Source organism: Microtus pennsylvanicus, chromosome 7 (genome assembly GCF_037038515.1).
Source record: "Microtus pennsylvanicus isolate mMicPen1 chromosome 7, mMicPen1.hap1, whole genome shotgun sequence".
Lineage (NCBI taxonomy): Eukaryota > Metazoa > Chordata > Mammalia > Rodentia > Cricetidae > Microtus > Microtus pennsylvanicus.
Window position 1 is genome coordinate 112,128,629 of NC_134585.1, and position 71,918 is coordinate 112,200,546.

Sequence of the window (71,918 nt, forward strand, 5' to 3'; positions counted from 1 at the left end):
TAGAGCTATAAGGAGCTTGGTAACACCATTCAACCATGCTAGTGGTAAGGCCAGGCTTGGGCTCTGACAATCTGGTCACAATCCTCATAGCATCTCCCTCTGAAAGCCGCTCAGATGTCTCCCACGCTGTGTACCCAGGAAATCTCACCCTGGCTATTTTTCCAGTTATTGCTGACATAGGGGATACAGGGGGAGAGGGGACGCAGCAGGAATGGTCTGTGAATAAAAAGGCAAAAACTAAGCTATGCCCCAGCTGCCCTGCGACACTGCTTAAGCAGACACTTGCCTGCTGCCTGCAAGACTGGATCCTGGCGTGGAAGAGGCGCAGCTGGATCACACGACTAACACCAGGTAGCAGGTCTGGGTTAGAGGAAGCTCCTCAGGTCACTGCTATGGTTAAGTCTGCCTAATTTTGGCCTCTGGGCCCCCTGAGCCTCCTCCGCAAGCCCAGAAGGACTCTGGGGAGGTCAGAGCTTTTTGTTCACCAATCCAAGTGAGATGCTGCAAAACACGCTCCACATGCTTGACACGTGGAGACTCTCAGAGCCAGCGGCTGATAAACGTGCCAACCTTGAGGAGTAAACATCCCAGAGAAGACAAAGCTGCATGCAAGCCTTCCTGGCTTCATCAGGAGGTTATATTAGCTTCAGAGCCTGGAGGCTAGCTCATAACTAATCCAGACAAGGAGTCCTGTGCCTGGTGCACAGCGAGCAAGCTCTCAGGAGGTGCCAGGAGGCACGATTGGTACCACTCGCTATCACTAGTCGGAAGGAAATGATCATATAACAACACTGGCGGCTGGTGAACTCACCTGCCTCATGGAAAACCATTCCACCACATTCTAAGGGCCTTCTAGTGTTCAGATGACTCTAGCTTTCAAAACTAGAATTTATTACACATTTCTTAAATGCTAGGTGCATGCAAACATACATACATACAAACATACATACATAATCTTAGTTATTTCTAGACTTTCTGAGATGGTTGTCTCATAGACAGTTGTTAAGAACTGTGTTTAGAGGCTGGCAAGATGGCTCAGCTGTGCAAGCCTGGCAACCTGAGTTTGAGTCCCATGAGAACCCCTCCATGAAGTTTCTTCTGCCCGCCATACATGTTCCATAGCATGTATGCTAAAATACACCACACCATATACATACAGAGAGTACATTTAAATAAAGAACCTTGCTTAAGGTAGCCCAGTACAAATTTTCCATGTGACATCAAAGCCTGGTTCCTCACCACTACTCTGGAACTTCTAGAACCTACAAGATCTCCATGAACCCCGATTCAGGCAGAACCTGCTCTGCTGAGGGAACGCCCATTCTGCTCCTCCCCTTCCGAGCCCAGCTGTGCACATCTGTATTCCATGATGCCTACTGAGAAGAGGGCTACCTTATCCCATCTGTACACCCTCCAGTAAACAAACATCCACTGAACCCTAGCATGGCTGTTCCTCTCCTAAGTCAGCACAGTGTTGCTCACAGCTATGGTTTCTGACCCCTGCCTAGGACTTAACTGGTTTCATGGCTTCGCTTAACGCTCCCAGCCCGGCGATTGTTTTCATTTCTCAGCTGCCCGACTCAAGAGGATCTGTGCCTTGCCAGCATTTACAGACAGGACTGAGCGAGCCAGCCTCCAGACTCCGCTCTGCTGCCTTCACCCCAGAACTTTCAGGAGGCTGCTTCCTCTCCACCATGGGCAGCTGAGGACTTACTTTGACTCTGTGTGGTCCAGTGCCTCCCGCTGTTCTGTTCCTACCTTTGGTAGGAAGACTATCAAGTCATGCTGGGGTAGGCCTCCGCATTCCAGATAACCTGTGCTTCCCCTTGGTTCTGCTTTTCTTGTCTATTTCTTTCTCCCCAGAATACAGGCCAGGCATTCCAGATATAGGAGAAGCTGCCCTCTCTCCTCTACTCCAGGTCTGAGGCAGGCCTACCCCACAGTACACACTCCTGTGGCCCACAGGAACAAGCCTAGCCATTTGGTGGTGGTGAAACCTGGGCTATCTCAGCCTTCCATTAGGAGTGCAGCTACCTTGGGGGAGAGGCTCGGGGTCTGACTAGAGTTGGGGAAGTCCAAAGGACAAATGGGGACTCTAACCAGAATCAGACCCACCCCCCCAGTGCTGTCTGTCTGCCCCTGGAACCTGGAGAGGCTGGGGGAAATGATCCTGGAGAGAGGCTGGGCCAGCAGAGAGGACAGTGGGCTTGTGCCAGTTTTCTGTGGCTGGTCGGAAGATGCCTTCAGGTGGAAGAAGCTGCCAAAGAGAAGAGAGAAACCAAGGTAGAAAAGCCATAGGAAGATGCAGGGGGAAAAGCATGGGGTGGCCACTGTTTCTCTATAAACACAACGGAGGAGTTGGAGCTTTTTCGTCATGCTCAAGTGGTTGGGACCCTGGCCATGCAGTGACCTCTCGGGTAAAGCCAAGATAGACCGCTAACTGAGCCTCCCCCTCAACACACACACAGAGGGGAAGAGTTCAAGCTGTGGAAAGGCCTGGGCCTGGTGGGTTTGGACTGCTTACACGCTGTTCAGCCAAATTGATAGTCCCTTGTGCTGTGTGAAAACACTGGCTTCCACATTGTGACTCCAGCGTTTACCTAAAGCACAGTTTGCCTTTGGGGGCATAGTAGCACCGTGGGGGCAGGAGGTCTATTCTTTCCAATGACTGTAGGACTTCTTTCGTGGAAATGGGGTGCCCTCCACCGGTTTTCATTAGAGATCTGGATGCCAAGTTAGCCTGTAAGCAGGCCAGGGGCGCCAATGGAATTTTTCAGATATTCTGAAGAGTCTGGCAGCACTGGGCACGGCTCTCCAGGGATGGCTTTGCTGGTGTAGCCACCCAGAGGCTCAACTGCTCTGCCTAGAAGCTTCCAGAATGTCCCTCTCTCTCTTCTCACATTGCATCTCCTCACCCACTTAGCAGGTCTACCCGACCCTAAGAGAAAGGCCTTTATAATCTATCTGTTCCTGAGAGGGGCCTGGGACTTCTGAGGCCATGGAACTGGAACCCGGCAAAACCCACAGACAACAGGCCAGTGGGAGGACTCCCTTTATCTGACAGAGCATCTCAGCACGGAATGTTCTGGTTAGTGTTTCTTGAACATAAATCTTTATTCCAATTGCAGTAGCTGTGATAGGAAAAGCCAGCATATTTTACCATGCTTTCACCTGAATCAAAACTCCAAAACTCCGAGTTTCCAGTTTGCCCTAGCTGAATGAGGGTGGGGTGGGGCAGCGGTGATGGCTGCAGAGGAAATGAATGCAACCAGCTCCTGTTTTAGCCAGTGAACAATTTGGGGCTGGTTTGTTTTCTCTCTTAAAAACCAGAGTGGGCATTGTCATCTTTGGAGAAGAGGTATGGCAAAAAAAAAAAAAGTATTGGTGTGATGTTTCCTATTCTAGGGACAAAATTGTGGCCTGAGAGAAACAACAACAACAAACAATCAAAAAAAAAAAAACAAAACAACAACAAGAAGAAAAACAAGATGAAAGGGATGGGGACTACTTAGAGCTGGGTCATATCCTGCTCCATGGAGGATTCCGCAGTCTCTCTGTTACCCTGACTGCTCTTGAGACAGTGGTTAAGTGCACATTAAAAAGAAAGTTACCTTCCCCAAAACTACCCAGGGCACTTGGCTGTGGCAGTATTTTGTTTGTACTGTAACAAATAAAAGCTTGCCTGCTGATCAGAGTGTGGAGCTAGCCACTAGTTAGCCATAGAGAACAGGCGGTGGTGGTGCACACCTTTAATTCCAGCACTCGGGAGGCAGAGGCAGACGGATCTCTGTGAGTTCAAGGTCTCCCCGGGCTACACAAGGTTGATCTAGTTTAAAAGAGAAACAGAGCCAGGTGGTGGTGGCTCGCACCTTTAATCCCAGCACTAGGGAGGTGGAGACAGGAAGGGATAAGGCTGGGTGGAGAGAGGAACATAAGGAGGGAGGAGGCAAGAGCTCAAGGCTTTCAGTCTGAGGACTTACAGAGACATGGATACCCCATTCGGTCTGAGGATTTCAGAGAGGTAAGAACTAGTGGCTGGCTGCTTTGCTTCTCTGATCTTTCAGCTTTCACCCCCTTAATATCTGATTCCGGGTTTTTATTATTAAGACCAATTAGAATTCGTGCTACACTTGACTGTCTTGAAGGCAAGGGCTTTGGTAAAGAATAGACACACACACACACACACACATACACACACACACACATATACACACACATACACACACACACATACACACACACACACTCATATACACACACATACACACACACACACATACACACATACACACACACACATACACACACACATACTCCAAATCCATTGCATCTTTTTCTGTCTTTCTGTTTCCTTTCCTGTTGGGAGGAGCAGAAAGCAGCTGCACCCACTTAATTTGGCCTTTCTCCCCTCCATCTTCCTGGGCTTCTTTGTGTTAGTCTTCTATGTTTGTCTTTATCTGTTCTACCCCAACTCTCATCTCTACAAGTCTGTGGTCCCAACTAGCTCTGGTCACCCATGGAAAACATCTCAGTAAGAATAAAAGGTTTTTAAAAGTTTGTTTCTCACTGGTCACTGGCTTTCTACTTGGAAGCAGATGCTGGGGTGCTAGGGCCACCAACAGTTGCTGCTAGAGCTGTTTGTGGGTGGTGAGAAGTTTGGAAGTCCTACTGTTTTCTTGGGGTAGGGATGCCTTTCTGGAGAAAGCCACAGGGGAATTGCGGAGAAGCAGCCATCATGCCAAGGTAATCTTAACATGAAATCAGATCTGCCATGACAGGCCTCAGGAGATGGTTTCATTACAGCTCCTTCAGACTGGCCCCCTGACAGTAAGCAGCCAGAAGGCCTTCCGCGCCGCCTCCACTTTTCCACACAGAGCGTTCCCAGTATCCTCCAAAGACCAGCCCGGGTCTCTCAGAGGTGGGAGGCCGCCTCTGCACACAGCAACCTGCTTTCTTACTAGTCTCAGCTACCCTCCCTCCTCCAGTGAGGCAATCAAGGCTCATGGATCCATGCCGTGCAGCAGATAATCCAAGGATTTGATAGATTTGGCTCTGGAATGTAGACCAGAGCCTGCAAGCTGACTTCCCTTGCTAATCATGCTATGCACAGGGTAGCAGGGTAGCGTCTGAAACCAGCTAGCCTGCCCCAGGGCTGTGCTGGCTGGGAATGAGGGTTACAAATGGACTTTGGAGCCAGGAGAGGCTGGGGGGACAGTTGATCCTGCTCTCTTCCCCAACTGGTAGGTGTTCTTACCGAGAGAAAGGACTCTAGTGCGGGTACACAGGATGCTTTGAAAATTTAATAAATAATGGCTTTTTAAAATTGTATAAACGATAAATTACCATGCAGTCCTTATAATTTAAAATAATTTACAGGCTGAGGTAGGGAGGGGCCGAGGAGGGTGTGGAGGGGGCAGGTGGGGAAGGGTCCTGCAGGCAGGTCAGCCTCTTCTTGCAGCCTTCCTGCTGAGCACACACACACAGGCTGTGTCTATCCGGATGAACCTCCAGGCAGCCTGTTTGTCGTCTGTGGTCAACGCCTTGACAAAGGTGTGGGTTGTGGTGCAGTAAGAGTTCCAGTGCTTGGAGTCAATGCCCCGGCATCCACTCTCCACGGGATTGGGGGCTCGGCACTTGGTCTCGAAAAAGTACTGTTTGAATACACTGTTGTTGATGTTCACCTCGCCCAGCACTGTCACCTCCTTGCCTTTGATGTCCGTGGCTGTGGTCTTATCCCCAACCCACACACTGACACTGTCACACACTGAGAACTCCCCCATGTGGAAGACGGGGTGGGTGGACGAGCGCTTGCTCCTGTGAGTCCTGTTGAAGGAGATTGTACCATGGGCCTGGAAGTCCAGATCCAGAGAGTCCGAAGAGGTGGGTGGGGGCTGGGTGCTAAACAGCACGCGGGGTGAACGGAGTCTCCGTTTCTTAAACAGTCTGGGGTCCACAGTGATGTTGCGGGTCTGTCCTGTCACGCGGGCAGCTATTGGGGTAGCAGGGGCGCTGCGGGCTCTGCGGAGGGCTGTGTCAAGGGAATGCTGAAGTTTAGTCCAGTGGGCTTGGGGGACGGAGTCTCCTTCTGGGACATCGCTATCTGTGTAGGGTTCTGCCTGTACGCCGATCAAAAACGCTGTGATCAGAGTGTAGAACAACATGGACATTACGCTATGCACCTGGAAGGACAAAGACGGACAGGTTACTCAGGGGAATGGCATTGAGCATCGTCAAGACAGTGTTGTGCTCCCTCTCAGGGGCCTCTCAGGAGGACGCCAGGAGGTTCTGATGGTGGGCTACGGATGAGGAGATGCTGAACTCACAACGCAAAGTATGGTACTTGGGAGAGTGAGAAGGATTGCTGGCAGCAATCACCCTGGCACGGCTGGCATTAACCAGAGCAGCCTGTGTGGTGGTTCTATTCGGGGAAGCAACCCGGCCCTTTAAATCCTGCCTAGGAACTTTGGCTCTCTGACTGCAGGCTGGGAGGGTGGTGGGAAAGTTCTGGAAGCACAGAAGCTCTGAGCCTAGAGACTAGTGCTTACATGACCCACCGCCTTGAAGACTCGAGGGGGATTCTGGTTAGGGCCTGCCATCTTTCTTTCACATATCAGGAAGCCTTCCACAAGGAATCGACTAACATGTTTACAAAGTTACGCCAGAAGATAGACCAGATGGAGAATCCAAAAGATCCCTTACCAATCTGCATTTCTTCCACCCTCCCTCCTTCAGGTCTTCCATTTTTTTGAACAAGTCCATTCTTCTTATTGCTTGCTTGTAGGTGAGTAGAGACCAAACGCCAGGCTCTAACCCGGATCACCCTGAGTAACACTAGAGTCAACTTTGCTCTGGGGACCATTGTCCTTTCCCACAGTGAGCACCAATTCACATCTGTATAGGTGGATCAAAGGTCACCTCCTATGTGAAGTGTCTCCAGCTGGTGGTCAGCTCAGAGGATCTCCTCTAGAGCATTTTCCAAGCCCTGGATTCTGTCCTTTCTCTCATCTTCCTGCTCTGATGGATCATTTTGCCTCCTCCCCTGTGTTTTCAGCCCCGTTTGTTTCTTTCCTACTCCTGGAAGCTTTCTCTGATAACTCTAGCATAAATGTTCCCTCTGTCTGTCTTTCTGTCTGTTTGTCTCTCTGGGGGGGTGTGAGTATATGCTTGTATCTGCATGCATATATGTGTGTGTGCGTGTGTGTTCTTCCTGATAAATCTACATAATGAAGAAAGAGCCTTAGCACTAGATCTGAGAAAACGTTGGATATCCAGCCCAAATACTTGTCAGTAGAAGAAAATGCCATTTAATCTACTGCACCTTGGCTTTCTTTATGGACAGGGAACACTATTTTCCAGGGTGACTGTTTGGATTAAGTGTGTGTTGATTCTGAATGATTGGGTCTCTCTTAAGACAAGGACTTCGTCTTCTTTAGTTCTGCCTCTGGCTGGTCACTCTCTGAGCCCCTTCCATGAGGGGATTTTCATAGCTTATTGTTCTTCCTCTCTCAGACGTCTTTAAAGCATGCTTTTGGGCTTGTTCACTTCCTGGCTGTGTGGCAGGCTCCTCCATCACTTTGTGAGCATCTTTCTTGTCTTTGACAGCGGACTGTGTTACCTTTACCTGGGCACACGGTACTCATTTCCATGTCTGTCTGTCTCCCTGGTTGGGTTTTAGAAGTCATATGACTTCCATTTTGATCGTTGCACTGCCATGTACAATGTCTGAAATGCTGCAGTTTCTCAGCAAATACAAGGACAATAAGGAAACTATTGAATGGAGGTGTCAGAGAAGCCCACTCTTTGTTCACTTTCCGTATAGACGCGGGTCCTTTCAACCATGCCCAAGCTACTCGTTGCCTTCCAATCAGCATTCAGCCAGTGAAATTCCAAACAATACTGTGCTTCAGGATGGGATCCAAGAAGGAAACAGTCGCATTCTTTTCTCTTGGGTTCCTTTGAAGGACTTTTTTGTCACTTCACTTCTCTCGCCATCCGTGCAGAGGATGAGGCGCTACACCTGAGGTTTTGATTCCTCTCCCAGATCCGATGGCTAAAGGTCTGCCTGATAATTGTCTTGCCAGCCCTCAGAGGAGCAAGCATTCTTTTGGCAGCTAATCCAGCTCCTTTTCTTGTTTCGGTTCTTTCTTCTCGGTACACATTATCTTTCATCAGGTGAATTAAGGCAGAAGACACGGAACTGAAATCCATACTTTTATGCCCAAATTGGTAACACCTGTTAGAACTGGATCGGAAACTGAAGAAAAGTTGACCGGGGTTTAGGGTTTCAATAGAAATAAAGCCTGCCTTGCTCTGTGGTCCCCATGGTCTCCTTCCACAGGGACTTCTGGGGGTGCTCATCCTCTCCCGAGGGACTGCTGATGCCCGTAGCTACATTCCTAGCCCAGTTGCTTCCTGGAGCACTCTCTGGACCCCCAACTTCCCAGCAGCACCTCTCCATGGATATTGACAGTCTCAGTGCAAGACATCACCGAATGGACTCTTCCTGCTCAATCCCACCGTCATCCCGTCTTTGTCTTCTGTATCAGTGATAGCTGTCAATCTTGGACCACTCGGTGCCTTCCAAATTAGTCCCACAGTCACCATCTCTCTTGCTCTGGTGTTCTCGGTCTTTTAAATTGCATCTTCACTTTTAGCTTTCTTATTACGAGGACCATTGTACCTTCATCTCTCTTATTCCAGTGTCATCCCGCCCTGGCTTCCACATTAAGCTTCTTAAGGCATTGCTCTGACCTTGTAACCTTGATCAAGGAGCCAGTGGTGAGTTTATGAATGATTGCTCAACCTGGCGACAGCCCCTCCTCCATCAATGACCTCATATTTCTTTATTCCAGGCACAAGAGCTCCTGGCTTAGCTCCTGCCCCGTGCTTAGCCACCCTTGCTCTTGCTTTGGGCTCTTCCCTCCAGGTCTGCTCCTCCTGAACTCCTGGTCGCTTTATGCTCTCTCTATCTCCTGTTAGATTCCATCCTGTTGGCTCCCAATATCCAATTTCAAGGGCATCGCTCCAACAGCACCTGTTGGCAGCAAAACCCTCTCTGGTATACCCATCTTATGGCAGGTATGTTATTATTAGCCTCTCTGACAGAGGAAGAACTCTCATAGACAGAAAACTATCTGCTTATTGCTGTTGTCTGTGGCACCCCCACCTCCAGAAACCATTGTGTGTGGAGGTGCCTCTTTCCTTCTGAGTTCCTTGACTTCTCCACCTGAGTGTTGACGTTTAAGGTGTCTATACACTCTGACATTTATAATTTAAGGAACTATCAAGTTTCCTACTGTGCATAGCATGTGCTCATTCTACACAACAACTCCGTCATGTTTTAAAAGTCTAATGATATCTGTGCATTTGCCATTGGGTCACCACATGGTACCCACCGTCCTTCAATGGCAATAGAGATTTGCATCATGGGTAGACAGTTCATTAAGAGTTAAAAATGTCTCAAACAGATCTTTTCAGTTTTTGATTAAGATGTAATTTGGGGAAAACCTTATTGATCTACTCATAATGGTGTGTTCCTATAATCTTTAAAAATTATTAGACAGGTCTTAGAGTCATCAGAGAATACAGAACAAGAGAGAAATAATCCATGCTGTTTCCCGTTCTAGCGACACAATGCATGGTGTAGGAAGCACAGTGAGCTAGGGAGGAGTTGGTTTATTCATATTCAGCCTTCAAAACCTGTGCCTTGAGCAGTGATAAACTTCCATGTAGCTTCATGGTACATGTCTGAGTGGGACATTTAGCTGGGGCTGGGGAGAGCAACTAGGGTTTACATGAGAGAACACAGTCCATTTCTGCTGTAAATGTTCTTCATTTTGCTATGCTCCCATCGACAATGAAGGGCAAGTGGCTGGGAAAGAGGAGCCTGTCCTTGGGGTGGTTTTGACGCAGCCTCCAACAGGACCCTCTCCCTGGCTAGCAGGATGTTCGGTGACTACCAGCATCCACACCTGTAGTAGGAGATGTTTCCATACCAGATGAGTAATCTTTACACAGGCCTGGCCCTACCTGACTAGGTGATGAAGCTACCAGACAGAGTTAGAAAGTTGATCCTAACCAGTCCTTGCCTCCAGTTGCCGGGAGACCTGCCAGCCAGGCCTGCCAGAGATGTGTGATGGGGGGAGGAAGGTAAATCTCTGTCTTAGAGAGAGGTGTCGAGAGCTACTCACAGCTCCTGGGCTAGAGACCAGATGTGTGAACCTGGGTCACCAGTTGATGGCCAGAGAGGAAATTCTTGTGACCAAGGAAATCCAAACTCTTTCATCTCACTGGCTACAATCTGACAGGGGGTCAAGGGATCGCTCCTTGTTTTATCCTTGGCCTCCACTCTAAATGTAAGTTGGCTGCTGCCTTCCATTTTAAGACTTAGGAACTCTCGGCTGTTGGAGCCTGCATGGAGCATAAAAGGAATCCTGTGGCCCCTTAACTCCCTAGGGAGGGTTCCCCAAGGTGTCCTGGGATGAACACAGATGAGCGGGGACAGGACAGAGTCCAGGACCTCTGCTGGCATGTCCCACATAGCACTCCTGAGGAGGAGGCACAGCACGGAAGTGACATCAGAGACTGAGTCCAGGCTCTCAAACTTCCAGGCACCAGCTTGGAGGCGTCAGTACCCGGAGGTCCGTTAATCTAGGCGGCTTCATCTACTCGTAGAATTGTTGATTCTCTAGGCTCAAGGGTGGGAGAGACATCAGACAAGTGACAGACGACACTGATGTTGCTGATCTAGAGGATGCATTCTGAGTTGCTAGGCTAACCTTGGGGAGGCTGAATGATCTGGGGTAATGTGGCTAGTGTGTGCCCTGTTGCTCAGCCTCTGCATCTTTTTGAGGATGGAGACTTGAGGGAGCCTAAACTCAGTGATTGATAGTGCATCCTGAGGTGTACATATTCTCTCCAACATCCAAATGAAATTCTCAGATTCTGAGTTCTGACTCCAAGGTACCACAAATCTGGACACCAAAGAAGACACTGATGTCGGATTGCTTTTATGCCTGGCGGCTCAGGTTTCTGAGTGTCACACAGACATCTATGATCCTGATCCAAGTCTGTCTTTATCAAAAAGTGCATAAGATGGCCATGATGGTTACATGTGGCCAGAGAGTTCCAGAAGGTCCTAGACCTTTGGTTAGCTGGCATTCTTCAGGACAGGCATGTGAGCCATGGGTATGGAAAGAGAATGTGCTGGTCTGAGTTCCAGGGTCATCTTATGTCTCACCAGTCATCACAACCATCTGGATGTTGGGTTGTGTTCATCCCATTATGGCTGAGGGAACAGAAGACATGGGGATACATCATTTGGTCCTGGACTCCCGGTAAAGTAGAACTTAGAGCTAGGCCACCAGTGTCCAGATAACGGAACTCTTCTCTTAGAAGCCACAGAGCAAAAAGACTTCTTTAAATAAGCCCCATTTGCAGCAGCATCACTAAGAGCCTTGGCTCTTACTGACCCATCATCAGGTCTGTCTCTCCTTCCACAACCTGCAGAGTCTTTCCAGCCATGTTTCCCTGGGAACTGCAGAGCTAGAAGCCCCAGGAAAGCATCTCTCCCACAGGCACTTACCTCTGAGTGGCCAGGATAGAAAGCTGCGTCCTTGGCAAAGCCTTTATTGGGCCCAGACACTGAGGTGAGCTTGGGTCCAGCATGCCATCCAGCCCCCTGGACTGCACGACCACAGGCCAGAACTCTGCGGGGGAGAGCTGACATTAGACAAGGGTTACCATATTCCCTAGCACATTGGTAGACACCAGAGCCCATGACAGAGGGGAAGGGAGTGCCAATAGGCCTTGAACCCTATTTCCACAATTCCACCACTTTAGCAACATTGGAGCTCAGGGAGGAGCAAGAGTTCAGTTGCCAAGGTTTCCAGGGCCCTGGGCTTACATAGCTCTGGTCTTGCATGGCCCTGCAATGACCCTTGCCTATACTAGTCTCAACCTGGACACAGTCCACAGTGGCACTGCACCTAGTGTAGTGGCTTCCAGGTCTATACTGGAGTTCTGCTCCAGGGACGCCTAAACTAAAATGAAAATTATTTTGCACACTGCCCAAGCCCGGATGTAGTAAATCCAGCTCCGTCCAATATTGGTGATGCAATATTAGAAACGCAGAAGTCCTGACAATTCAAACCAGCCAATTCAGGGATGAAAACACAAGATAAGCAATGGGAATGGGAAAAACTGGCTGCTTGACACACCACTTGGATCTCCCACTGAGACACATCAACGGTCTTGGGGCACTGTGCTAAAAGTCAAATTTCAAAAATCGAAGCTATGGCAATAACACAGTAAGAGAAAATATTATGTTTTAACTTGTAGCTTCTAGAGCCACTGTTTTCCTCTCACTTCTGTCTACCTAATATATGGTGTATCATTCATTCATTCATTCATTATTGCCTGAGCATCTACTATATGCCAAACACTATTCTTGTTGCTGGAGACACAGCAGTAAATAAAACAAGCAAGTTCTTGACCTCTCTTGTGGACGTTACAATTTAGTATAAATAGATAGCGTCAGACTCTGTTCATCCTGTGCAGAAAACAAGCATGGTGTGACGGGGGAGAGAGGAGTGCGAGAAGCCATGCAGGCAGCGTGCTCGTGAAGAGTTCCTTGAGGAAGCCGCCCTCAAGCTTATGACAAGGAATGGAGGGCAGAACATTCCAGGTGGAAGTGACAGCAGATGCCAAAGCCTTGGGGATTAGTCAAAAACTGAGCCTGAAGGAACAGACCTGGGAGGCGAGCTGGAGAGCTCCAACAACCTGAGCCATTAGAGATGAAGCCAGGAGCTACAGTTGCATCCCTGGGGCCGATAGGAAGGGAATGGGGCTTTAAGCAGGACGGTGCCATGGCGATTTTGAAGGCTGAACAGATGATAAATGACTAAGTCTACAAAGACAGTTTGTAAAGAAAGCTCAGGAATTGCATGCTTGCCCTATTGTCTGTGCTTTTTCAAGTCCCACAGACCTTTCTTTTGCCATGCCTTGCTCCACCGTGATTCCCACCACACCTCTCCCTTTTTACAGTGGCGACAGATGTCATGGAAGCCTCCCCAAAGCCATACACCTGATAGGGAAGAGGGGGCTGGAGAGCAGCTGAGGTGGGAGGGGCCCTGGAGTGGCTTCTGTGTTGCTGGAAAGCATCTTTCTGGGATGTTTCCATTCCTCTTGCTTCCCCACTCTGCTCAACACACCCCTTTTGCGTTTCAGAAACTAACAGAGAAACCTTCTGATACACAATTGAGAATTCAGGCATGGAGAAAACCTGACTGTAACGCTCTTCAAACGTGAGATTCTAGGACAAGTGACATCTCCATGCACTCCAGGGTTGAGCTTAGTCTGGGGGTAGGGAGATTGACATGTGCTCTGGGGTTAGGAGGTGCATCTTAGGGGCCTCCTCACCCAAGCGGGGGAGCTCATCTATTCCACAAGCCCTTTTGCTGGGGGTTTGGCTCAACTGTACAGGTTGCAAGGTTGGAAGCCACAGACCCGTGTCCTGACCCAATTCCAGCCAATTCTTGGGCAGGACATCACTCTGACTGTCTTTGTTTTTCACCAAAATGAAAAGTTCCTATAACAGATGATAACTCAGATCTTTCCGACTTCAGTCCTCTGGAATTCTAAGACGATATGAGTAAACAATGCTTTTTTTCTCCCCTTACACTGAAGTTCTTTAATTTCATCAATTCAACACTGACATTTCAGACCCTCTGGCAGACGCTGTGCTAGGTGTTAGGTTATGGAGAGAAAGAAGACACAATATTTCCTATAGCAAATCAGCTAGAGGGGAGGGTTAGCACAAGCTAAGTAAGTATTTAAATCAGTGTGACGTTCAGGGAGTGTATTACCCGCGATGGGGAAGCACAGTCACCTAGGAACCTACTTTGTCCATTCAGGCTAGCCTGGGTCACACACTCATACAGGAGTAGGACTCTTAAAAAGAATAGAGCATCTGAGCAGGATACAGAAGAATGGAGAGAAAAGCCACACACAGCCTTTGAGCTCAAGAGCTAGCTGGAGGTCTAGCAAGGGTTATAGTGTTGGGGAGAGTGACAAGAGTGTGCCATGCCTGGATGTCATCCCATTGCTGTGCCTGCCCACTTCCTTCCCACAACACACAACAAACTTTTACTTTGAAGCCATGGAACAACCAGGGAAGGAAGAGTAACTCCCTGTAATTATTCTAGATATTTGTCTATGGGACGTCTTCTAATCTAAGTGCTTGGAAGGAAATTTAAATGACTGCCCATCTAAATTACATATTCCACAGCTTCTCACCCTTGCCATCTTGCAGAATGGAGGGCACACAACCACAGTTAAGTTTCCCAGCCGTATATCCACAGTCGCTTGCCCAGGTAACCTTGGTGCACACCAGTCTCCTGCCCATTCCACACTGGTCCTAACAGCTGGATCCTTCCAGCATCTTCCATGCCCTTGGTTTTTTCTCATACAGTGCTGGTACAGCATAGCAGTTTGCTGCTGGAAAGAGAACTTCCTGTCAAGAACACAGATTGGTTTTTTCATAGGTGTTATTGCTATAGTCTCATTCTAGGGAAGGCTGGAGCTCTAAAATTAAATCCAACTTAAATATTGCCAATTTCTAATGTGAATACACCAGGGGCAAACAAAGTAAATGGATGTCTATTTTTACATCGCTAACTGTTCTAATAATTACTTAAGAAGACATCAGCTCGCTCTCACACTCTTGAGAAATGTGTGGAGATAGAAGACAGCTCATTTCCATACCACCTTATGCTCCTTCCGATAGAACACAATGAAAACCACTGAAATCAGGGATGCCTCTGCTAGACCCTGGCCTGGTCTAATGCATTAAAGCTTGGTACCTCAGTCTCTTAAAACTTGTTAAAAATGCAAAGTACTGGGCAGATGTCCTGAGTGCCAGCTTGTGGATTAATAGCCCTGTGTATTATATTATTGTTTATCACTGACGTTTAAGAATAATTAGGTTCCACACCGGTCTTTCTCCATCTCTACTTGACTGGATGAAATCACCTGGGCGATTGGGATGTTCCTCTGGGCGCATCTACGAGAAGTTTTCTAGAGAGGATTGAATGAAGTAGAAGATATGTTCTTAATGTGGGGGCCCTTATCAAGCATGGGTCCAGATATAGAGAGGTCCAAGGAAGCAGCAGATGGGAGGACCTGCCTTCCTTCCCTCTTTCCGGCTAAGCGTGTCTAACACAGCCATGCGACCCTCCGCTAACTTCAGACATTCCTCTAACATGGAATCTCTAACAGTGGCTCTTCATGAAACTTCCATACTTTCTGGTTTGGGACTGGTTTGAAGCCCAAGCTTCATGGACTGAACAGCTCCTGGGTTCTTTATCTCTGCAGCAAGCAGACAGACATTGTTGGGCCACTCAACATCTATTGAGTGAGCCAATCTAACTGTTTATAGTAGCAATTTACTATTCATATCCTGTACCACTAGAGAACCCTGCCTAATATACTTCCCGTGGAGTGAGAGATCCAAGCCAAGGAAGACAGACTCAGACATTGTCTGCTGCTGCGGACTGCCTACCCGACTGTACCTTTCCATGGGACCCCTCACCTTAGAGCCCATCAACAACCAGCCCAGAGTGTTCTAGAGCGGGGGTGGCAAGACTTTTCTGAAGATCCCTGGAAACAAGGTTGTTCATCTGGCTTTCGGACCATTGTTTCCCCATCCCTCCCACCCCCACCCCTTTCATTCTCTTCAAGTCTCAAAAGTATTTCTGTCAATTCCCACTAAGAAGTTTAGATCAATGGAAAACTGTTAAAATCAATCAAAATGTAATCAAGGATAACTTTGCTTCTGTTGATAATTCATGGGGAGTGGTAGACATCCCCCTAAGTTGTTCATATTTAAATTTTATGCCAGACTCTATCTAGCTCCCTGGTTTCTACTTTCCACCGCCTTCTCTGCAGGGATGATTCTCAACCCTGGCCCTGTAGCTGTCTCACCAGGCCAGCTTCATAACACCCACCATGCTGCCGCGTCCTGTCTGCAGGGAGCCTCTTTTCACTGGCTTGTAGTGCTGTCTGCTCCCTAGGAGATCCAGATGTAAGACCAGAACCAAAGCCACTGACACACAGGAGTACAAAGAAACTTGGCAGTGACTTTGATGAGCAACTATGAGCAATTCAATATCAAGAAGCTGGTGTATCTTAGAAAATGCACAGTACAGGTGCAATCACTATACACAACAAGGAGACATGCGAATATACCATGCCGATAGGAGAAGGTTGTCTTTGCAAGCCTTCGTTGTCTAGGTACAAGCAACAGCTGTGAATTGGGGGTTTTCTTTTTGACTTCTTGCGAGCTTCTTAAGAAAGACATTCTTCGGTGTTGGAGCTCTGGTGGCTTAGTACTAAAAAGTTCAAGGACTCTTTGCTGATATTTTTTATTTCCAAAGATTTGGGGATGGTTAACCCAAAGGACTGTACATCTCCCATGCTCCAACAAAGTAATGGCCAGTCCCTGGAGCAGCTTACACCGATCAAAGGTACCAGGGAGCAGCTTCCACCTGGCTGAATTCTGAGTAAGGAAATCTTCTGCAAGGTCTAGTGTTAAGAACATGTTATCAGGGTGTAGTTCATTTTGGTGTCGCTGTTATGATTTTTTTCATTGCTATAACCATTCTGCTTAATTTTATCTTCTGTCCATCGTCTTCTGTTGGGTCCACATACAAAGGGAGGAGAGTGGGAGGCGTTTTATACTGTTACTCTGTTTTATTAATTCTTAGCCTTATTAGACATTTCCTAGGGAGGAATATGACTATAAGATTTGCTGACTGGGAATTCATTTCTTCTTCTTCTTCTTCTTCTTCTTCTTCTTCTTCTTCTTCTTCTTCTTCTTCTTCTTCTTCTTCTTCTTCTTCTCCTTCTTCTTCTTCTCTTCCTCCTCCTCCTTCCTCCTCCTCCTCCTCCTCTTCTTCTTCTTCTTTTCAGTTTGGGCCACTTTGAGACGACTTGATATCTTTTAACTGTTTAGTGGTTTTGGCAGATCCAGTAGGAAAATAGTGCATTTGGCATCGAGAACTAAGGAAGACATAAAGGTTCAGCAAAACTGCTACTCTTCTCCACCAAATGACCTGATGCTAACAATTCTCAAGTGCCTTGTCGCATTTCTTAAGGAGATCTGGCCCTGTGGCTCATTGGGAGATGCTGAGGTAAATTACAAAAGCCATCTCGGCATTTCCCCAAAGCCAAGCAGATCAAAGAAGAAGCCACTGTGGTTGGCTGCCCTTCGGCTTTGGCATGAAAGAGCATTTGCTGCGACTGTGAGTGGTCTGTGGTGGGCAGCGGCCCAGCGCCTGCATCGTGTTTACCTGACTACAGTAATTCATGACCTCTGTAGTGCACAATGCCACAGAGAGGCTTTCAAAGTACGGCTAGTTACAAGGACATTAGTGCAGTAGATAAGCTAGCTAAACACAAAGCAGCCTTCCAGGACCAAGAGCTGAGAGCCGGAGAGAATGTACTGCTAAATACAGTCCATATAGCCTAGGCCATTGTCTTGGTAATATTAATAATATATCTATAATCTATGTTTGAATGCCAAAAACAATCCAATAGTTTTGCAAACTTCTCTGCAACCTTAAGAAAACATCTCTTTGGTTCCAACTGGCTGATCCTTAAACCACAAGAAAAAGATCTATTTCAACTATGCTTTTGGTCTTTTCCTGGCCTGTTCCATGCTTCTAACAATGCACAGACAGCAGTACTTGGATAAAGGGGACTCTGGTTGCTTGGGCTTGAAGTTCATATTCAATAATAACAGTCTCTAGGTCACGGCAGATCACAGATGACAACTTGGGACAGAAGATATGAATGAAAACAAACAGGATTTTTGTTCAGAGAATTGAAACTCAGACTGGGGCCATTTATTCGATTTGCTTTTTAGGAGCCCACGTCCTCAGTTCTCCTGGAGCTAGCCTTTCCTCTCAGTGTGTGGCATGTTTTCCAAGCAGTAGGACGAGAAATGTTACAACACATGACTCTCTAATGCAAGGCAGATGTAACTCCAGGAATTAAGCTAAATATCCATAGCTCTGGAAAGATCCGGGCTTAAGAGATACATGGGGAGGATTCTGAGGCTTTTAAAAGGCCAGACAGCCCTCCCCTTCGATCAGGGAAGGATAGCAGAGAGCCAGGAGACTTAGACGTAAGGACTCTAGCAAGATGCCACCTTAATGGGTAAAGCATCTGTTCTGAGGGCATTTTTGTTTAAGAAGCTGAACTGCGGGTTCCCTGTAAGAATTATTATAACGTGTCACCCTGTGTTCAAGAAAACAGGGATCATAAATGTCACATGTGGACACCTCCTCGCAACTCCGGAGCGTCAGCTGTCACCGTCTTGAACCCCCTTACTCTTCTGCACTGACATTTCCTGGCTTGTCTGCTGACTTCACACCCAGAAAAATCCCACTTGAGGCAACAAATAGATAACCGCTCGCTTTGCCCGGGCATGCCACACATGAAGATCCTCAGTTACCGGAGGCTAAGACAGGCACTCGAAATGAAGAATTGATTCCCGGGTGTGTTTGTTGGTGTTGGGGATGGGGGGTGGGGGACGGGGTGCTGTTTCAGCCACTTCCTGTGTCTGGTTTCAACACTCCAGTCCCATGCTGTGAATGGTTTACACTAGAGAAAGGCATCCTTGGGCTATGTTAAGGAGATTCATCTAACTCAGGTCTCAGGAGGGAGGTCAGGGGCCATGCAAACCTGCTGCCTGCTGAAGTCACTTTGACCTCTCACCTCATTGACTTTTAGAATAGTTCCCATCTTCTAGTGTTTCTCTTTTTAGGGTTTATTTGGCCATGACAACATGGGCAAAAGGAAAACTCCACTAAGGAAATTCACTCCAGAACTAACAAGAGAGCATCTGTCTCAGAGACCCAGAATTGTGGGTAATTAGAAATTCCAGAGAGAAGGGCAATTTTCCACACTCCATCGAAACACACACACACACACACACACACACACACACACACACACTCATCTTGTTGCTCCTTAAGAGCAGAGCTAGTTTGTGTGATTAAGATGCAGAGAAATACCAGCTAACTTGCTTTAGCCTCTGCCTAAGTCTGTAGCCTTAGCTGAAAGGGGAGGCTAGAACCCCCAAAGTTCAGTTTTCTTAAGAGACCTGAAGCTGGTTTCCTCTCAGTGCTACCAGAAAAAAAAAATCAGAATAAATTCCACTTCCACTGGGAGTGGAGAGGATTAACAGAATAAACACCTAGCCCAGTGCACAACACCCAGTTAGTATTATAAACATTACTCAGTCTTCTTTCTAACATTATTAATGACATTTGGCCAAAATAGGCCAATGAAGTATTGGCAGGTCTGGGAATAGAGGAGAAGAGATGCAGTGTCGGTTCTATGCCCCCATCTGGCCCTCTCCTGAGGGCGACAGTGGTGGGGGACCTGTGGCTTTGTGTCCTAGTTGTGACTGGGGTGGCTGGCCAAGTGCATGCCCAGTGGCATAGAGAGACCTCAGAGCAGTATTTGCAACCACGTGGCAGTGAGTGACAGTCAGTCTTCTGCCAACAGGACGCTTAGTAAAATCCAGAAAGACTTGCTCTCGAAATGATGTCTTGTCTCAGCTCTGGCCCAGTCAGAGGGAGAAAGCTGCTTCAGTCACCGCTGCAGTTAGGCAAACAAGGTGACCCGGAGCGACTGCTGGAACTTGCCTGACGCTGTAAAGTTAGGAACATCTTCGCTTGTGGTAATTGCTGCCTTAGAGGGAAAGTGAGTCACAGGAGAAGGCACCAGAGAGTCATGGTCAGAGTCACAGTCATGAGAGGCTTGGGACAAATTTAGGCTCCTGCTGAATGACCAACTTCTTGAGGGGTTAGGTGTATTTTTATCTGCAGGCACGTCCCGGAGTAGGCATTTAGTGAATGTTTATTGAACAGAACGGAAAAACTCTTCACACAGCGGCTCTAGTTTCTTTAGCCAAAGTGAATCATTATTTCACATTCTGTCGAGAAATAGAATACGGTACCAACCCACAATTTCTGGATACTGTGTGCTCCGGTGAGATGCACTTGGGAGCATGCCCTGTTTGTGGGCCGGCAGGTGTGCCACTGGGGACCTAGGATGAGGGCCGCCTCTGCCTTCGCTGCAGAAGTGTGCACAGGTGCTGTGCAGTGTGCTCCATTCTTCTTGCCCAGCGTTTCATTAGCGAAGGCTGTGTCCAGTTTGACCACAGGTTGTTATGCAATCCAGTGGGATGGGGGATCACCTCATTGTTTAGTTCTAACCCAGGAGAAGAAGAAGGGAAGAGAGAAAGTTGAGCACACACAGATGTGTGCTGGTGGGGATTGTACAGTGATAATGGAAACTGTTTGTGAGCATTTCACTCCTTTCTTTGTGGCTCAGCCAAATTCCTGGCAGCAGGCCTTTCTGCTAAGAGAGCTGCACTCCGAGGGCTTCCTACTCATGCCCCGTGCTTAGTCTAAGGTTGTCACCCAGGTCCCCAGGAAGGTGGGTGCTTGAATGACTTTTGTTTCAACCCTTTCTTCTCACAGAACTGATTTCTACACTTCCAAAATAAAGCTTTAGGGTTCCTTTGGGCATAGGGAATAAGAACAAAAATGCAGAAAAAAAGGAAAGTCAAACAAAATCTCAACAAAGTTATAGAGTCTTCCAACTGGAAGAACAATGCATGCCTAAGCCTGTTTATTTTGCCTATGTTGTCCTCGAGAAGAATTACTTCAACAGACACATGAGGTGGCTTCACACAGAGAACTGTGTTGAAGATTTTTGGTGCCCTTGTGTCTGTCAAGTTCTAAGACCCAAAAGATTTCACCTTTCTCTATTCACTTCTCAAACCTATCACAGCATTTATGTAAAACAAGTCCCTTTTTCAGATTCACAGAGCATAGCAGCAGTATTTCCAGTGGCTCAGCCATTGTGACCACCAGGATCACTACCACGATCACCCCAGTATCACCACCATGATCACCCCAGTATCACCACCACGATCACCCCAGTATCACCACCATGATCATCCCAGCATGAACACCATGATCATCCCAGCATTACCACCATGATCACCCCAGTATCACCACCACGATCACCCCAGTATCACCACCATGATCACCCCAGTATCACCACCACGATCACCCCAGTATCACCACCATGATCATCCCAGCATGAACACCATGATCATCCCAGCATTACCACCATGATCATCCCAGCATCGCCACCACGATCATCCCAATATCACCACCAAGATGATTCCAGCATGACGAACATGATCATCCCAACATCACCACCATGATCATCCCAACATCACCACCATGATCATCCCAGCATCACCACCAAGATGATCCCAGCATCACTACCATGATCATCCCATCATGAACACCATGATCATCCCAGAAAGACCACCATGATCATCCCAGCATCACCACCACCAACTCCAACACTTCTTGACCATCACCGTCCATTCACCACCACTGTGTTATCTAATACCAGTTATCAACACACCAGGACACATAGAATCACCTAGGACACAAGTCTTTAAACTTGCCTTTGGGGATTATCAAGATTAGGTTAGTTGAGGTGAGTAAATCTGCCTACTGTGGGTGGCATCTTTCCACTGGTTAGGATCCCAGGCCACACAAAGAGAAGACGATCTGAGCATAAGCATTCATCTCCCTCTTCTTTCTGACTAATGACACAAGAGGACCAGCTGCCTCATGCGCCTGCCACCAGGACTTCTCTGTCCTGAGGTACCATATCCTGAAACTGTAAGGCAAAGTCAACCCTTCCCAACTTAAGTTGCTATTGCCTGCTGTTTTGTTACAATGAGAAATGTAGCCAAGACAACCACCACCCAACCAACATTGCCACTTTAGCCACTTTGCCATCACTATTTCTAATGTCACCATCAATAACACCATCACTGCTGTAACCACTGCCATCATTATTATCAGCATCATTATCTCCCCCAAAGTTAAGAAGCCTTTGGAGGCATCAAAGTCTGATAAAGGGTTCCCCATGGCCTACTGTTAAACCAGTTAGAGTCCTAGGAGAGAGTCAACTCCTGCGCTCAGTTAGCTATTCCCAGAGTGCTTCAGTGTATTGGTCAGGTCCATATAGTCAACTCCTGCGCTCAGTTAGCTATTCCCAGAATGCTTCAGTGTTTTGGCCAGGTCCATATTAGTCCCAGATCGAGTGGTGAATCAAGCAAGGTACAAGAAATAAACTTTCTTATTTCCTGTACATTCCATTAGATTGTTTTCCAGCTTCTTTCTAGAAGTTGCTTTTTTTCTACATCTCCTCCTCTCCCTTCCCATCTCCTTCCCTCCCTATCTCTACTCCCTTCTTTCCTTTCAAGCAAATACATATTTTATGTCAATTTTCAGTTTAGACCTTAATAAACTTCAGAATTATCTTAAAAAGTAGGCATAATTTCTACAAGAGAGTTACAATATATCTATAAAATAAAAGCAAAAATACTGCAAAAAAACAAATGAGGAACTATATTCCTGGTTTCTCAAAAATGAGGCAGGGCCTTGCCTTTTCCTGATGCAATTGTTAAATATGTGTGCAGTTTTTACAGGCCAGTGTGAGGCTTTTCCTAGCTGAAGACAGGTAGAACTAGCACTTAGGATCCTGCAGAGGGGAAATCTCTCTGTGAATCCCCTCCTCCTCCAGAGTATAAAAGTTCCACGGAAATAATTGGCTCCCACTTGAGATAGGGGAGCTTACTCCTTGAGAGTAAAGGTCAGGCCCTTTCGGTTTCATGTATGTAGTGGCTAGCCAGGTGCCCCGAGAGGAGGCCCTGGGCTCTCCTTTCTTGTCGTTTGTTCCTTCTGGTCACTATGAAGAGCGCACCAAAGTTGGGTGTGAATTGGGACTTGTGGGAAGATAGGACAGGGAGGGGACAGAGGTCCCACTGAAAGTCACTGAAGGCCCACAGTTTCATTATACAGGTATGAGAGTCAAGGTTAAATAGTGCTGTGTGTTAGCATGTTAGGTGCTTCCCTGGCATAAACTGTGGGTTGCGAGCAGGTCCATCTAACACTACGAGTGATAAACTACATAGAGGGGCTTCCTATGTAAAAATACTACAGCTCTTCTGAGGTCAGCGTTCCCCCATTTTACAGAAGTAGAAGCTCATGCTGTCAGTCAGTGACAGCTGCTTGCAGCCACGCCACACCCTGCTCCCATCAATGCAAAGGCGCACAGGTTGCTGCAGAGTGTTGACTTCTATGATATGGGTAATGGATACCTTGTATTTTATAGATTTTTCTTTTCTTAAACTTACCCCATTTCTAAACAAACAAAAATAGGTAGGACAGGTGTCTAGAACACCGTGATAGCTCCACTTCTCTGTCACGAGTCTTTCCTTGAAGGAGCCAGAGAACAAATGCCCTCCCTTCTCACCAAAATGCTCCAGCCACCAGAAATGGGGCGTGGGGGGACCCAGTATTCTGAGAGGAATGGAATAGCCGTGGAAGACTGGTGACTTAGAAATGTTCCATTGCTCTTTACTGAGAATGCTATAGAAATTAGAACGTAGCTATTTCTTTTACTCCTACAATTTTTTAAACACAATTCCTACTCTTTGTTCATCAAGAAAAACCACAGGCAAGATGGGAGCTACTTGCCCTGTGCTGGGGATGCAACTCTCTGTTGATTGGCTTTTTGGGTGTGAAGACGGAGCCAGAGGCCGGAGCCAAGCATGGTCTGCTAATATTTCCATTCATGGACATGCAATAGCAAACCATTTCATACATTTGCAGGAAAGCATCAAATACAATATCTTTGTTGTGCTTAATCAGAACCAGAGTAGAATTCCAGGCGACAAGAATAGAAATCCATCCTAATGATTTCATTTTTAGTCCAAAACATACAGTTTTCTCCACTCTGTTTGTCACTTTCTAAAACAAGAAATCACCAAGCAGAGAGAAACATGGAGATATCGGATAGCAAATGGCAGAGCAGAAGAGGGGTCAATCCGGATGCTGAATTTACTCCCTCGGTTCGTGGGAAACACTCAGTTAGGAGTCAACTGTCCAGGCTTTGTGCTCTCCACAGCTGAGACCCACCTTTAACAGAAGTAAATCCCACAAAAGAAACGTTCAGTGAACAGCAAGATTGTTTTTCAAGGAAGATGTAGACGCTTTGATTCTTAGCAGGTGGAATACTCTTTTCCAAAAAGACTAAGAGTCTCATACCTTGAAAAGCAATAGGCCGCCTAATGGAAGGGAGTGCTTCCTTGTGATTTGCCCTATTGGATTGAGTGGGTGGCTTTATATTAGAGATCCCATTGCTAAGCACACAGCAAACCGCAGGTGTTCATTGTAAGCATTCGCCTTGTAAAGTCTGGAAGTTCAGCTAGCCCACCAGCTTGCTGCCTCTAGAAACCCACTAAAGGAGATGTGGTAATGGTCTTCTTTCGGAGTCTCAGGAACAGTAAATACCAAGGCAACAAGCAGAAGGCTCTTTAGCAGTGAGACGTGGCTATCACCTACAGAGTAACAATGCCATTTTGGCAGTCACTTCAGAAGGACACACGCTGGTCGTTAATCATACCGCTTGGCCCTGCCTCACAAGCGCCATGGGAGATCTGACTAATGCTGGCAGTGGAAGGGACCCTGCCCCTGGTACTGGATCTGCTGATTTTAATTAGTGGTCAAATTGGGGCTGATCCCAGATCGGGGATAGAGAGAGAGTGAGTTGCCCATCTTATTTCCCATCAGCTTGGAGCCTGGCGAGTGTAGTGGTGAGAATGGATGAATCCGGATCAGACGGAATCAGATCAACCTGGCACTCGGTATTTGGCCTACCCTTAGGAAAGACGAAGTCATCATAGAAGGAAACTGAAAAATCAGGAATAGCAGGACAAAGCTACAGTAACAGGCAATCGAGAGTTCTGGAAAGATACTCCTTCAGGGAAGTGTGAACACACACCTGTGAACATGAGTTTGGATCTACAGCACCATGTAAAAATCTGGGTGCTTGATTGCATGTGCCTAAAGTCCTAGTGCCGTGGAAATACAGACAGGAAGGCCTCTGGGATTTGCTGGCGAGTCAGGCTAGCCAACCAGCGAACTCCACAGTCAGTGAGAGAGCCAGGAAAGCCAACCAGTGAACTCCACAGTCAGCGAGAGAGCCAGGCTAGCCAACCAGCGAACTCCACAGTCAATGAGAGAGCCAGGAAAGCCAACCAGTGAACTCCACAGTCAGCGAGAGAGCCAGGCTAGCCAACCAGCGAACTCCACAGTCAGTGAGAGAGCCAGGCTAGCCAACCAGTGAACTCCAGGGTCAGTGAGAGAGCCAGGCTTGCCAATCAGCAAACTCCACGGTCAGTGAGAGAGCCAGGCTAGCCAACCACTGAACTCCACAGTCAGAGAGAGAGCCAGGCTAGCCAACCACTGAACTCCATAGTCAGAGAGAGAGCCAGGCTAGCCAACCAGTGAACTCCATGGTCAGTGAGAGGGCCAGGCTAGCCAACCAGCTAACTCCACGGTCAATGAGAGAGCCTGTCTCAAAATGTAAGGTAGAGAACAATTGAGGAAGACCTCTGACAGCAATCTCTGGACTCTACACATTTGTACATAAAGATACATGTACATCTACACACACACACGCACGCACACACTCACGGAGCAATTAAGAAAGGAAAATATGGGAGAGCAGCATCAAGGGCAGTGAGGAGAGGCAGAAGAGAGTGGCTAACTCAAAAGAAGGATGGAGAGCAAGATCCAAAGATGAAGTGGCTGGGCAAGAAGGAAGAAGATTGTCCGGGAAAAGTCACCAGGGAAATGGCGAATCCAGAGTATGGTGAAGGCTGAGAGAAAGTTTTGAAGACGAGAGGGAGAAACAACCACACAAACTATAAGCAGATCCATGCTCCTTAGCCTGTGTTGGGGAGATGGAATTTCTAAATGTCCCTAGAGAAAAGACCCAAAGAGTAGGTAATCATAGTCATTCATAACAAGTAACAACTCTGCCAATAACACCAAGTCTCACTGAATCAGCTTCTGGTAACCTTACAAGACAGGCTTGGTGATGTTTTAATGACCAGTCTATCACAGTGTGTGTTCTGCTGAGAAAACCCTAAATCTGAGCCCAAACCCAGTGATAGCATTGCCTTCACAGACTGATTTCATCACACAGGTTAGGGGCAAGGCCACACTGCGGACACACAGTGAATCCAACATAAAAGCCTTTCATCCCAAGGCCTCCAGGCTGGATGAGCCAGACTGGCCCTGGAAATAAATGAGATTGTATGACCTCACCATTATCAGCTTCAGAGAGAATGCTTTGGAAAGAAATCAAGAGCGGAAAGGACAAAAGGACATCAGGGGAACTGGGGTTTCCCACTGATGCTCCGGTCCAGCTGGAGCTGGTTACAGTGTAAACTTTGTTTAATCAAATCCACTGTCATTAATAAAACTCAAAACCAAATCCAAACAGAGATAGATGAGGATGTACTTGGATTTCACATTGGGTTTGCATCACTGTTCCGCCAGGTGCCATCCATAAATCTGGGATGCAGCCTGCCTGAGCTGGGGCTGCCGAGAGGCCATCTCGGGAACCTTCCACCGTTTCTCCGAGCCACTGCCATTTCCAGGTCCTTGTTGCTCCTGCTCAGGGCTGAGAGAAGCACAGGATCTTCTCAAGACCCCTTCTTCCTTCCCAGAGCAATGAATGTTAATGGCCAACCAGGAAATTGAGACCACTGGAAGGCACCTTGGGACAAACATGGCTGGAATTGGGGATGTTATATATTTAGCAAAGCTGTCCACAAGGCAAGGGGGAAGAGCTTTTCTCCAGTGTTGCAGGGGACACTTCTGGGATGAGTGGGCAGAACTAAAAGAGAGGCAGGTGCTACCTCAGCCCCACTGACATTCAGCTAAAAGACTGGCCCATAGATTAGGGACTTCCAGTTCTGAGTAGCGAATGCCTATATGAGATGGGTAAAGGTAATAGCTCTGCTTATAGAATCAAACATCTGTGCCCATAACCTACATGCAATCATAAAGAATAAACATGGAGAGGGGAAGAGGAAAGAAAGAGGAGGGAGGGATGGGCAAAAAAGGAGGGAGAGAGGAAAAGGGAAAGAAAATGAATATCATTCTATCAAATGCTGAAGATAGAAACTTGCGTACACAAATACACATTATTCATACAATACAGTCTTCCATTGCAGTTGGTTCCCATTAGCCCTTCATCCTGCCTGATATTGCAATTGATGATTTGCCGGTTTTAGACAACATGGTCTCTTTTGAAGCCAACTGGTGCTCAGCTGAAGAATACAATCCTTTTCCGTAATGGAGATAAAGTGAACAGGTTGGACTTACAATGCTGTGCCCCAGGCCTGGACCCTCTGAAGGGCGTGCAAGGGAACTGTGACTGCCACACTCTGTTGGATGGGGCTACTAGAGATGTCTGCTGCCAGGGAGGATGGACAGAAGCAACATCTGGATGGACTGCTGTGTGTGGGAGTGTGGATGGGGGAGAAATCCAATAGCCTACCGACAGTCACCTCTGCACTCTAGGAAGAATATTTTGCTAAGGAGATCTGCTCACTGACTGCCTTGTAGACTAGTAAGCTCTATAGCCTAACGATTAGTGACCCTCGTTGTGAAAATGTTATAATAAAACTAAATTTAGATAGATGCATATGGAAAAGATGGACTTGGAGGAAAAAGTTAATAGTTAATTAAAAATCTGGAAGGGAATAAAGTTAATAGTTTAATTAAAGGACCGTGAGCAAATTTTTATTGCTTATGCTTTTCTATATTTCATAAATACGTTATTGCAATATTCCATAATTAGTTTTTATAATCCAAGCGATATCTTTAAAAATAACTTCCTAATTTCATATTAAGCTGTAGAACGCGCATGGCTTTTTACCTGCTAGTCGTCTCTGAGATGTTTTCCTTCATTGGGAAAAGTTTCACTCCTTTTTCTTTCTTTCCCCACTAGAAAATTTCAATCGCAGGAACCAGACACTAACTCTTCACAGGACAGTTAGTTACTTCGTGGAGAATCTTTTCCACGAGCATCTGTGCAGTCATTAGACATGAAACCTGTGAGGCCAGCAAGCACAGAGGGGCACTGGCAATCTAGCAAAGAGTCAAGAGCGTAGAGGAGAATGTGTGGGAAACCATGGCAGCCACGGAAATCACACACACACATAGGAGTCGGGCCTGGAAGGCGGTGTGTAAACGAAAACAGTTGTACTGAGTGTGGGAGCTCGGCATGAGCCCCACCCTCCACCACCCTCCATCCCTGCCTCTTTCTCCAAGTGGCTAGTAATGTGGTTATAACGCCTTCATAATGAAAATAAGGTCCGTAAGCCTTTCCATATGTCTTCTCTCTGGGTCCCCAGGCTCCGGACTACCCCAAAACTGTTTCCACCTTTAGCCTTCTCCCTGTGGTGCCTAGCTGGGGCTGCTTCATTCTGCAAAGGCTCAGACAGTGTTGCTGAGGAAGTAACCAGGTCTATTGGAGGACTTAAGATGGGTTTGGGTGGCAGACGGTACTTGTGCCTCTGTTTAGGCAAGTTACAATCTTATCGCAGAATGAGTCATTGAAGAATGGTTGCAACGTGTATATTCATCCCTTATATTAGACCGTTCTTGAGTGCATGAGGGGAAAAGGCTGGGGGTTCAGGCTCTCATTCACCCATTGCTGGCTTATACTGTTCTGTTCTACAAAGCGTAAGGTTTGGATATAATATTAGCTCCTACAGATCTGTTCTATAGAAGGGGATATTGAAAATAAACCACCAAGACATTTGTGGAGCATAGAATTTGGCTGTGTTCATTCCAGACATCAGGGCAAAGGCTGGAGGGAGAGAAGGGTAGCTGGAGGAGAAGGAGGCGGAAGAGAGAGGAGGAAGGGAGCCTGGGTACTTAATTTTGCCTTCTATTCCCCAGACATCAGTCTAGAACATTTCTTTTAGGGCCTGGCTCACTACTGCTTGCCACGGCTGTGGAGCAGGCACCTTTCATAACAGATTGGGAAGACAGATAACTTGTCCCGAGCCACAAAGACTAGAAAGAGAGATTCGCCTTGTTCTAAAGCATCCATTCTCTCAGCACAAACCACTGGCTCATCCGTGGGATGTAGACTTCACACCATTGGTCTAGAACAAACTTTAATTACCTAGATTTCTTTTGTGATTCTCAGTCAAGAGAGTTTTCCCTCACCTCTTCCCACCCCAGGGAACATTTTTCAGTGTCTGAAGACTTTCTTTCAGACCAGCAAACAGGTAGCCGGGGAGTTGGAGGCGTCTAGTGGGTAGGGGCTAGGGATCCTACAGACTTCCTCTAACACCCAGAGAGTCTTTTACTATAGAGAACCATCTGACCCCACAAGTCAGTAGCACAGATAATATGAATGCCATTCTGCCATTTCATAAGGGAACCCAATGGGAACTATCCCCCTCTTAATTCACGTTCTCATTCACTTAGGAAATGAAGCTTTTGTGGCTGTGAAGAATTCTCAAGTCATTAAAGCATCCGAGGTACTTAATGGCTATACAATTAGTAACCACCCGGCATATATAAATCAAATAAATGTGCATAAAATCTGGACAAAAATGCCAAGTTCAAATCTGAAATTTATGTAGAGAGTTTACAGTAAAATTGCCAGTAAGAAATTAACAAGTCCCCAAGTGTTCCCAATTGTGGCTAACCCTAATCTGTACCAAATTCTACCACGAGTAACTAAATGTTCACTTGATTCCAGGATGCTCATATGTAAAATCAGAAGCTTGGCTATTCTCTGCTTCCAAGTTGACTATGTGCTCTAAGTTGGAACCCTTTAGCTGTGTCGGGGGCAGAGAGCAATTCTGCTTCTGTTTGCTGCGACTTCTCCTTAGGAGGGGCAGTGGCGCACTTACTTTGTTACTTCTATGACATTAAGATGACTCTGGAAAAGCAGAGCCGATGAGTTACTCGATAATTCTGTGGTCCACCATAGTATTGCAGGCACGGGACTATACCAATAATTGAAAAAGACTCCTATCATTTCAAAACTTAAAATAGAACATTCTGTTCAGTATTTTAATCTTGAATCAATCAACAGGTATCCATTAGCCATCCTATTAGGTAGCTATCCCATGCTAAGAACCTGAGGGAATGAAGAGCAAGTACAGGTATGAGCCTTGCCCTTAGGAGTAAACAAAACAAAGATGGGTAAGAGAAAGGCATAGGAATCATTAGCAAACCCCTTAGGTTGTAAATGAAGGGATCAGAAAAGCCTGTACCATATGCTAGTGTGGCTACTGTCTAAATGGTCCTCTTTTCCCTTACACTAACAGCTACCAGCAAGCCAGGACTTTGGCATTTCCCTCTTATTTGTCTTGGTGTCTTGGTAGGATCTGGTCTGTAGAGGCAAAGAAATGTCCATGTAATATGCCAATGGATGAACAACAGCAAGTGGGCACCACAGGAAGGTCTTGCCCATGCTAGAAATATTAAAGAAGAGTTGTGGTGAAGCAAAGATTCTGCTAAGGTTTTTATCTGAAGCGTCTTCCGCAAAGGCTCACATGTTGAAGACTTGCTTCCTAATGGGCAGGCTCAGTCACTGCGAGGAGACTGAACTCTGAGAGCTCCGCCTCCATGAATGCATGAACCCCAAAACAGAATCATAGCTTGATGAGACTGTTAGGAAGCTATAGAAAGTTCTGGAGACAGAACCTAGTTGGAAGCAGTAGATCACCGGAGGCATGGTCTTGAAGGTTAAGGCTTGTTTCTGATCCCTTCTCGGCTTCCTGGCTACCTCATCCTCCACATACTGCCACTTCCATGACATCTTTGCCTCGGGCCCAAGGCAATGACTCTAACTGACCTTGGGAATTCATTCTTGAAATCGTGAAATCATGCTTCCCTGCAAGCTGTTCATGCTGGGTATTCTGTTACAGAAATAAAAGGGTCACTAACACTGGCTCCGTAGTCAAATACATTTAGAAGCTCCTGGGTTAGGGACGGCTTTCATTGCTCAGTGCCTCCCATACACCAGCTGGCACTGGCTTCTCCAACATTTCATTTACTTGGAATCAGACTTATTTCATTAGGGGATCAACTTTTTTATTGATGAAAACTTGGAAGTGCATGCTTGAACCAATACCCCAAGAAATTCACTTTGACAGTAATCTAAATCATCCAAGAAAATGGTTCCTTGCATTGACCAGAGCTGGAGAAGAAGAGACGTGTACACTAAATTGCAATCTGGGATTTTCTGGCAAGAGGGAGACTGCCTATCCCTCTCAGCAGGTCAGAATGAAGAACGGACCTGGGTGCTTTTCCTGGCTCACTTAAGTAGCTTCGGTACGTGCCTTCTTTGTGGTTTAGGGAGCTCTGCTTTGGCCTGTTGGAACTATTTAAGTCCTTGGTGCATATTTTTAAAAACTCTGGACAAGTCTTTTCTTAATATTCTCACTGGGCTTGTATTTTTGTCTTTTAAACGTCGTTTGCCCTAAACCACTCAATTGGACTTGATGAGTTCTCAGCAGACCACTGGCTGCTGACCCCTCGGGTGATCCCAGACAACTGCAGTTTGTCACTCTGTGGTTCTGCACTTGTTTTGATTCTGGTGGGCTTCTTGGCAGTTTCCAGTGGTCAGAGTCAGGAGTGGGCAGCGACCCACTTAGCAAAAGCAAAACTCCCCATCATAGCAAGCTTCTTTACCTTATTCAACCTCTTTTTCTCTCTCTCTCCCTCCCTTTCTCTCTCTCTCCTTCTCCCTCCCCCCCTCCTCTCTCTGTCTCTCTGTGTGTGTGTTCTGTCTGTCTGTCTGTCTGTCTCTCTGTTTCTCTGTCTCTGTCTTTTAGTTTCAAGTATCTTTCAAGTGTATGATTCTCTTTCTTTCTTTCTTTCTTTCTTTCTTTCTTTCAAAATCAGTTTTTGAAACAAGTCTTCCAGATGCCAAAGAGTTTTTATTAAAAGACAAATATGTCCCCAAATAAGTGATAGTGACCTGGGGAGTTAAAGACATCCTATTGTCATCAGGAGAAGATATAAACAGACAGTGACACATTTTGTGAATGATTTCTCTTTAAGTATTTGAGCCCGAGGAAAGAGTTGAATACAGAGCTAAGTCATATTTTTCTTTACAAGAAGCTGTGATTTTAAGATAAATTTGTCAAATGATCCGAGTGCATTGTGTTGTGTTTGATCTCCACACACAACCTTGTGTTCTGTGTAACTCTGCTCCTCATAAAGGAATCAATTAATTGGAAAGCCCTCATTAATCACAATCTCCCCAACACTAGGCGTGGGTCCCAAGGATGGCACTGTGGGAGCCCCTACCCATCACACAAACAGATGGGCATGACCCCAAAGTCAAGGGACCCAGCAGTCCCACTCTTGTGAAGTGCAGAAGTGGCCAGGAGCAGAACTCTTCGTGTAATCTCACTCACTGTGGTTTGTCTACATGGCTCTGAGGCAGACAAACGACATAAACTTCCCTCTGTGACAGACCCTTTGACCTTGGCTGCTCAGACCCAGTCAACTCTTGGGTCACATTGGATTCCGTTTCTTTCCACAGAGATTGGCCATGCACGCTCAGGCCCAGCTAAAGGTCACTGCAGACAGCCGCGATTATTGGTGCAACACAGCTGCCCCCCATATTTTCAGTCACACGACGGCTATTTGTGCTGTTCCTTTTCCGAAGAGCTGTGCCCCAGGTTCTAATGGAACCTGGTAAAATCTTTTAAAAATTCACCCTTGCGTATAATTTTTCTTTCAGATGGCGTGTGTCCTCACTGGTTTTACGTCAACTTGACACAAGCTAGAGTCATCTGAAAGAAGGGAACCTCATTTGAGAAAATAGGTTCATAAAATCCAGTTGTAGCACATTTTATTAATTAGTGATTGATGGAGGAAGGCCCAGCTCATTTTGGGTGGTGTCATCCCTGGGATTCTGGTCCTGGGTTCTATAACAAAGCAGGCTGAGCAAGCCATGGAGAGAAAGTTAGTAAGCAGCACCCCTCCATGGCCTCTGCATCAGCTCTTGCTTGCCCTATTTGAGTTCCTGTCCTGACTTCCTTCGTTGACTAACTACAATGTAGAAGTGTAAGCCAAAGACACCCTTTCCTCCCCATGCTGCTTTGGTCAGTGTTTCTTTGCAGCCATAGTAACCCAAAGCGCACCAGACTGAAACCACATAATTTGTGACTGGTCCTTGACAACCATTTGATATAATCCAACCCTCATGTAAGGAGCACCTGTTGTCCTGCGGGTGCACCAAGCTTGACGCTGCAGGGATTGCAGGGGTTAATGACACCCACCCAAGTGAATTATGGCAGAAAAGTAGATTGCTGATTCACACTAACAGCATTTCCATACTAAGCACCTACTACGTGCCAAGGCATTCTCCTAGAGATGAGCTACAGGTGTGACACCAGCAAACAAAGCAAAAGCAATAGACAGCAAAATGTCAGCTGGTGACACAGCTGGGAAAGGCCAAGTATAGGAATCATTTTAGAATTACAAACTAGAAAAGTGCCAATTTGGTCTTTCTGTGCAGTAATGGTTGCAAGGAGGCCTGAGTGGACTTCTGAGAGGGAGCGAAGGCAGTGGCTGAGAACCACGGGCATTCTTCCTATGGCCCAGGCAGCGTCATCAGAGGTCAGCTGTGATGGGCAAGTGTAACTGGCTCTGACAGGGTGCTGTAGTCCTGTGTGAGTCTGGACTTTATTATGAAAGAGGTAAGGAAGCCCTGAGAAGGTATTGAGCAAGAACGGGACACAGCCTGGAGTGTTTGAAAGGGAGCGGTCCAGCTGAACACGTGGAAAGGGGAACGAAGGGTGACTGAAGCAGCTCCTGCAGTCATCGGAGCAGGCAGTGACTGCAGTCTGGGCTGCGGTGAGACCACCGTAGGTGAAGAAGAGCGCATTGCGCATGGGAGATGCTGGAGGAAGAAGGTCAGTGGGAGGTTCTGATGGACTGTGATGTGCAGCGATGAGAAACTGAGGGGAATGAGAGACTCAAGTGTTCCAGCGTCTTGCTAGATGGAGGGCATATTCATCGAGGCGGAAATCACCGGGGAAGGAGCAGGCGGAGAGGCAGAATCGAGAGCTAGGGTTGGGCATGCTAAATTCAAAAGCTTACACACTCACACACCTGCATTTGAGATAGTTCGTGTTGGACATACGAGTGTGAGGAGGTGGCTAATGCAGAAATTTGGAGTTAAAGAAGAAGTCAAGGGCTGTAAATATAAGCGAGAGAAATAAATGCACACTATTAATTTTATCTGGGGTAAGAAGCCTGAAGGACTAGTCCAATGGGGCTCACTGGGCAATTCCTTTCTCATGTTTTCATCTGTAAATTAAAATACACAAATCTCCACTCTGGAAAATTCCCACACCCCTGCTGTCCCTTCCCTGGTAAGTCTCTGGAAATGTTTTGAGGGCAAGGACTCTGTTATTTCGTTTCTAATCTACACTTCTCAGCAGCTATTTGGCACATCAGAGGCCTGATCAGGCCATTATCAAGTACCTGCTGTAGGCCCAGGGGTGGGCTACTGCCTGCGTGACATCATGAGATCATCTCGGAAGTCAATGCCATTATAGATTAGCCAGGAGCAAGGCCATCCGTCAGAGTGGAAAGAGGGAGAAGCCTCAAGAGCTGAGGACAGCCACGTCTTTGCTTCCCTGTGACATTGGGCGATGCGTGTGTAAAATGACCTGGGGTGATTATTAAGGTTCTTTCCAGTCCTTACTACCTGCCATGCCATCTTGAGCACAACTTGAAGGATAGCTGAGAAGAGAGCTAACAGCTGGCAGAAGCTAGAGGACCTTGGCTGGGCCCCAGATGCTTTTGTTTACTTTGTTTGCATTCACATCTACCTCATAGACTCAGAAAAGAAGACAATTGAAGCCCTCTACCCTGGCACCTTCTTTCAAACATTGTTTAAGGGGTAAATGTTGACCATGCAAGCATGAGGACCTAAGGTCGGATCTTCAGAACACAAGGGAAGCTGGATGAGGTAGCGGGTATCTCTAGTCCACTGCTCCTACAACAAGATGAGAGATGGAGGCAGGAGACTCTCCAGTAGACTCCTGGCGGGCACAGCAGTGACCAGCAAGAGAGCCTGTCTCAAACAAGGTATAAATAAGGTGATCAATACCCATGGTTATCCTCAGACCTCCACAAGCAAGCTGCGGTATGTGCATGCGGTACTCAACTCACAGAGCGGTAGGCACACACACACACACACACCATACAACACATCATATACCCATATTTTAAAAAATTAGATCTTGGTGTTATCGTTGAAAGAGATATTAAATATTAAAAATGAAATGTACTGAATACACACACACATATACAAATATATCTACAGAGAAAGACAGAAAAAAAGCTGAAATGATAACTATTTTTCCAGTATCTAATATATTTTAGTTGCTATGGCAAATATTTTAAATGTATTATCTGGATTGGTGCTCACAATAGGCTTGAGTTATTTTTCAGGAAAAAAAAGGGGGGAAACTAATGAATTTCCTTATGTAAATCTCCAATTCCAATCAATTAGTAAACTTACTCTAGCAACCTTTTACCCAGATACTGTACTTTTAATTTAGGAAAAGAAAAAAATCAAAACAATCTAGATTAAAATGTAAAATTTGGAGCTACTGAACTAATTTGTTACTTCTCGAACATTTTAAGATAAAATGTTCTCGTAATTAAATTGAAGTACTAGAATAAAATACCTTATATATTCCTGCACAACCTCAGAATGTTTTATGGATAAATTACATATTTGATGGTTAAATATAAATTCTTCCATTAGTCTTATTGTTCATTCCAATGCCATATTGATTTTTCTTCCAATAACTGCTATACAGAGATAACTAATATTAGCATTTATGGCACATTCTTCCAGAATTACCTATCATGTTCAAGTTTTTATTCAGTAATCACCCTTTATTGGTTTTAAGACACCCACCTTCTGCCTCATAACCTGAAACATTGCTAATGCTGAATCTTCTACATACTATTCTCTCTGTTTTTTCATAACTATAAAAATGTTTAACTTATAAATTAAGTCAGTAGGAGACTAACAATAGCCAAAAATACAATAGAAAGCTATAACAATATACTGTGATAAATGACATTCTCTCTCTCTCTCTGTCTCTCTCTCCCTCTCTCCCTCTCCCTCTCTCTCTGTCTCTCCTGCATTCATGCTTCTTGTGATGCTATGGCACAAGGCCCGCACGATGAGATGAAAGATGAAGTGAGTGACCTAGGTGTTGTGGTGTCACATCAAACGTCTCTGTACTTAACACACTCCCGGCAGCACCTCAGAGGCAATCGACAATCAATTCAGTTAGCAGGTGACAAACAGGTAGGGGTAGCCCATACAGTGGGAATACGCCGGGCAGAAGAGATGACTAATATCCTAGCAGGATGGAGCAGGATTTTTGTCGAGCTACTCAGAGCAGCGTGCAATTTACAACCAAGCTGTTTATTTCTGGAATTTTCCATTGAATACTTTCAGACTGTGGTTGACCACAGATAACTGAGACCGTGGAAAGTGAAAGTAGATCAAGGGGCAAAGGTGCCACTTTAGCTATCTACAAGTGTTCTATTTGACAGAGGCCTTGCCCCCAGACTGCGCACAGAGAAGGGAAGAAGGTCTTTCTTCCATGTGCTTCCTTGGTTAAAAAAACAAAACAAAACACGGTTGTCAGAGCATTTGAAGGTGGAGGCAAAGCTCCTGACATTTTCTGATGGTGCTTGCACGGAGCCACCATCTGTTTGTAGGGCAGTTCTGAGTGTCGTGCATCTGATTTCAATAAGCTAGAAGAATAGTTCCATCCCCCGGCGCATTAGCGGGACACACATCTACTCTGTCTCATGCTGCAGAAGCCAAGAGAAAGCTGGGCTTGTGGAGCCTGTGGTCCAACTTGACAACAGAAGACAGTAGTTGCTGTTGGATCCTCTCCAATCCCCCTGGAGGTCACATTCTGACCCTGAGCCTTTGGGAGCATGGAAGCCAGGCTAGCATTGTGCTTTATCATTAGTCGTATCAGAAAAAAAAGAAAAGAAAAGAAAGTCTGGACACCGAATTCTCAAGTCTGGAATTCCTCCCACACATGGAAAACAAGACTCAGTCAAGGAAACAATGCCACTTGTGTTTGTCACCCACGCGTTTCACAATTTGGGATCTGACCACAGAGAATAATTTGCTCTTTATCAGTGTGATCCTCACCTGGAAGTGATAAGGAGTCATCGCTAAGCCCCAGCCCAGGGATGCCAGCCAGGTGGCTATGCGGCAAGGAGGAAAACATTCTGGTGCTCTGTGTAACTAGAGATGCATCCGTGGCCATGGCAGGCGGCCCCCATTTTCTGTAATGTTTGGATAATTATCAGCAATAAGATGTTTTATTGAACAATATTTGGACAACGAAGACGGTAAACTAAACACGCTAATTATTTCAATGTCAATAAGGGAAGCACCCCTTCATCTTCAGACCACAAACGCTTCAGCTGTCCCTAGGCAATATTGTAAAGTTGGTAACAAGAGTGTCTTTTTCTCCCCCAAGGGCTGCCTCCCCCGATACTAGTGCCAACTCAAGTTCTTTTTCTCTGGCCAGCAGGAGCTCCTAAGGTCAGAATCACACAGAATCTTTGTGTGGATTAGAGAGGCCCTTTCCTCAGGCAGGTGCAGCCCATGCCAGGGGCACAGTTTGGAGAGCAGAACCTCTCTTGTCCCCTTGACTCCATGCCTTGACAGTTCGCACAACCATGGTCTGTGATGGGATTCTGTCTCTCCATTATTATTAATTGGACAGTACTTTCCCTCCAATCCATCTTGCTGGCTTCTTGTGTCTGGATCAGGAACCTCAAATGAGTGCACTTTGCTCTAAGAGGCAGGGATGCCTGTGGATCTCAGGGTAGGGTCACCAAAGGATGCTTCAGGGCACTGTGGTGGACCAGCATTGCAGTGCAGCAGAGAAGGAGCCTGGGACAGTTCACTGATCATTGGCCTGGGTGCCTGGCTCACTGCTCACCCTGTGCCATCTCTTTTCCTATAGACTCCATGCTCTCTGGCCATGCCCTCTTCCTTGTCTCCTTCAAGAGCACAGAACCCTCAAAGAGCATCCATCATCACATCTAATCCCCAAGTCACCCTCGCGGATCACCTGCCGCCCCTTGCTCACCCAACAGTTCCTGTGTTGGGGAGACTTTCCCCCCCTCTACCCTCAAGCATAAAGGCTCACGGTTCATGACCTGAAGAGATGACCTTCAAGACCAGGTGTTAGGAGCTGGGGAGCACTGCCCTGACCACTCTCTGCATTTGCTTGAGTAGAAGCCTACTGGAGACGCACAAGGCAACAACCAAGTTCTAACATATGCACATGCGTAAACACATGCATGCACACATACGTGTACATATAGGCACACACATGCATGCATGTACACGCACACACATCTCATAGGTACAGCATCCCTTTGAAACAAAGGCATTGCAGCTGCGAAACTTGAACCTCCAAGGTGACTGCCCATCCTTACTTCCTGATAGTCTTCATTTAGAACTCAAAATCCGCTTTTTCTTAGGGGAACTCCCTCCACAACACCGTGATGATAGTGGGTGTGCACAGGTGGCAGATTCTGTTGATTTCAAACTTTGTTATCACACGTGCGCTAACCTGCAGCACCCACTCACTCGAGGGACAACATGGCAAGCACGAGCTGGGCCGTCTCCTGTCCTTTGTCCTTAGCGGGGCTCCCAGCCCTGACTTGCGTGCCTCAAAAGCCCATGTTATATTAAAGAAGAACAATGTCAGCCGCTCAGCCGTATCCAGGCCCAAATTCCTCAGGGGTCACAGCCAGACTCGGGATCTGCCTGGCTGAGTGTCTCACGCCGTGCTGGGTAGGCGTGGGTGGTTGATAAATATCATTAGATGGCCAGGGTGACAAGATCACAAGAACAGGTCCTTTCTTAGCAGCTTGCTGCAAACACGTTAGGGTGTCCTGAACGCTAGTAGAAGCCGGATGGCCCAGAGTCTGAAGTAAACAGCCCCAAGGCCAAAGGCACTTGTTGATAAGAACAAGCACTTGGTGGTTTCGGCGGGAGGGAGCTCAGGCCTTTGGCATAAAGCGCAGTGTTTGTGCTGCCTACAGGCAGGAAGCAGGTGCCTATGAGGCCTGTGGAGTACTGGTAAAGCCCCTTCCCGAGCTCAGAGGAGGAGGGGCTTGAATCTGCAGTTTTCTGTGGTGTAAGCACATCCGCTGCAGCCAATTGCAGGTTACCATGCGACCTCACAGAGCCTGCAGATGGGGGAGCAGTTCATTCACGGTGGAGCTGCTGTGAGTCCGTATGTGAGCCTCGTGAGAGCACTCCATGACAGAATATTTCCTGGATGAGGAAGGAGGATTTCCCTTCATCCTCGGAGCAGCCGTTTTCCTCCTCCTTCTGCCCACCTTCGGATCTTAGATGAATCGCGCCTTCTTCCAGGAAGTCTGCTGCTGTCAGAAGGAACACTTTGGGTTTCTGTGTGGCATTGATGATGGATTGTCTTCTAGACTGGTCTCCAAACCCAATCAGGAGTGCAGGAACTGCATGACTTTGTCCACCAATGGCATGGGTGCGCAGCTCTTCACACAAAGCAGTTGGTAAAAGGCTGAAAGTTGTTGGGATCTAGAAGGGCTCCGCTAGTCACACTGGCTTTAGGCCAGGCATTTTTTCCCCACTCGCTTTGGTTTTTCCCCACTCACTTTGGTTTATCCCCCCCCCCCCCCCCCCGCTTTGAGACAGATAAGAAGGACCTGCCACTCTCAAGATTACTGGGTAGGTATTAAACACTGTCAAAACTGATATTCATGTTAAAGGCAGGTTCTTATTGCAAGCACTTTTTCTGCCATTCATTTTCCTGTAAATGAGCAGAGATACTTAGGACGGGACGGTTCCTTATTCATAACCGTTGAACTTGCCCTTGCTGCCCTATTGCTGCAAAAGAACTACCAGTCTGATTGTTAACGATGGCAATCTAGAACACTCCATGGTCATCTTGAGGCAACTTTGCACAGATGGCCTGGTGGCCCAGGCTTCTGATGGCAAAACCCCAACAAGGGCTGTTTGCAACACTTTGTATCAGACTTTTGGTTAGGACAAGCCTTCACTGTAGATGTCTCTGTAACTATTTCCGCCTTGATCAAAGGAGAGAGCACTTCTCCTAGTAGCCTAACAGAGCCTGCAATAGGGCACTAAAAGGCAATGAGTGGTCCAGTACATGGCCGTGATTGGTATAAACATCCATCCATCATTAGGTTACAGAAGTAGGTTGGAACACTCCTCTGAACTTGCGGCATGGCCGCATTAGGCATAACGAAGCTTCTCTCAAGTGTCTTCTCTTATCCATGTTCAGTAGTACTGGTGAACTGACAATATAAGAAGCAGCAGAGACAGCATAGAGAAGTAGCAATGACAGCAGAACGGTCACAGCTGTTCGGTGGCGCGGGCCACACTGTCAAAGCAGCAAGGCAGATGACTGCTTGGCAGCAAAAGCTGTCTTTCAGTGGTTCCGGAGGTGGCAGCGCTCCGTTGACTTCCCCTGCTCTCAAGCATCTTACCTCCTGGGCAATATGGTGGGCACTTTGGTGTCCGACTTTGGAGTGACCTGCGAGGCTTCCTGCCTCCTAAGTGGCCCCAGCAGGTATCCCAGACTGTGCCAGCCACAGCTGAGTTGTGGAAGTCAAGCAGCTTCTTGAGGGAGCTGTCTAGTCTTCAAGACCCAGAGTCTACTGACTGCTTCCTGATACCCCAGGCGCTAAGGAACTGCAACACTAGGGGGCGCCACTCACTCCTTCTGCAGGTTATCAAAAAATGGAAGGAAAGCAAAGTCCCTGGACAGCAAACCTGAGAGAGCATTTCCTTTCTCCTCTCTCCCCCCCCCCGTCCCCCCCTTGGTTTTTCGAGACAGGGCTTCTCTGTAGTTTTGGATCCTGTCCTGGAACTAGCTCTTGTAGACCAGGCTGGCCTCGAACTCACAGAGATCCGCCTGCCTCTGCCTATATTTTAATATTTGCTTTAAGAACATAGGCAAAAATGCCCTCACATTTGTTTTGGTAGCTTTCTTATGAAATGAGAATCTCCATGATTTATTTCTATGTCCAAGGAAGGTGGACGACCAGAATTCCTTCTCTGTCCTGGTCTAGCACTCCCTGGCAGGGCCAGGGACAAAAGATATAACCTGGTTGCTGAATTAAACTTTCTTCAGAGGGTATAGCTACCATGCTTTTGTGCCCACCGAGGAATGGGGGTTGAGGGTTAGGAGGTCAACTTCAAAAGAAAGGGAAAACGCTTTAGGGCATGACATTGTTGTTCCATGGGACAAAGTCACCTGAGACAGGTGGTTTATAGTTATAGGTGACTCTGTAACTCTATGAGGATTTAGGTGACTAAAAATACACTGTGAAAGAAGAGACCCATGGAGTACAGGCTGCATCGTCTACCTACATGCTGGGTCTGGGCAAAGCGGTGGCTGAGGGCTTGGGTGTACTAACAGTGGCAAGGATGAGAGAAAGGCTGCTCATTGAGGCTAGTATACTGTGCCAACCATTTTATAAACATCGCTTCCTTATTCATCACGGAGATATCATGATGCCCATCTTACAGATGGCGTAACTGAGGCTTACCCCACAAAGGACCATTAATTCGTGTGTTGAAACGCCGGCACAAGCCTACAACCCACGTTTGGGGATGTCTTCCCATCCCGTTCATCTCCTTTGCCTTAAAAACACTTCCAGTTCCAAAGTCTTTTCAGGAGTGGCTGACTGACGTCTGCCTTTCACTTCCTGAGAGTTAACAAATGTAATGAGGAAGGCAGCCATTTGTTGAACAACTTTTAGGAGCCAAGTACCAGGTTGTGTGTTGCATGCCCTCTCTCCTTTAATCATCTTATACGGGAAGTCTTGTGATTAATGCACTTCCACAGCTCAGGAAATGAGATTCGAGGAGTTTATATAATTCATTTAAGGTTACGCAGGGAGAAAGGAAACTAATATGGGCCTGCTGGCTGCCCTGTCAGGGAATGGCTTGCTGCCTTTCCCAATGGTGAGAATGTGGCAGTTGTTCACAGCATGTACCCCTGGGGTATGTGGCATCACTCCGAGCCTTTGTTAGCTACATTCGTTCCTAGGATGAATGGAGGCTCAGAGGTTGTAGTGGATGGAGAAGTTTGAGAGCCTCAAACCTGCGTGCGCCAAGAAGGAGATGGCCAAGCGACAAGCTGGCAGATGGGTTCTCATGAATGAGAAGCCACAGTAATGCATCAGGCTTGGGGAAGCAGACATGGATAGTTCTCCTAAGCGGGGGTTGGGAGGGAACTGTACCTTTGAGCCCGAGAGTGACAGACAACCTCATTGTCCAGCCCTGCAAGGCTCACAGGGCCCAGGCAACTATGAGACCATGTCTGCGGGAAAAATCCATATTTCTATGGACTGAGTCAGGGCTAAATTAGACATGAGTCTTCCAACACATCTGAATTTCATCACCATTAGACCTTGTAAATTTTCATAATAATATTTTGGGTAGAGGTTGGAGTAAGCTGTCTCCATCTGAGGTGTGTTACTTTAAATCTGCATTAATAGACCAATAAAATGAGGTGTTGGCCAGCTAATCCCACACAGTCATCTGCTCAGAAGTATCCGGGCAGGAAAGTGAACCAGTCATGAGTACGTGTCCTGAGGTGGCCCTGCAAGCACAGACCCTGACCACACAATTTCTTGGATAAGATTTTGGGATGGCGGGTGCCATGTGCCCGAGGTTAGCATCCCTCTTCAATGGGGACCCGACTAACTGCCAATCCCGGAATTTGCATTCCCTGGAATTTGGGGCCTTGGATATGCAGGCTTGATCAATTCACTTTTAACTTCATCTTCGCCAAGTGTCATCACTGGGAAATAGGTCAGGAAGCTGACCTAGACGGGGGGGGGGGGCACTCTATCCACCACTGGCAAGGTCTACTACCACCCCACGTGGTGTAACTATAATAACCACCACACTCAAGCACAAGTGTCGGACAGTGGGTCTAAGCATTTGGAACTGCTTTTCATATGATACCATGTGTTACCGATTCCCTAGTCACAGTGTGACCGTACAGCCCAGGTCTCTGCCTGGACACCCTCTCCTCCTCTATCTTCCCAGTGTCTCAGCTCCAACCCATCTCCTTTGTTTGACCCCTTGCACCCTGGGTACCAGAAACACCTCCATCCTTTCTGTGATCTTGGAACAATGGAGCAGAGGCTCTTTCAGGGCCCTCCCTTCCCTCTCTCCTAATCACCCAGAGATGATATTGTTCCTGTTGGTTCTGATTTGCCCCCACCCGTTTCCAGAGACCTCTCTCCAAGGATGTCAGGTGCCCTCTGCCTCCAGATTAGCTCTGTAGCCTTTGGAAGATTCAAGTCCACAGCTGTTTCCATAAGAGAGCTGCCCACGGGCACATAGGTATCCGAGGGGGAAATGGCGGTCAAGTCCTTTCCATTTTAGGACATTGCATCTGAAGGAAAGATGACCCAAGAACTTGCACTGTAGATTATGGCCACCTCTTCAAACAGCTGGAGTTCACTAATTGCCTCCTTTTCTGACCTGCAGTAAGCCACAGCTGTGTCATGCTTATCAATTATTCGCTAAACTCATCTGGCAAATACTTTTTGAGGTCCTACCATGTGATGAACTCTTTGACGAACACAGCCAATGCCAGACCTCATTCTCTACTCCTTTGGAAGAAGCAGTAAAAGAAGGAAATACATCCTAAGAGTGCCGTGAAATAAACAAAGCAGACAGCAGATGGGAGTGGCCGGGTTTGGTGGGGTGGAGACTCAGATTAGAGTGGTTAGCAGGTGACATCTAGGCAGACCAGAGTGATGAGCGAAGTTAACCATACACAGAGATGGGGTGCTATCCTGTTTGTTCTCTAACAAATAAAGCTTCTGGGAAGATCAGAGGGCAGAGCTAGCCACTAGTTAACCACAGAGATCTGGAGGTCTGTGCAGACAGACAGGAAGTGATATGGCTGGACAGCAAGAGACGTATAAGGCAGGAGACAGGAGTTTGGCCCTTTTTTGGCGGAGGAGTTAGCAAGGTGAGAGTTGGCTGTGGCTTGCTTCTTTGTCTTTCTGATCTTTCAGCATTTGCCCCAATATCTGGTTTTGGGTTTTTATTATTAAGACCAATTAGAACTCGTACAACACAGACGAGTGGGTATGAATGACCTGACTGGGAGAAACAGCACCTGCCAGGATCCTGAGATGGCTGTGCACGGTACATTAGGTCACAGCAAGATCATCGTGGCGTGGCACGTAAAGGCAGGAGAGACAGGAGCTGCTGGGGTTAGTCAGTCCGGCTCATTTAAGACACCATTCTTCCCACAAGCATCACAGGCATTTGGAGCCAGACCCTTCTTTATTTTGGGGGACTGTCCTGTGCACTGGTCCCATGAGTATTTAGCTCTGCCTCTGGTCTTTACCCACTGGATGCAGTATTTTCCCTATTTTGTGAAAACCCAGACTGTTTCCAAGTATTCTCAAATGTCCCCACAGGAGGAAAATGAGCTCTGGAGAAGGAACGCTGTGATAAGTTCCTGGCGACGATGACAAGGTCACGTAGCGCAGGTGCAAGGATGACCTTGAACCCCCGACTCTCCTGCCTCCACCTCACCTCCCAAATTCGGGAATTGCAGGTGTGCGCCAAGCGTGCGGATTTTAGTCTGTGTATACGGAAAGCAATTGGAGGCTGAAAAAAGACCGCAGCAGGATTTCCACCTGCAAGGCGCTGTGCTGGCTGTGTCTGGGTAAAAATGCTGTATTCAGGGGAGCAAGAGCAACAGGGGAGCTACTGGGGCTGAGCGGCAGTGGCGGCTCAGGCTAAATTGGCAGCAGCAGTGGCAGGAAGTGGCTGGACCGTGAGGGTGACCCAGCGAGACTAGGATAGGAACAGCAGCGAAGAACAAAATAGAATTGGGGACAATTTCTACATTATTCTGTGGGAAGAGAATAAGATTAGGGAAGTGGTTTGGGAGGAGTCAAAAATGTTAAGTTTGAGATGTCCATTGGCTAGCCAACTGGTTGTTGCCTGTAGAGTAGAAGAGCCTAGGGCCCAGGGGAGAGGTCCAGAGCGGAAACAGACATCCAGGATCTTAGGTCGTGTTTAATGATGGGCAGGAATGACATCATCCTGGAAGAGAATGATCTGGAAAACAAAGAGGATTTTGAAGTAAGCTCCAGGGACTTAGATGTAGAGGTCAGAAAGAGACAGAGAAGGCAGAAAGGAGACACAGGCGGAGACCCATGAAGGATGAGGAACAACAGTGTCTCCAGGTCATCCTGGCACCATGGTCACATCTGCCTCGAGATGTCCTCAGCCAGGCCACCAGGTCCTCAGGGAATTCCTCAGACTCATCTTTGTTCTGCATCCGTGTGACACCACTGGAGGCACAGGACCCGTGCTGCGGGACAGCAGGTGACTGACAGCTGTCTCTCTTGACCCTTACATGAAGGAGGGTGTGCTAGTAGCCTCACTGATATGTGGGAACACTGATGAGCAGGCAGCTACAGCCATGTATGTCCATCATGGGCATTTCAAGCCCCACCACTGGAACTAGAACCTGGAAACTCTGGTTCCTTCTTTTGGCCTTTTCCTCAGGGCTCTTGAACTGTTTCCCGGGGCCTGCTTAATTCCCAGCGCAACCATTGACAGAACACCCCACTACTTCCCAGGTTTCTGGGGGTGCTTCCGCACCTGCTCCTGCTGTTGAGATGGACAGTGGCTCATGTGGGGTTAGTGACACCCAACCAAGAACAGAGGCAATTGTCCCCTGGATTCCCACTTGCCCCATCCAGGCCTTCACCTCTGGCCTCTGTGGCTGTAGCTTGGGTGTTTTGTAAATCCATAGTGTGAAGCCCTGGGACTGCTAGTGAATACTATCTTCATCCCATGGATTAAGAAACAGGCTCAGAGAGTTCAGAGGTTTGCCCAGTTTAGATGGTATATGATAAGATCAGATTGCTTACAAAAACGAATGTGCGTTAACCTCTAATCTCTTAAATGTGTCACCAAACTCAAATTATATTGGAAATTTTCTTCCTCATGTAAAATCTTTCCAAACTATAAAGAAGATGCTGCGGGCAGGCTTGCTGACTTTCCCCTAGCACCCATGATGCAGGTCAAAACTCTACCATTGTACGTAATTCTACATTGGAAATCATCAACAGAGTTGGAAGGACCAGTAAGTGAGCATTCTGTATACCATGGTGACTTAAAATTACTTTTTTCCCCATAACAAAGACACTAGATAAAGAAATTTTTGAGACATATTTGCTTCTTTGTAGGATCCATGCTTCCTGACACATCTTGCTCTTTTTTGGAAAAATTCAAAATCAAGGACATTTAAAAAAAGTGAAAAAGAAAAGAAAATAACCCACTCCTAGCATATTTTTCTTTCATTTCCAAGATCCAGGGATGCTGACGCATGGGCATAAAATCCAGAGTTGGGCTTTGGCATCTGACGTCTTCAAAGGGGCCATGGAAAGCGTTGCCAAGTGTTTGCACTTTTGCTGTGGACGGCTCAGAAACAACACCCTTGAATCCAGATCAAAAAGAAAGGTAATTTGTTTCATTCTCGGCTGCATATCATTTCTGGGACAAGTGATTCCATTTGTCATGGCGAGTTTTAGACACTTTTTCTTTCCTCCTTGTGGCTCAGAAGTCAGCTGGCATTTGCTTCCCCTTGTGCAGCAGCAAAGTTAAAACTCTTCTCTCCAGCCTGCCCCACTCCACTCCAACTCCAGGAAGCTCGGCTCCGTATTATCCACCTGCTGGGGGTGGGCCTGGGTCTGATGGGACAAGTGTCTGTCTGTCTTTCGCTCCGACTCTCACTGAAAGTGTACCTGCTAGAGTCATTAGTTCTGCAGGGACTGATGGGAAGAAAGGAGTTGGGTACCCTGATGGAACCCCAAATTACCCTGAGGACCAGATCAGTTTCCTTCCTGCCCGACTGTCCTGCAAACTCAAACTGTTTGGAAGGAGTCAGTGTCTGGTCTGGACAGGAATGCTGCCTTTGAGGAGATGTCACAAATAATTCCCCTTGAGTCTTTGTGGTGAAAACTGCCTAGAGGAAGAGCATTTCACTAGAAGAGCTGGAATGAGCCCCGGGGGAGCAAAGAGAGGGAGCCAAAGGAGGGGAGCAAGACTTCAGCAAACAAAGATCCAGGCAGTCTGTCACCACTGATCTACCCTCAGGGCCATAGCTACCAGGCTCTCAAGGAAATTGGGACAGTCACCTTCCTGGCTCAAGAGTCCAATAACCATGGGGGTCACTTTCTCCAGTGCCCTCCGCTGAGGACCCAAGCAGCCAGGGTCAAGGATCAACTGCTGGTTGTGCTGAGGGCAAAGTTAGGTTTGTCTTACCTGAAGCTGTCACCTCCAGTGTCCACATTGACCTTCCAGCTGCTTTTATTAGGAAAGAAACTTAAACGCTCCAAGAGTCATGAGAAAATCTTCAGCCCTCTGGCCTAGTCAGGGATTTCTTTAGAAATTTGACAACTGCCAAAATTGCAATGGTGTTTCAGCCCTGTTATCTTTTAAATATATGTACTGAAGTGAAGGATGATCTTTGTAAGAAGAGAAGCTCTCTCCAAAGTCACTGCTCCCCCACCAGGACCAAAGTGACCGGACTAGGAAAGGCCATAGCATCCCTCTGACCCTTACCAGTGACCAAGACAGGTGCCTGGCGTCTCTCGCATGGTCACTATCACGGTCACATTTAGGGGAACAGCGTCCAAGTAAGATGGCTCTGCACATGTGAAATGGGGGAGCGGGGCAGGAAGTGAGGTCATCCTTGCTGCTTCTTTGCTGGGTTTGCAGAGAAAATGCAAACCTCAGGTAGAAAGATATCACAGCTCTGATGAAGATGAGGGGTCACAAGGCAGAAGACCAAGGAAAAGATAGAAGAGGTGATGCAGGAAGATGGAGGGAAGGAGGAGAGGAGACAAAGGAGAGGGTGAAGGGGAAAGCAGATGAGAGCAGAGCCACAGAAGCCCCCACCTCGCCAGGGGCAAGCACAGCACCAAGTACTTCGTTTGCTTTCATCCTAACCTATGCAGCGTCTCTGTGATGGCGCAATCATTCGAGATTACAGAAGACACCAGCACTTAGAGAAGCAAGGTTACCCAACCCCAAAGCTGTCTGCTTCAGCGCCCCTCTCTTTTCTATAACAGTCTAACACTGTCTTCTGTGCCAATGACTTTCAATGCTTTTCTTTTTTAAAAAACTATAGCTCATAGTTTGAGTAGAAAACGTTTCCCATTATTAGCCAATGGGAACACTTCCACATATCCAGAAACTGACAATTGCAAACAAGATTTCAGTGCTACTCCCAATGTGTAGTGCTTTTAAAATCTTTCACCCAAATCTATCTATCCATCCTTCCTCCCTGCCTTCTTCTCTCTCTTTCCCTTTCTTTCCTTCTCCCCCTTTCTTCTCTCCCTATTTCCCTTCACATTACTGAGAATGGTACAATTAAAACAATCTCCAAGTCTCCAAACGGGTCTCACTCTGGATTTTGGAAAGCATTCTCCTTCCTCTAGACAGCTGGTCTGAAGTCTTCCTCGGCCTTCTGCTGGTCCCCGTGGGCGCGAGCAGGGTCTTGCACTGAGCACACTCCTAATTGTGTACTCTGATCATCCTTCTGCCAAGGGGACATCATTGATAAGCTATCTCAGAAATTAGAACTATCTGACCAAGCCACTGCGTTGGCAAAGAGTCAGCCCAGGAAACCATCCAGAGGACACACTTGCTGATCGCAGGCTCCAGCGGGTGATATTTTAGGCGGTTTGATGCATGCTTTTCTACAAAAGAGACCATTTCCTCTGCTTTCAGAAACTAAAGAATTCATCTGCTCCATGAGGCCACGTGTGGTCACCAGCTAATAATACATGCTAAGGGACAAGAAAAGGCCAGGGCTTGTGGGACTCTGGCCTTTCATGGCAAGAGCAGAATCGTCTCTCTCCACTCTCAGCATCTGATGTTGCGTTGTTTTTAGGGGTGTGCGCAACCCACCCAGCTTTAGGATTTGGGGGTGATTCTATCTGATGCTGAGGGGCAGTGGCTGGGATGGCTACATCAGATTAAGTCATGGAAAGTGAACTCCAGGTCAGGTGTGGCTGTGCGCGAGTCAAGCCCGATGAGCTGGGGACTGGTGACTTCACTCTAAGAAATGTGCACAGTAATTGAGAAAACATGTTCCTGTGATGTCCTCATGCAAAAATCCAGATTTGTGAATTTTTTTTTATTCCTAAGAATTCCTTGAATATTTTCTGTGCATGTCTGTACAGACTCCTGGGCACAACTTTTAACTTAGTATACTACACACACACACACACACACACACACACACACACACACACACACACACACATATTTTTCTTTTCCTGCGGTGGCTTGGCTTTTAAGGGGTGGGATTCTGATGGGGGCGTTGGACAAGCAGCCACAGGCCCTAGAGAGAAGCAGGAAAGGACCAGAGAGCCTATCTATACCTAGCTCTTGTGCTTTTAGGTAGGGCAGCCTGGGTCCTGGAAAAGCAGCTAGCTGAATGCTGGATTCTGAGAGGGACCCATGGGAGTCAAGCCAGCCCTGCCTTCTTACCACCTCAGCTTCTAATAGCTTCCCCCACACAAGCATCAACAGAAAGAGTTGGTGTCACAGGCTTTGTTGCTAGGGCTTCCTAGCCGGTGTCTGCCCTCCGCAGCTAGTACTCTGCCCCTTCTCACAGATGAGAGAACCGAGGCTCACTGAGCAGAACTCAGAGAAGCTGGAACAATACAAAGCCCATTCTGATGGATTTTGACTCTTGATTTCCATAAAACCCCATAAACCTCCCTTCCCGAGACTTCCAGGATCCTGGCCCTTCACCTCCTCTCCATTTAGAGCTTAGGACCACTAAATTCGTACTCCTTTGGGAGATGGTAACTACTCCGAAAGTGAGAGTTTGGAACAAAAGATTAAGAGCTTTCTCACAGATTTTGTTTGAGCCACCAGGATTTACTTTATCCCCTAGGACTGGAGACTGAGCCTCAGGCCTGCCGCTGACCTCTGATCCGCCTTTACAGTTTACTTTGAGTAAAGGTTTCACTATGTTGCCCAGGCTGGCCTTAAGTTCACTCTGTACCCACGCAGGCCTTGAGTCTTTGGTTCTAGTAGTTCAGAAATGACAGGCCTATGCCAGAAGGCCCAGTGTGGCAGCTTGAAGGAGAATGTCCCCATAGGCTCAGAGGTTTGTTTACTTGGTCCCCTGGTGATGATGCTGTTTGGGTCCGCTTAGAAGATTTGGCCTTGCTGGAAGAATATGTCACTAGGGATGGGTTTCGAGGTTTAAGAACCACACCCCAATCCCGGTTTGTTCTCTCTGTTTCCTGCTTGCTGGTGGAGCTGTAAGCTCTCACCTGCAGCTGCCATGCCTGCTGCCTCTATTGCAATAGACTCCCACGCCCTGGAACCATAAACCACACAAACGCTTCTATACGTTATCTTGGATGGTGTTCTATCACAGCAACAGAAAGGTAAGGAGCATGGCACTTCATGGGGACATTTTGACAAAATGATACATTCAAACTCAGTTTTGATTATTCAAATAGTTGTAAATTTTGGCTGCACCGGACCTACAATCCTGAAAGATAGTAGGCCTATCCCCTCACAATGGGGCATGCGGCTTTAGTTTTCGGTGGCTCCTAGTCCACTGTGGGCTGGTGTATGACCTGGTGAGCCTCAGGAGCAAGTTTTCACTCGATCCGTGTTACACAATTACGTGTTTGTCACATGTCCCCCACAGTGCCCCACTGAGAGGAGCATCGTCTTTTAAAAGGCCAGATGAAAGAATGAAATCAAATGCTAACCGTGGAGGCAGCAGCTGCCTACATCTGAGAGCTTGCACTCAGATGCCTTATCTTTTCTTATTCTCCTTGTAACTGTGACGAGGTACTTACAATCTTAGACATGCAGAGGGGTTGTTAGGCAGTGAAGGGAACCAAAGCACCCGTAAAACTACCAGGAAACATGGCGATTCTCAAGAGAGGCCTTATTTCAAGAGAACAGTCTAACGTTTTCTGGCAGTAAAGTCTGAGGAGCGTTTGGCTCCAAAAGAAAATTCCAGACAAATATCTATTGGCCTCTTTTTGCTCAGATACGATGAGGAAGACAGAATGCAGAAGATGAAATGTTTGGCTGGAATCCCATCCAAGTGAGAATGTTAATTACACACGGGTCTTTTCAAACCCAAAGACACAAACGAGTAAATGCCTGGAGGAGACTTCAAGGCCATCAAACGATTTCTTGTCCCCAAACACAGCAAAGTGTTCTATAGACAGAGACACATGAAGCTCACACGTGATGCTGACCTACTCCAGATGAAGGCACCACAGAGGGAGGTCAGCCCCTACAATCCAGACTCTCCTCACCCTCCACGTGGAGAAAGAGCTTTAGCCAGAGAAGCTCCTGTTGTGCCAGGCTCTTTGGTGTTCCAGCCACACAAACCAAGCTGGGCATAGCACCCAGACCACAGTGATGTGGACTTTGTACATAGGAAGGAGAGGAAACTGGTCCTCTGCTCTCCATAGAGGGATGCCTCCTTTTCTGATTAATTAGCTGAGCATCTTTCAGGTAATGAGAAAACAGTATGATGTCTTCCTTCTCTCAGTGTGTGTGTGTGTGTGTGTGTGTGTGTGTGTGTGTGTGTGTGTGTAATTACTTTAAAACTCACAATCGTAATGCAGAGGGAACCTGTCCTTCCTGGCATCTCCCACGTGCCATGGAGGATTTAACTCAAGGTTATTCATAAGGATGAGGCAGTACCTCCGTCTGCTGGCCTCTGAGCCAGGTCGACTCAGATCCAAAAATGGGGTATCATTTCACCAGTCTGAGCAGGGAAAGAGCTGCAAGTCACTTCATGAGTAACGATGCTGAAGCCACAGAGTTGGCTATAAACCACAGGTCTGATGTGACACTTCCCCCTTCTCTAATATGGGCAGGCTGAGTTCCTGCCTCTTCCAGGAGGGACTGTTGTCTCTGAGCTTTCTTAGGAACAGCATGGAGAGCAACAACCCTCACTACTGAAGGAACAGCCAAAGGAAACAGGAAAACTCGGCCTTGGCCTTGCATGAATGCTCTCTCCCCTTTCAACAACTTAGGGGTGAGCAGAGACTATGTGCCTTCTATAATAGCCTCCAAGGTAGCAAAATACCTTGTGGTTACTGGGAAACTATTCCAGTAGCCGTGGGTTGTAACTGCCCAGCATGGGGTAGCTTCGGAGCCAAACCTGGGCTGAGCATTCCAGTCGACTTCATAGCCAGATTCAGCCACTCATCCAGATTCCACCTGCAAAAAGGCACCCGGGCCGTGCCAAAGCTTCTCAGGCTGCTCGCTTTTCACGGAAGTCCTGACTGTCTGACTCTGACTCACACCCCTACCCATAAAAAGACTTGCTGCACGTGCAAAAGGTCTGCCAGACTCTTGGGCAACTCAGGAAGCACTGTAGCTAGTCCTACCTGGCAGATGTCATCATCGGCTTAGCCTCATTTGTCGTCCTTTAAATAGCCCATGCCCACCACCCCGTGTGTATGTGTGTGCGCGTTCAAGCGTGTGAGCACACGCGCACATGCAAACACGTGTGCAATGTTTTCCTCTTCCCTCTTCAGCTTACTTTTTTGAAACAAGGTGTCTCACCGAGCCTGGAGGTCACCCATCTGGCTAGACTAAGCCACGGCAAGTCCCAAAGATGCACTTGGTCCTGCCTCCGTGGCGCTAGAACTCAGGCTCACGTCACCACACCTGGCTTTGAGATGGGCACTGGAGAGTTGACGCTTGGTCCTCATGCTCTCGCAGCAAGCGCTTCATCAACCGGTCCTTCTCTTTTCCATTTGATCTCATTAATAATCAGCTATAAAATCTAAGCACATTAATTTACTCTTCTATTTCTACTAAGTTTGGGATAAGTAGGAAAATTGTGTTCCAATACATCCTCCAGAAATGCTCTTTTTATCCATTTGAACTATAAATAAACAAGGGGTTCTACTTTGTTTTTGTCCCCAAGTGAAACCTTGGGTGAGGATAATGTGAGCTGTCCTATTTGAGACTGTCACCCGTGCCTCTAGCAGCATCTCTTTCATGCAGCATCCCTAGCTTATTCTTCAGATGGCAATTCTTTATTCTCATTGCCCTCACAGCGTGGCAAGTTTTATTCATTGGCGATCAACATGTGCTCATATTGTATTACAAGTTGTCAGGGCAGGTGATCAGCATGTACTCACGTTGAATTACATGTTGTCAGTGAGGGGTTGAGAGTAGAAGGCTTCCTGCTTTAGGAAGGACACCTCCTACTGCCAAAGTATAACTTCTTTAACAAGGAAAGATTTTCTTCAGTGTTGGGATCTCTCTCTGCCTGTGCTTTCAACAGCATATGGGTGGCAGGGGAGATACCCTGTTCTGATATCCCTATCTTTCCTCCACTCTTTCTGCTTTTCTTCTGGGTCATTTTCAGGGAAATTTCAGTCACAGAAAGCAGAGGGTGACACCTGGTAGGATCATAACACCGAGGCTCCTTTTGATGGAGGCACTAAGTCTGATATGCTGCTACTCAGAGGACAACGGCTGGGGCCACTGAAGTCCCAATCCTGTGACGATATCATAGATGCCTCAACAGAAGGGCGGTTTTCTTTTTCCATTCCCAAGGGGATTCTTAACTGTAAGCACCATTTATACATGGAGGCAAACTCAGATGACATCGTGACTTCTGACATTTAGAAGGTAAGGCAGGGACACTGAACTTCCTGAGTGTGTAGAGTGATCACATTTAACCAAGAATGGCCCTGATGTGTTAATGGCTCCATTGACAAATGGCACCATGCAGTACATCACTCAGATTTCATGAGGTTAATGACTTGCTCACAGTCATAGACTGTTGCCTTCCCTTTCTTACAACTGAAAAACTACCATTGGAAGGTTGCTCAAAATACAAGAAAAATTAACCAAGAAACCGATCTCCATCTTTAAATTTGATTCTCCCTACAGTCTAAGGCCAACAGTCTACATAAATTCCTCAAAAAAGCATTATATTGTCCACAGAAGAGTAAAGAAAACACAATAACCCCAAGCAACTATGCCCCATGCCTCTATAGTGAATTCTCATTTTTCCAGTACTGTCTAAACCTTGTGACTGAAGGACTATTCCCTTGGCTGAAAATGGAACATTGCCACGTTATGCACTCCCTGTTGGAAGGCCAGTGATTCCAAAGCCTCGTTTTCTCTAGTTTGAACATTAATCTTAGAGTTATCTTCATCTCACAATTTGGTATCAGGAATCATAAGCATAACCATATCCCCACTGTCAAGAAGCAAACATCGCAGGAAATGGTTAGGACGGGTTTGGGTTCCTCTTTATTTATCTGGCTGACGTCACTATGACACAACACAAAGTCCCTCATGGTTAATCTTAGAACTGGCTAAGCTTGAGAGAGAGAGAGAGAGAGAGAGAGAGAGAGAGAGAGAGAGAGAGAGAGAGAGAGAGAGAGAGAGAATAAGATATGAAAAGTGCCAGTTAGAGAAAGAAAAGAGACGCTTTCTGGAAACACAGGTCTTATGCTTCTCAGATGACCTGACTTCTCAGCAAACCTTCTACTTCCTGTCTGTGGACGGCCTGCTCTGGATACTGAGGTGCCTGGGTGTTCTTATTAGGAGAAGGCAAATGGCAGGGACTCTGGCTCAGTCTCTTACTGCTGTGTGGCGTCTAGGCACAGCTCGGTTACATTGCTAGCAAAGAAGAGCAGTAGCTGTATTCTCTGTTTACCCTGCAGCTCGGAGACCCTGTGCTTCACAAGTGAGCAGCTGTCAGGCTCAGTACTCCTTTAGAAGTGTGTGATTTTCTCATCAGCTGAATCTCAGTAACGATGAGAAACTTCCCTGGGGCTCCAGCCCTGCCCTGCCCTGCCCTGCCCTAGTCTCCTTGCTGATGTTGGCAGCTGGGGCCCCCTTTCTGGTCTGGGCACAGAGTTCTCCCTGGAGGAGAATGGAGCATGGGGGCCTCATCCCTTCCTCTCACCGCCCTCAGGGCATGGGGGTTGGGAGGTGAATAAGAGGAGAAAGTGAAAGCCCTTGCTAAAGGTTCAAAGTAAACAATTGGTTCAAAGTCACCCCTGCTGGTGACTGTCCTAAACCAATGACTTTCTGATGAGCCTGGGCTGCTTGGGGTGGCTGTCCAGGGATAATGGTGATGTCAGCTGGCTATAAAACCCTCTGAGTCACTCCTATAGCTCTGTCAAATCGTGTGCCCCATGCCCCAGAGTCCCTGACTTCCTATGTGTGTTACTTCTTTACCTCTCTCTCTCTCTCTCTCTCTCTCTCTCTCTCTCTCTCTCTCTCTCTCTCTCTCTCTCTCTCTCCACTACCTAAAATATTTGGGGAAATGATAGGGAAGGGACAGGAGAATGTATCATTAAACCATCCTCCTTTAACTACCTAGTACAAGGGCCATTCAAGTCTACTGCATCAGTACCAGCCGTGCTGGCCTCAACCCCCAGACCATCCTCTCCTATAGATACTTGTCCCCTATCAAACCCTGGGAAGACTGTCTATGATGATTAGTACTCAGATGACCAGGCTGACACATGCCTTAATCAACAGATGAAACCCATTGGGCTTAATATGGCCCATGACTCTGCAGAGAGAAGGTTCATGTGGTTGGGGACTGTAACACCGGTTACTTCAGAAGGGTGGCAGGGGCCAACTGTACAGACCTATTTGACCGATATAACACAGTTTCAGGAGTTTGGGACCCTGGGAAGAAGTTGTTGGGGGGGCCCACCGTGGCCCTCCATGCCAGATGAGCTGGTAAGGTTCAGTTGGCCCCGACTACAGGGACAGTGAATTGGCATGGGCAGAGAGAGGATGCCAGGAGGATGGATGCAGAGCAGGCCTCCCCCTCCCCCCAGGTTTCCACTGGTCTCCCATGACAGATGGGGCAGAAGCACCCGGGACAGCAGTATCTTGGTTTGCAGCTGAGAACGTGCACTGAGTTTCCCTTAATACCCACAGCACCCAAAAGACTTTGCTTGTAATACACTTGAATGCAAGAAACACCCATAAATTATTCTTCAAACTGCTACAATTCCCAGCCTGGAACAATTGGAAAAACCAGCCTAGCAAGCAGGCGCTTCTTGAAATCTCTGAAGTAAACCTGACGAAAAAGGTCAAACCAAAAACACCTTCCTTAAGAATCTCAGAAAGTTTTTATGAAAACAAGAACATTGTAATCCAACCGAACTAACTAAACCTCATGTTTATGTTGGCTTCAAGTTGCAACACTCTGACCCCAGAGTCCTCTATCTCCCTCCGCTGCAGCTTCTCTGCCAGAACCCAAGAGCGACCGCTGCCCTTCCCCATGCCCGGTGCCAGCCTCTGCCACACCTGGCAGCAGACAGCTGAGTGTACTGGGTGACCCAAGCAGTGGGGCTACGCCTTGAGATACCCAGCAGGCCCCGCCGAGGGCTCTGGCGCTCAGAACCTCGGCTCTTGGAACCCAAGCTCCCTGAATCAACCCCTGGCACCCACAACCTATACTCTGAGCCCTGCGACAAGCATTGAGTCTAGCGCTCCCTGGGCGGCAGGTCCTCTTACCCAGGGGCAGCGTGGCACTCTCGGGACTCTGCGCACTCCCCAGCCGGCGCGCTGTGCACTCGCCCTCCGCTGCGCGGGCTACTGCTCAGCCACCCCAGCGCGCTCGCAGCGCGCGCATCCCTCTCTCCAGGCTCTCTCTTGAGCGCTGTTCCCTTCTAGCCCGAGAGCTTAGGCAAGGCAGTACTATTTCTGCAGGCGCCAGTGTTGACTTTGGGATTTCCAGATATCCTGGGACAGCGAATTTCACCACCAGAAAGACCCTCACTCCCTTCGCCTCCCTTGCTTGCCCATGAACTCGCGTTCCTACATCTACTCCGGGCACTTATTTCAGGGCTGCGTTTCAACCCACAAGATCTCGCCAGACAGAGATCCACGCATACCGTCCCGAGGAGCCCAGCAACCCCAGCCCGCCGCACCGCGCTGCACCCCTGTTGGGTTCGGCTCAGTGCAGCCTGACTCACCGACGCGCTCCCCTCGGGCTCCCGGCGCTCTCTGCTGTGCTGGAGTACAGAACTGCTATAACAGGCTTCTTGAATGTATTTAGCCCCTCCTCCCTGGCTCGAGTCACACCCTCTCCAAATCCTGCCCCCCCCACCCACCCCACCCCTCCCTCCCTGCCCCACCCCCACCCCCAGCCCCGCACCTGCTGTGACTGTACCCAAGGTGCCAGACTGCAGGGGTCCTGGTGACAAGGGATGGATAGCTCCAGGAGGACTGGTGGGACCTAGCCAAGAAAAGACAGCCAGGGAAGGATTCAAACCTTCTGAGGTCAAATGAAAATACATCGGGTTCGCCTTGGCAGAGGGAGAGTTTCTAGGGCACCAGGCAGGGTAGTTGGTCCCACACACCAATGAGCAGGCAGGCTGAGCAGGGCATGAGTTGCTTGGCCGACTTAGAGTCTCTTCACCTTCTGCCCTGGCTCACTCACTGCCTTGCTAGCCTTCTGGGCTGACTTAAGACCTCCCTTGGTGGCCAGAGGATCAGGCAATCTTCTCCTTGCAAATTTGAGGGCTGAAGGAACACACAGGAAGCTCCCTGGGTTGGCAAATGCGGGGGGTGGGGGGTGGTCTCTGAAACCAGGCAGAAGCAGAGTTAACTGGAATACCCAGACAGGGGTGTATCTGCCTGGGGTCAAAGTGAAGAGGGCCTTAGGTGTCTAGATACCTCACTTCCACAGCCAGCCTTAAGACCTGGGATTACAGGAGCCTCCTGGAAGACCAAAGCCCTCCAACAGTGTAGGCAGAATTGTGTCTGTGTGTGCTGCCTACATTTCATTTAGATCAGGGGTTCGTGGCTCTATCAGATTTTAAGAGTTAGTGAGCACACACTCAGTAGAAGACCAAGCCCTCTGTCCCACCCCAGACCCCACCCAATTCCCTTTCACCCCTTTTATCTACTTACTTAAGGTGGGGGGGCGTCTCCCAGCTGGCCCCCCAGAATTTCTTAGATCTGATAGATTCAAGAGCTGGTGGGGGTCCTGCCTGACTTAAACCTCCCCCTTTTCTGGCATATTTCCACCTCATCTCATCCCCAAATCAGTAAGGCAGAAATATATCTAAAGTCAGGTTTTTCACCAAATGTGCATGAGCAATTGTAATAAAGGTCTTTGGAAATTAACACACACACACACCTTTTTTGGTTGAACTTGTGAAAAGGCTCTTCTTTCTTTAAAAAAGCATGTTGCATGCCCCCACCCCACCTACAGCTCCATGAATGCCACAAGAGGGAATGGGTGCAGGGGAATGACAGTGGGAGGCTGAAGTACTGAGTCTCCCCACTGCTGGTAACACCTTGTCAGTGCTGCCCAGGCAAGGAGCATGCTCCATGCAGCTGGGATGTAGTTAGGCACAGGGTTCCTTCATCCCCATTGGAGCATACCTAGATGAGGAAAAGATCTGCCTAGGAATTTACAACCATCTGGATTTCGACTCCTTTCTGTCTTTGCCTTTGTCCCCATATCCACCTTCATTTCATTTGCAGGCACTCTGGGAAAGATGAAGAAAGAAGAAAGGACTGACATTGGAAGTGAGCTTTTTCGCTTTGCTAAGCATGTTCTATGTGGCCCAGACACGGTCTAGGAGATCAACACATTTTAGGAGTGAAGGTGAGAAGCCAGGAGGCACCAGAATGGCAGAAAGCAGAAGTGGTGTCGTGTTCGTGGTGGTCTATTAGAAACTTCCCATTGATGATCAAACAACCAACAGCTTCCAAACAATATAATACATTTATCCATCAACCATTTCACATATAACTTTGCTTTTTAAGCACCAGCTCCGTACCATAACTGCCTGGAAATTTAGGGGTGAAATTAAAAATTACAGAATTGCTCAGTTTGGTCATTAAATGTGGGGCTTTTGTATATTTCCTTGTGGTGTCCCTTGACACACCATAAAAGGATTTGAAGTACTTGTTCTTTTTCAAGAGGGAAATTTTAAAACAAAGTAAAATCTAAGCCCAGCTGTCCTGCCCTCAAATTGTTGGTCATATATATTCTCATGGCAAACTCTGGTTTAATAAGAGTTACTTTTTGTTTTTGTTTTTTGGTTTTTTTTTTTTTTTTGTTGCTAGCTCTAACTAGATCTGCTTGTGTCCCTGAATTTGAAGGGTCTTGGTCCAGAATCTGTAAACAACAAAAGCAATGACTTACTCTGTGTTGCATACCAGAAGATGGTTGTGACACCTGATGCCACAGTTGATCCCATGGTGGCTTGATTATTAGACCCTGAACACACTGTTAGTCTCCCCAGGACCCAGCCTAGGGACTTGTTATGTGTGTTGGATCAAAAAAAAATGTTGAGATCCATTTGTGGGTGTCGAAAATCCAACCACACTGTGTTGGTTGCCAGCAATTTTCATAATAGGTCAGCCTTCATTCTAACGACCATCGTCAGGTGCCTTCTCTTTTTGCTTTTTCCACTTTGACAGACTCCAACAGAAGTCTCCTCATGGGTCACCGAGAGAAGGACCTTAAGGTCTGAACCAGTTACATTTATAGGAATGGAAACCAGCCGAGAGGGCAGCGGCCAGAAGGCATGGTGCCGACAGGCAGAGAATAAGAATGTTTTGATGTACTAGATTTTTCTCGAAAGAGCTTTTTATCCAGGGTATCAAAATAACCGGCAGCTGATGCATTTGCTGACTTGGAGGACAGCTTGTGGTGTGTACAGTAATTGTTGTTATTTCTGAGGCTGCAGAAGCCGGCAGCCATTGAGAGCCTCATCAACAGCAGCACAGCCCGGCCCAGACCTCCTGTACTGCCTCCGCCCCACACCACACTTGTTCTTCCAGGGTGCTAGCCTGATTTCTAGATCCCAGTCATAGCTTCATCGCCCTCTCAGACACATTCTCTCCGTCACCAGTGTCTACTATACGCACAGTGCTAGGTAGTTTTTTTGTCTTAGCCACCCACAGGGACACTGGCAAGGACTACTTTCATCTCAACTCTGACCCTCAAACCCCATCCACCGTCCTTCTTGTTATTTTCTTTCATTCTTCTGTTTTTGTTGTTGTTTTTGTTTTGGTTTGTTTTTTTAAGCTAGGGTCTTAAGTCACCCAGGCTGGTCGCCCATTCACTGATAGCTGAGAATGACTTTAAATTTCTTATTATCCTGCCTCCATCTTCCCTGGTGCTAGGCTTATAGGTGTGTCCCCCCACACCTAACTTTTGCAATGCTGGAGACCAAACCCAGGACCTCACACATGCTAGGCAAGCACTCTGCATCTCTTGTCCTGCATTCCTTCAGGGTCTCATTATGAGATGCTCCTGGGCTGGAGATAGGGCAGTTCCGCTTTTGTCCTCTAGGGGCACTGTGGCTCAGAAAACCATCACCTTTAGACTAGTTAACTTTTGACTCATTGATGTGACCTTGGGAGAAAGATCTGACTTGTTAGGGCCATAATAGTTATAATCCAATGGTTCATTCTCAACCTTTCTAATGCTGCGACCCTTTAATACAGTTCCTCATGCTGTAGTGACCCTCAACTATAAAATTATTTCTTTGCTACTTCATAACTGTAATTTTGCTACTGTTATGCATTGTAATGTAAATATCTGATATGCGATCCCTGTGGAGGTCTCGACTCACTGGTCTAAAACCACTGCTTGTAATGATTAATAACCACTATCAAATTATAATTATGTTGATTAAATTATTAAATCAGTAGTTTTTGAGAACCTGTTCTGCCCAGTCCCATTCTGGGCACTGAAGATTTGGCCAGAGAAGAAAGTTGCAAAGAGAAGATGGAAAGACAGGTTACACAGACCTCCGGAAGTCTCCTTAGGCACAAGGAGAGCCATCTATGTCTCTGGGGATCAAATCCTGTCCCCGACCACTGTGAGCTTCCCCTTTCTCGGTCTTGATTGACTCTGCTCCCTTGAAGATCCCTAGTAACTCCTGGCTACCACAAGAGCCGCCCAGATCAGGTGCTGATGTCCCGGGACTGTCTTCAGAGGTGTCTGCCTCTGTAGGGGGTCCTCAGTGTCTCCTAGGAGCCTGTGGACCATATAAGTATGCCTCTATGCAGGTCCTGAATGGGGAAATTCCTGTGGGGCCACCTAAGAGGTGCATTAGGACAGAACCTAATCTACAGCCTTAGAAATCCAGCTCAATATACTTCACAAAATCTTTTTCTGGGGCAGGACTTAGATAAAAGGAAGCAGAGGTCAGGAAGGAATGTTCTTGCCATGTAAGCACACAGTGTGCAGGGCCAAAACAGACCCATAAATGAATGGGAAACAATAGGGAAAGATGTGCACACTCTTTCAGGATACAGAATTTGACCAACTTCGAACTTCAGTGAGCCTTCATTATTGTCCTAGTTGTCCTTAACCTAAATTCCACATTCTTTAAAGAATTTCTGGGGCTCTGTGTCACCTGTTTCCCCATCCTCCTGTTTGCTTCTTGCTTTGCTTTGCTCTAACTCTGGCCTTGGGAGTTTTCTTTTCCAGTTCATTTTACAAGTAATGGTACTACCTCTGACATCTAAATATGTTCACAAGGCTTCAAACGCCATTCCCCTGATGCCTCTTCTTCTAGCCTATTCCTCCTCTTCTGAGATGTATTTCTTAGACCTTTCATTCACATTTCCGATTGTAAAGTTTCTCTGATCCCCCCAAGTCAAGACTGACACCCTTTCTAGATGACTCTCTAATAGTCTGTATGACTAAGGGAACACACTTAATACATGTTTGCAGATGAGATACTGTCTGTGCTTGGATACATGAGTAAGAACAAAAAGAATTCTGGGAAGGGCGCCACGTGAGACAGAAAGAATGTCTTGGAAGAAGAAGGGGGTAAGAACCAGCCTAGAACTGATGGGGAATGAGGTAGCTACAGGTGAATCTGGAGTGCTAGTGTAAGGTCTGGGGAGGCCTGGGAAGTGGTGATAAAACCACATATGGAAACCACCTGGGTCCAGTAGTGACGGTTCAGATCAACAGGCACTAGGATCACTCCGTCACTCATTCAAAATACATTTAGGTGTAAACTGGTTTTCACAACAGGAAATGGCAGGGTGATGGGGCAGTGAGCGAGAAGATAGGGTCTCATGGATGCCCCTGTATTCCTAGTTTGTCTGGCAAGGTAGATGGTAGTACCAACCATGGATAAGCGGCATCAAAGGGAGCTCATGTGGTGGTGGTCTGGGGATCAAAGGTCATTAGGGCTTTGTGTGGCATCTGTGACATTAAATGTGTGGGTAGGACCGAAGTGGGAGATTTATGAGCAATGGCAAGGCTAGCGCCCTCTCAATACCACACACAGGCTGAAGTAAACAGCCCCAACATTGTCTCCAAATCTGCGTTGAAGGTTCACCTCCCAACAAAGCTACACTGTCCCTCCCGTACCATGTTAGTGCCAAGCCAACTACGGGGTATCTCCCAGAGGTCAGAGGTCAGAGCTCAGGGAAACAGATCACTTGCTCGAGTGTTCTCTGTTTCCCTCCTACCTGTTTTTCCTATAATGCTCAACCCCATGCAGGGGTGTATGCCAAAAACAGGGAAAATGAGGACTCTGACAGGTGAGCATCTCACCTGTCCCACCCTTCCAATTTTACACTCCTCTCCGGGCTCACAGGAAGTTCTTTCTCCTGGTCTTTAAACCAGAGCCCTCCTAAGTCATATCTTGAGCTCTCTCTACCCCAAGTTTATGGTAAGACTCTATGATCAAATCCTGCAAGCTTCATTTTTGTTGTTGCTGTTTTTGGTTTTGTTTGTTTGGATTTTTGGTCTTTGTTTTTGTTTTTTTTTTTGGTTTTTCAAGACAGGGTTTCTCTGTGTAGGCCTGACTGTCCTGGAACTCACACTGTAGAGCAGGCTGGCCTCAAACTCACAGAGATCATCCTGCCTCTGCCTCCTGAGATCTGGGATTAAAGGCGTGCCCACCACCAGGCATCGAGCTTCAGTCTTAATACTTTACGGGAGCTAAAGGAATTCAGAAAACTCATTTTTCTTTTTGCTTCTGAATGCTTGGCTTTCAAAAGCATTGTCTTGCTGCGGACTCAGAAATTCTATTCTTGATGTGGAAAGATGAATATTGGCTCTTTCTGTGTTCCAACTGTAGCAATCCTAAAAGCAGTCTATGAAAACCACATGTTTCTGGAAGAAAGACGGCAGATCACACGCTAGGAAAAGTAAAAGAAGGTATACATACATCTCACTATGTGAACACAGTCAACAGACTGAATCTCTCTCTCTCTCTGTCACTGTCTCTCTCATTCTTTTCTTCTTTCTCTCTTGTCCTTCTCCTTTCTCATCTCAATCTCTCTCCCTCTCCTTTTCTTTTTGAGCCATGCTCTCCCACTGTAGCCCAGGGTGGCTTTGAACTCACAACAGTCCTCTTTCCTAAGCCTCCCGAGTGCTGAGATCACAAGGGCAAATCACCATGCTCTGCAGCAGAGAACTTTCTCCTCTAAACTCTAAAACCCATAAGAACTTCAGACCCCTATAGTCCTCATAACACTGGCATACTCTACATCTTCAGCAAGTGCCCGGTCTATGAAAGAATGAACGATACCCACAGGGTTGACCAAGTGGCTTAAAACTCATCAGCCAACCATCAAGGGCTATTCTGTTGTTCTCCACAGCCCATATTTCACTCTTGACAATAACTATCCCTTACTAAAATGTGGAGGAAATTCCTACAGAACCACGCAAGGGTCAGGTGTCTCAAATCAGGTTTTGCCAGTCAGTTCCACTTAGCCCAGGCTGTCTCCCTTCTCAGTATGCAGCACTGTGGACGGGACCTGTGGCATTCGGGGGCATGGCAGTGTGTGTCCTTGGTGCAGAGCTGCCAGGTTGCCTGCCGCACTGCAGATGGCAAACACCTGGCATCCCCACAGGTACCGGGAGTCCTGGTTCAAACAAAACGTCACCTTCTGACTGATTCTGAGTCTGGCAGACGCTGCCTTGGTCCGGGGAAACTCAGCCATGCTGCACCACAGAGTCGCAACTGATGCTGCTCTCAGAAAACCGTCTTGGGTTGTTCATTCGTTTTTCAGGGCCATCGTAGTTTAGGGGAAACGTGAGAGGCCGGGGGTGGGGTCAGAGCTAACTTTGAAAGGTGGGAGACATAAGGTGTGAATTGAGTGGAGTTATTTGGGCATCTCAGAGTTAAGGGATAGAACGCTAAAACCAATCTGTATACATTTGAAAATTGCTCACCAGCCCTTCCTCCCTCCCCCCTCTCTCCTGTGCCTCTGTACATGTTCTCCCCCTATTCCTGGGTCACTCACCATTTTCTGGTCCTCCTTCAGCTCTCCCTCACCCCTAGACAGACACAACCTCCAAAAGTAGTCCAAATGCCTTGGTCTAAGTGAGGGGTCCTCAAACTTAGAGCACATTCCTTCAACGGGACCTCCACAGTGTTCCAGACTCTATTATAAAGTCCTCTGTGCTTTCCTCTGTCCTTTCTGTCTTTCCGAACCCCAGCAAGCTTCCCTATGCATGCTAGCCACGATCCCAGCAGCACTCCTGCATGCAGTAAGTGCATGCCTGAACGCAGTAGGTTCTGCATTCTTAGCTGCTGCAGAACGGTCTGGTGACATGCATCCTCTCCAGTTCCATCTTGAATTTTTGGTGGCTATGTGAGAAAATGTCACAGTCCACTTCTTAGCATGTAACTTACTCTGAGAGAAGCTAGAGGACTCAGGCCTTAGAGCCAGGAAGCCTGGAGAGCTCGGCACCTGTAAATTAAAACCAAACTTGCTCCCAAAGTTTATGGGAGAGTTTGCTTAGAGCTGTTGCATAGAGGCAGGTATAGTCCCTACCCTGTTGAACTCCCAGGGGCACATAAGCCCTGTCTACACCGTCCCTTCCCACATACCTGCATCCTGTTACAGGTGGGTCCAGCGGCTGTAGCAGGATTTGGGCAGATGGAGATAGCCTTTAGTTATCACCCTGAATCTGCAAGTGGGCCCAAGGTGCTTGGGAAGAGCAGAAGGCGAGGTCTCAGGCTGGAGCCCCTCTCCCCCAGCTTCCAGCTCCTGTGCTGCGAATGTCCTCAGGCTTCTTTCTGCCCACATTCTGGAAGCCTAAAGGGGTGGGTATTTTGCTGTGGTTGTTGTTCTGAGGTGGAGATTCATCTATCGTCATTCTAATTTTATAAGCTCCCCACATGCAGAGGTGACTTTGATCCTCATCAGGAGTCCGTCTCTCCCTATTAGCATCCCATTATACAACCCCTGGCAGATTAATCACCGCTATTGTTGGGCTGTTGATTCTACACACTGGGTAATTTTACTTTCAAAAATGTTATTTTAATTAAGAAGGAAGTGCTTTGGGGGAAGGCATTTTCCTGACAGACAGGCTTCTCTGGGCTTACCGAGCAGGTGTATGCTCGCTGCTTGCAAGGAACTTGAACCCAAGCACCAGGGAGGAAGTGGGTCCTGGGGTTCTATGAGGCAACCTCCTGAATATGAATAACTGAATAACTCAAGGGTGTTGACTTACACATTTTCCAAAAATGTTTTAAAATAGATAGCATGGTTTTTTGAGGTTAAAATGTGTGGCTGGAGTTTTGTGGGAGCTACAAGGGACACAGGCCGAGTGCATGGTCTTCTGCTTTATCTAAGGCCCGAACTCACCCAGCCGTGATGGTCCGCTGGGTTTGAATCTTTACACACATTATTGAACATCTTCGGGCATCGCCTTTCTGAGAAGGAAGATGCCCATTATGAGTTTACATAGGTTGTCAAAAGCTTTAACGGAGAGCTTGTATGGAAGTCGCTTAGGGAGGGTTCTTGAGTGGGTGAGTGTTCAGTAGAGGAATCCTTATTCAATTCCAACCCGATGCATTGCCAGGGGTGCCCACAGAGAAGTGTCATGCTGGGAAGAGGTTGACCGTGCCCCGTTTTGAAGAGGGCCCACCTTAGTTTGGGAAGGGAAACCACTCTGAAACCACAAAATCCAGAAACACATCACGACTTCACCATTTACCCTCCAGCTCTGCTTCCAGAGCCAGATACCAAGTAGTTGGAGCAGCAAGTTCATTTTTTTTTAAGAAAAACATTTTGTGGCAAGGGAAAATATGCTTGCACAAGAGGCCCAAAGAAGGAAGGTTCCACGTGTGAAGTACAGACTCTGGACAGCGATGAAGCTATTTTACTACCCAAATGGGACAGAGACCTGGATTAAAGTGTGTTTTTCATGTACATTTTGGTGCAGATCAATCCTGATTCATTGGCAATGACGTCAGTGCCAGTGTCATATGGTGAGACCCGACTGGTAGCTTAAAGTGGCCAGAAAATGGAAAACTTTTTCGCTCTTGAAACTTAGCCTATTGCAATGCAGAAGACTGGATCAAGGTTAAGGGCTTCTATTCTTGCTGCTAGGACCTAGGAGCCATTGGCCCGCCAAAGAGCTGCAAAAATAAAAGAAGAGAATAATAATATTCTAAAATTCCTACGGGTGAAACCACCATCCCCACTTGCCACCCTCCATTAGGTCCCATCTGAACAAAGTTCAAGGGATAACCACAGCTCTTTGTTGTGTTGGAGTTCAGTCATTTCAAATACTGAGCCCTCTGAGATTGAGGACTCAGCTCTTTTCATGTCTGCATCAGCAGAACCAAATACAGGAGTTGGAAGAATTGTCTTCAAAAATAGTCATTAAAATTGAACTGAATAAAATTATTCTAAGAAGCGGGCCATTGTTTAGATCACTCATTGTAGAGAAGTCTTTGTTGTAATGGGGGCTTAAACTGTGCTCCTTAATAACAGCTGGGATCAGTTAGGCTAGAATAAAGGTATAAATGGGGGCTGAAAAACTGAAGACAGCACATATGGCTTTGCCATTAGTGGAGTTGAGCATGCAGCTAATATATGAAACAGGCTGTGTGTCCAGGCACAGCCCACGGTCGCATGGTTCCAAGCGTGGCTTCAGAGATCTTTCCACACTCCCTGCACGTGTGCACGGAAAGACGAAATTGCACTGGAAGAAAGGGAGGCTTAGCCAGCACATCAAGTCCAGAATATTCGGAGGAATGGAGCACGGAGCATGCCTTTTTATGGGGACATCTCTTTTCCAACGAAAGCGAGTTCACTGGAAACACCCTGCCATAGTTAACGGTTTTATAGACTTCCAAGCACTTTTCGGCGCTTTTATGTAAGGCAGATATTTTTTTAAACTTCAGAAGGGAAAAGTTAACACAGTTTTAGTTTATCCTACACATTTTCCAAACACTGAGGCCCGGGGCCCTTTGCAAGCTCGCCCTCCAGCTGCTGAGGGCTCTGAGGTGGCTACTTGGCCTCCGGGGTTGTGAATCTCTGCGTCTGTGTTTTTCTCTTCCAGTGATCCTTTTGCCAGCATCCCAGAAGAGAAGATTCTGATCTAAGCCTCCTGCTTACCACTCTGCCACCCTGGGGCATTGCCAATCTGCCTAAAATGGCAGTTTGGCTCCCTGGGACTCCAGAACAGGTTCTATGACAAGCAAAAGTGCCTGGCCATGGGCATTGCCCAAGCTTTGCAGAAACATCAGAGGTTTCCAATTTAATGATTTCAAATTGATGTTTTAAAAGGTACAACGAATAATAAAAACTCCAATAAAAATCACAGTCAGGCACTTTTCAGATTTGGAGTATGACACAGGGATGCATAATCCAAACGATTCTAGTCGGTGTGCTAGGAGACGGGGAGGCGGCTGCCACTGTCTGTTTTTAGCTGTCCCCGACCCATGGGGAGCAGTGCAGAGAATGCTTTGGAAAAAGAACAGCACGAAGCTGGCAGGCAGGAAAACGCCACACAGGACAGAATGAAGGAGGGACTCGAATGTGCCCCATGCCTTTTGATGCCAGAGACAAACCAAAAAGGCAGGATATATTTCTTCCAGTTCCTTTTATGATCATTTTTCTTCTCCGATTTGGTCATTGGATCAGAACTAGTGAATTCAAAGGTTGTAACTGAAGGTGCTCCCCGAGTTCTATTTGAGCCTGAGAGACATAAAATAGGAAAGGCAGTGATCCCTTCCATGCGTCCCCTCGTGTATCCCTGGGGAGGCACAAACCCAGCCCAGCGCACCCTCATCCAGGCTGGGCAAGGCTTAGGAAGGAAACCCTGCTGAGCCAGGGGCTCCTGCTCTGGAACTCAGTTGTTTCTCCCTGACCTTGTACTGGATCACTTGCTTCTGTGGACCACGGCTTCTCCAAATTAAACAAGAGATGAGGACCAGGGTTTCTTGGAATTGCAAGTAGCTAAAATGAACTGGTCCTTGTGAGGGCAATCCTTCCATCCATTCCAACATGAAACATCTGAGAAGAGCAATACTAAGCCAAGAGGAATGACCCTTGAGTAGTGAAAACGTGGCTTGTTTTTCCCGACATATCAAAGGTTGTCTTTTAAAAAAAAATGGAGGGCAGGCATGGAGGGGCATGGCTTAGGGAACTGAGGGCTTTTCATCTTCACGGAAAGCTCTGGGGTCATCCTCGTCTCCTTTCTCCTCCACCCACTGTGTAAGTTGCTGTAACACTTTGGTCAATCCGTCTCACAGGTAGAATGTGCTCACCCTTCCTTACCTCCATTGCTGCTGCCTCTCCCGAGATTATGGCAGGGCTGTTACGCTTTACCCTTAGTATCCATTTTCTTTTTTTTTTCTTCAGGGTTTTTATTTTTTACTTAGAATATATAATACAATGTAAACATTATATAAATAAAGCATTCTGGAAATAATGACAAGAGAAAAATACAATCAGTTCTAATACAATACCCTGCTCCTCCCCCCACATCTGCTCTCCTAGCCCCACCCTTCCCTCCCCCTAAGTAATTCCCCCTTATCTTTTCATAGTGCATGGGTTCTGTTGACCTTCCAATCCCTCTTTGGTAAGGTTTCTCTTTTTTTCCGTCTCACGGGCCCTTGTCTAGTTCCCTGGCTTCTCTCACTTACTCCCACTTAAATACACATCTTTAACCTTTAGAAGTTAAGAACCATGTATGAAAAATACTGTGTACTGTTTGTTAGTATCTATTTTCTTAGCAGCAGCAGCTTCCAGAACAGTGCTTCTAAAGCTCCCCTTTACCCAGCCCGTTCATGGACTTCATATCAGTCAGCTTGTCGAGGTAGCAGCAACATAGTCTCAGTGGCTTAACCCAACCCAACCTACTTCTCCTTCAAACTGCATAGCTCCATGGGACTGGCTGAGGGAACTCTGTTTATGGTGGTCCCTGGGTGTCTGACCCGAGAGAGCGGAGGCTCACCCAAAGAGGGACAAAGACAGCGCAATCCGCACACAATGGTTCTCAAACTCTGAGCTGAAAGAAACCATCTACCCACGCTCCCATTCTGTTGGGAGAACAAGTCACCTGTCTTTCAGTGGGGTGAGGAAGGACAATCTTATCGTGTGGCACGGGGATTAGAAATATTTAACAAAAATCATAATGGTGACCTATAGCTTTGTGTCTCACTTAGAAGATGCCCCTTGCATTGAGGCTGCCCTAGGATCCTTCATAACAACACCTGTCAGCCCATTGCCTCTCTGAATTCAGTGCATCCCACTTCTTCCTGGGAACTTCAGCTTCCAAAACATTCCTGGGACATTTGGACTTACTGTCCAATCATTGGATGCTCTTCCTCCAAATGTTTGCATAGCTCCACCCATTCCTCCCTAGTGTCCCTGCTCAGTGTCCTATTTTGAGGACTTTCTTTACCACCATACTTACGTCTGAAGGCTACCCTTTCCCCTACGCATGCCCACAACCCCTCCCCTATGCTTTGCCCTTGTTAGGTTCAAACCCACAACTCTGCTTCCTAGCTGATGACCTTAGGGAGACCACTTTTTGTGGTAATATTTTGTTTGTGCTTTAACGGATAAAGCTTACCTGAAGATCAGAGTGCAGAGCTAGCCACACTAGTTAGTCATAGAGGCCAGGCAGGGGTGGCACACACCTTTAATCCCAGCACTCAGGAGACAGAGGCAGACGAATTTCTGTGAGTTCAAGGCCAGCCTAGGCTACATGAGATTGAATCAGCCTAAAAGAGAAACAGAGCTAGGTAGTGATGGTTTTAATCCCAGCACTAGGGAGGTAGAGATGGGAAGGGATATGGGTGGGTGGAGGGAGGAACATAAGACAGGATGAGATAGGAGTTCAGGATTCAGTCTGAGATTTCTTAGAGAAAGCATTCAGTCTGAGGACTTGTAGAGACCAGACACCCCATTCGGTCTGAGAATTTCACAGAGGTAAGAACTAGTGGCTGGCTGCTCTGCTTCTCTGATTTTTCCTCTTGCACCTCCAAGATCTGATTTCGGGCATTTATTATTAAGATCAATTAGATTCACACTACAACTTTCTTTTTCTCTTCCTCAGTTTCCCTCTCTATAAAGTGGGGTTAATAATGGTGCCAACCTTCCAGCATGGTGGTGAAGATGAAATACACAGAACCTGGGGTGAACAGGAAGTGCCTTGTGACAATAATGTTTGCTCTTCTGCTGTGCCGTCTGAATTACCACGCTGGGATAGGAGTTCCATGGGGCAACGGTTTTTGATCCTTTCAATACTGATTCCCGAAGCGGTATCTGGTCTATAGCAAACTGCAGGGGGACTTAGTGAGTGAGTGAGTGAATGAATGAATGAATGAATGAATGAGTGGCTGACTGAGCGACAGGTGTGTGGGACAAGCTGGCCAGCACTCACTCTCCTCTGGCTCCTTCTACCCCTGATATCTCCAGGCCTTAGCAGAGGAAAGACAGCAGAGTTGCCAGCTCTCCTGTTGGGCCGGACTGCACAGAGTCCCTGAAACACCTGCTGGGGGGCGTGTCCTGATGTACCAGTGTGCGATGGGTGGCTTGGCTCTCTCTTATCAGGAAACATCCTGCCGCACTTTGAGCCTGAGCACAAAATGGACCCCAGAGGACAGGCGAAACCAGAGTGCTCTGCCGTGACAAGTGCCTCATTCAATATCAGCCTTGGACCTGTGATCTGCGTCTGTGGCATCGGGTATGGCTGTCCCCACTGCAAAGTGGATGCTTCCTAACATTGGGATTTGTCTGGAATCTGTCCTCTGTCAGGAGCATGAGAGCCCGGCAGCCTTCTCTGGGTCAGGCACATGGCAGTTTCTTGTCAAATGACTGAGCTGATGGCTTCTAGAAGCCTATCACATAGAAGTCAAATAGCACAGCCTCTCTCTAGTATGGTGAAAGGAATTTCGATCTCCTGTAGTGTGGGAAACTGCTAAGAGAGCTATCTGGAGATCATTTCTTCCCCTTGCAGTTGGACAAATTCATTTACTAGCCCCCAACACTGGATGTTTTAATAGGAGCATCTGCAATCCCGGAACCCTGTGATGCTGCGCAGACAGCCTCTGAGACCTTCACAGGTGGGTCAGCTGCCTGAGGGGGCCTCAACGAGTCCAGCATCTGCCTGACTGGTTCCATCGAAGCTTACTGGAGCTACCAATTGTGAAAGCGGCTTAAGGTTACAAAGCAAAGCCCAGATACCGCAGGAAATTCCTAGCAGGAAGGTGCTATGGTGTTTCATGTTCTTAAATGGTGAGCAGAAGAGAGCCAGGAGGAATATCAGGGACCTAGACTCTCAGATTTGACCTTGTTTGATAGTCCTAGGTCCTGTACAAGGCCCACGGGAGTATCACTTCCCTGTTAGTCGCTCCTCAACAACCTTCAAGGCCTCTGTGTAAAAGCTTTCTAGGATGGCCTCACAGCCATGACTGACAGGAGGCAAGAAGGGAGGGTCATATGGTTGCTTCCCTTCTCTCCTTGGAACCTGGCGTGGGAAAATGCTCCTAGTCTTGCTTACTCATATGGGTGCA

At 47.3% G+C, this 71,918-nt stretch overlaps 1 protein-coding gene across 2 annotated transcripts; it reads right to left on the reverse strand.

Moving 5' to 3' along the window:
* Positions 1-5,286: 5,286 nt before the first annotated feature.
* On the reverse strand, positions 5,287-57,238 carry Ngf (nerve growth factor). 2 transcript variants are annotated; one of them, XM_075979041.1, is made up of 3 exons: positions 57,129-57,238; positions 11,585-11,708; positions 5,287-6,179 (listed from the first exon to the last, which is right to left on the reverse strand). In XM_075979041.1, the coding sequence occupies exon 3, from the start codon at positions 6,165-6,167 to the stop codon at positions 5,442-5,444; it is 726 nt and encodes a 241-aa protein (XP_075835156.1). In that variant the 5' UTR covers positions 6,168-6,179; positions 11,585-11,708; positions 57,129-57,238; the 3' UTR covers positions 5,287-5,441. The 2 variants fall into 2 exon arrangements, with proteins under 2 accessions (XP_075835156.1, XP_075835157.1); XM_075979042.1 differs by lacking the exon at positions 57,129-57,238 and adding an exon at positions 56,668-56,744.
* Between the last annotated feature and the right edge of the window lie 14,680 nt (positions 57,239-71,918).

What these genes read in the sequence shown, in the direction of transcription:
- Ngf (XM_075979041.1), bottom strand. Translation starts at nt 6,167, where the DNA reads ATGTCCATGTTGTTCTACACTCTGATCACAGCGTTTTTGATCGGCGTA.